Here is a 72,089-nt window from a genome sequence, read left to right on the forward strand (position 1 = left end):
AGGAACAGGCAAGAAAAATACCAAGAGTTTGCCATTGGGAAGATGCCATTTTGTGAAAGATGAAGCAATAATGAATGGCAAAGCTGAAATCTCAAGGAACCATTTTTGAGGAGGAAATGTATCTATAAAACTATTCAGTTCAAGAAACTCACATAGGATATCTTCACTTTTCAACTATCTGTCCATACAGTCAATAAATATTTTTTACTTATTTAGTAACTATAGCACCTCAGGCACTACAGTATTAGAAAGGAATTATTGAAAATTCACTGAGACCTTCATTATTGGAATGCTTTACAAGGCGGGAAATAGTGTCTAGAAGCACAGTAGGCATCCTGGAACCAGAGGGTAGAAATAATATTGGGTATGGTGGGAAAATGACAGGAAGAAGGAACTGAAGGGAAAGCATATGTGGAATAAGCCCGTCAGGCAGGAGAAGGAGGATAAGGCAGTCCAATTACAAGTTGCAATATAAGCTTAGAAACATGATCTAGTAACAATGTGAGGTTTCAACTATTTAGACATGTGATCTGAATTCACATTTGATTACAAGGCCTTGCTTTTAACCGCTACACTAGTGTTCCTTTCAAAATATGTTATAGATAGCCAAACTTAAACGATGTCCCTCCTGAGAGCCTGTTTCATCTTCCCTCTGTTTTCCCATAGCATCCACTTCTTTCTCTTAGGATAATTCTGATCATTCTCTATAATAATTGCTGCCTTAACTTTCTCCTGTACCAAACCATATAGGTTATTTGAAGCCACAGATGATCTCTCATTTTCTTTAATCTCACCAGTGGTTGGTTTACGGTCACTACTCAGTAAGTGTCTGTTGAATATGGTGGTACATGGATGAAAGGTGGTACATGGACCCATTGGTTAATGGATCCATAAATGATGAAAGCAGTGAGTGAAGGCTCTGAATACTTGTTTACCCAAGATAATCAAAGTCCAAGATAATCAAAGAAAAGGTAAGTAAAAATAATAAATTATAAATAAATGATACATAAATATTATAAAAATAATAAATAAATAAAACTTTAATGATAAATTGGCCACTGTTTGTTGATTTAGATGCCTGTCAGTTATTGATCTAACTGAAATTAACTATCTACAATACAAAGGTAAATTTAGTCTAAGCTTCCCACATCTTCGCTGAAGGAAGGGGATGACATGGTAGTTACTCCTCTGTCTTCTGTGTTGTCTCCAGAACCCACATTCCCTGCAATCCTGGCTTTCCTGTGGTCTGCACGCACATGCATGGTATGAGTACATTCAGCCCAACCCAAACAAAATGGCTAGGAATTCATCTTTCTTGTGAATCAGACACAGGCAAGGAAGACGCTTGCTCCTCTGCTGCCCCTTTCAAAGTTCTCTATACCATCATAGTGGAGAACAAAGCAAGTCATGAAATCCTGTTCACTCTATGACTCTACTGGCATTAAAAAAGAAACACACACACACACAAGTATGTAAGAGAAATGCCAGATTGGTAATGGTGAATATTTAGGAATGGAGGAGTAATGGAGAATTTCTCAGCTTTCTATCTCATTTTTGGGTATTTTTCTATAACCAAACTGTATTTCTGGTGAAATAAAAACAACTTAAAACTTAAGATAGCAATCCTGAACTCAGAGAAGTAAGTGTGACTGACTACTATAGCTTTACCACTCAATATGTATACTGCCAATTCACCCTATGTTCCTTGGGGTCAGATCATGTCATGCTTTTAAGTGCCAGTTCCTTAGCACTGAGCTAAGTGGAACAGGGACAAGATATTAAATGAATGAATTCTCAGTTTCTGCTTATAATTTGAACTCTCATATCTAGAAGTGAGGATGATGAATATTTTAGTCCTCATCGAAAATTTGGAGGAAGTCTGAAGGGCATTTGTACACTTTGGTACCGCCAGTCTTTGGAACAATGTTGGATTGAGGTCAGAAAGAAGAGAGAGGGAAGTAAGCATTGAGTCAGTATGCAAATATGCTCATTGATTCTGACTGGCTTTCAATGGTAAACCATCTTCATTTTTCTCCCACATTCTTCTTAAACACCTTTTTCTTCCCCATTGCGAAGCAGGTCTGTCTTAATGGTGCCTTTCAGTGGAAGCTTTTGTCTTTGTACACAGTCTGGCTGACAGTCCAGGGAGAGACAGGGAGGCCAGTGTTCAATTTAGTCCATTTCTTCTAAAACAGGCAAATCGTGCATAACCATAGCAAGCCTGACAAGGTCTCACTTGGAGTGCATTTCATTAGGGCTGTCATTTTTCCTAAGCTTCCAACCTACCCAGTGAAAAGCTGACATCAGACCTCAAGCAGGGTCATCATTAATAATAAACATGAAAGATGGGCACAGCACAGGCAGAGCACAGCAGGGAGAGACCATGATGTATGCCCCAAGGACCAGAGCTGGGCGCCTACCTTCCAAATGCACTCAAGAGAGAGTCCTTTCACAAGGCAGAAAGAAACATTCCAGAAAACAGGGTGCAGAGAGTTTACAGAGGAGACTTTGCAGTCAGATGAACTTGAATGCAGTGCTGGACTCTCCTGGACCTCTGTGGTCAATGTCTCCCAGACTCGATTCCCTCCTCTGTAAAATGAGGATACTATTCATCCTCATTCCATAAATTCCCTAAGAGATTTTAAAAAGATGGATGTGGGTTCCACTAAGCACAGTGCCCGGCATACTGCAGGCACTTAATAAATGTTCTCATTATCATGAACAGCTGTAGCATCGCAGCGTAAGATCATTGGACAAACCAAAAAACACTACAACTGGAGTCAGGCTCTGCCACGAATTTGATCAGTGTGATTTCTGATTCTGTGTAATTTCTGATTCTCAGCTTCACCATTGGTGAAGTAAATAAAGCAGACTGGCTTTAGAGTTGCAAATGGGCAGCCCACAGATATGTTTCATTTGGTCCCTTTCTGGTATTCCAAGAAGTTGGAGAACTTTCTCTAAAATACCCAATGTCTGGTTTCTAATAAAAATGAGGACAGCATTTCCATATGGCTACAAACTGTGCAAAATAATATTTTTAGAATATAGAGCTCCAGTCTAACTCAGTCCCCACTGGACCCTGTTTTCTTAGACTGGGACCACTAATTAATTTGCATTAATTTCCTGGTCCCTGTCGTGATTTACATTTGCAACCCATGGGTTAGACCAGTGGCTCCTAATAGTAACGTCACCTAAAGAGTGTTTAGAAATAATAGTGACGCCTCCTCCCATACTAATTAAATCAAAATAACTGGCCATAGGGCTTGGACACCTATATATTTTTAGAAATTCCTTACGTATGTGAAATCCACAATGGGGTTAAGAACAGCTAGACAAAGCGTTTTCTAAGTTTCTGTCCTTGTGACAGTGCCTTGATTCCAGAATCATTAACTTTTACACCTCCCTAGCCTAAATGTGTAGATAGCTACTATATAAAAATTATGTCCAAAATACAACTCCTGTGTCTTAAAACATGATGAAACACAGCAAACAAGAACTGAAACTATTTCTTTCTGTGCCTTTTTTTAATAACCATGGGAAAACTTAGAGATGAATTTCTTTCTGCTTATTAAAAAAAAAGTCACTGTAAAAGAAAAAATATACATAGTCTTTGTCATTTTTATGTTCCCTTTTTGCATCTTATTAGTTACCAGTTCCTATATCATGCTTAGAAACCTTTTCTAGATTTAATGTTTAGACATTCTATTGTAATTACTCTAGGCGAGGCAGAAAGGATGTGTTGTTACTCACACACCCCATGCTATATTAATACCACAGTAACATGAAAAATAACCATTAATTCCTTTAGAGACATAATTTCCAAGTTTCAAAATATTTTCCTTACCCTTACTTTTCCCTTTCAGCTCCTATGAATATTTAGGATGAATATAAGTTTAATAAATTTTCTCATCAGTTTACAACTTTTGAAAACCTCATTTTAGTGGGCTTAAACTTTTAGTTTAAAAAGACTAAAATCTGTGTCATTTAATTGCTTTAATTCACCTATCACCACATTTTGTACTTCTTTCAACTGTGCTTCCTTGAGAGCATGGGGTGACAAATAGGAAACCAAAATTAAGATTGATATCCAGCAGTGGTTTTCAATTGGGGGAGATTTTGCAGCCCCGGGTACATTTGGTGATGACGGGATATTTCTGGTTGTCAGGATTTGGGTGTTGGTGCTCCTGGTATCCAGGGAATAAAGAACATGATGCTGCTATATGTCTTAAAATGCACAGGACAGTCCCAACACTGGAATTATCTGCCCCCAAAAGACAACAGCACCCAGATTGAGAAATTTTGGGGTACCTGTGTGGCTCAGTCATTAAGCTTCTTGGCCTTGGACTCAGGACATGATCCCCTGATCCTGGGATCAGCCCCTTCACCCCTTCTTAGGACTCCCTACTCAGCAGGGAGGTCTGCCCATCCCTCTCTCTGCCCCTCCCCACCTTGTGCTCCTACTCTCTCTCTGTCTCAAATGAATAAATAAAAAAAATTTTTTGTAAAAAACCTTATTTTATTTTTTTTTCTTTACTTTGTTTCACATGAATAATTGAGTTGTGGGTTTTCAACCCCTGACCATGGAAAAATCATTAAGAAAGTGCTTCCAATTTAAAAAATGTGGATGATTATTTTTCCCCCTTCAAAGTACTCTGCGCTCTGTAATGAAGGGTTATATGCAAATTTTGTCCAATTAGTCTGTGGTTTACTTATAAACAGGAAGAGGACAAGGTGTGGCAAAGGCTCAAGAAAGAAGGGAGCCCCAAAACTGTATTTCATCATATTTATGCCACATCTTCTATGCTTTATTTACATCATTGAAAACTTAAGAAATTGTTGTCGAAAAGGCAGCCCTTTCTTGGGGAAATGAGAACTTGGCCAGTATTAATCAACTGGCATAATTACAAAGTGGCAAGGGGCATCTCTGCATTTCCTGTTAAAGGTGCATTACGGACAAAGAATGGAGGGTTCTATCTAGCAGAAATCTGGCTCAGATAACACATTGCCAATTTCTAAGACTCAAATCCTCGGGTTTTTAAGATGGTTGGTTCTCAGCAGGCATGTACATTATTCAGAGTGGGAGTTCTCACTGACCACAGTTACACAAGACTTGGGGCTGTTAAAAAGAAAGAAAGAAAGAAAAAAAAAAAAGACCCTTTGAAATAATATAGGGTAAGACATACCCAGGAACGCTTCTTTTTTGGTCAGGACTTTGCTTGAAGTGTATTTAGCAAAGGGTTCTTCTTGTCTCCGAATTCCACCTGGCCTCTTGTCTCTGAATTCCACCTGGCCATTGCACAGAGTCTAATTGACATACTAGGAGAAAAAGCTACAAATCAGACACTACATGTTCCAGCTGAAAGCTAAAAGAAAAGAAAAGGTAAGACACACCATGGGGACCAAACCAAACAAAATACACCTTTGGACGCTCTCTGACCCCCGGAACACTAGCTTGAAACTAATTGACAAATGAACACTAAAGTCTCTTTCAGTTTAAAACTTTCATTGTTGCGGGACACCTGGGTGGCTCACTTAGTTAAGCCTCCGCTTTCGGCTCAGGTCATGATCCCAGGGTCCTGGGGTCCAGCCCCAGGTCAGGCTCCCTACTCAGCAGGGAGTCTGCTTCTCCCTTTCCCTCTGCCCCTCCCCCCACCCCTCACCCCCACCTTGCCAAAGAAATAAATTTAAAAAAAAATTCATGGTTGAATTTTAGTAAGAAAACTCACTGCTGCTGGACACATTCTTTCCTTTTAAAGATTTTTATTTATTCATTTATTCATTTGACAGTGAAAGAGAGAGAGAGAGAGCACACACAAGCAGGGAGAGCAACAGGCAGAGAGAGAGGGAGATGCAGGCTTCCCGCTGAGCAGGGAACCGGCTGTGGGTCTTGATTCCAGGACCCTGGAATCATGACCTGAGCCAAAGGCAAGAGGCTTCACCAACAGTCACCCAGGTGCCTGTGCTAGACATTTTCTTACAATGCACTCATTTCCCTACTCAGAAACATAGTGGCTCCCCACTGTTCTGCAAATTAAGTCCAAGCTGCAAAAAATGTAGAATTCTAAAATTTGACTCAAACCACCCTTTCCCCCTGATTTCTCAACATTCTCTCATGTAAGTTCTAACTTCCAGCTGCACACGATTGCTTTCTATTGTCTATTGCCTTGTATCTCTCAGGCCTGCATCTTGTTCCACTACGATCTCCAAGCAAACTGTTGTCCCCCACCCTGTCTTGTCCAGGGTCAGCCATCATCCTCTCTCAGATACCTTCTTTTTCATTCTTCCCTGATTGGTCCCGGAGCAGATGTTCACCCACAACATCTGCACTCAGCGCCCCCATCATCTACCAGCGGGAGTGAAGTGGGTAAGAACTGAAGCCCGGAAATCAGTCCCACCATGCGCTAGCACTTAGCCCTGGGCAGTGGGTTGAACTTGCTCACGCTCAGTGGCCACAGCTTTCCAGAGAGTCCGCCTCGCCCATGGCAATTGACTAAGCTCCACATCAAGTAGGTCGCCAACTGGTTTCTGCGAGAAATATGGTGACACTGTGCATTTGATAAGTTTATACTTTCTATTCAACACCTATTTCACTTGAACTTGTATGTGTATCTTCTAAAAACGTGCTCCCCTGCCAACCTTGCTGAAGCCGACCCCACTCCCCACCGTGGCTCTTCAAAGTCCACTTGCGGTTTCTTCTGTCTCCATCTCCGCCTGCACGCGATATGCCTCAGTCTCAATTACGCAGAGATGCTTCCTCTGTCTGTGATTCCTGTGCCCATTCAAGCCGTCCTGGACTTATCTCCCATTCCTGTGAAACAAGAGATTCTTCGGCATCCGAGGAAGTATTTTTTTGTATCAGTGATAGTAAGAGTACCCACCTTTTGGCATTATCAACAAGAGCTGTGGTAATCTAGAATAGAACATCATAGAGATATAACATCTAAAATACAATATACAGTATGTACACCTGGGTTGTTAATTAGGTAAATTAGCAATACAAGGCAGAAAGCAGACCTCGTGGTCCTCATTCCTCATGGAATGTTCATTTAAAAAAAGGCGGGGGGTGCTGTGCCTGGGTGGCTTAGTGGGTTAAGTCTCTGCCTTCAGCTCAGATCATGGTCTCAGGGTCCTGGGATCAGCCCCACATGGGGCTCTCTACTCAGCAGCAAGTCTCCTTCTCCTTCTCTCTCTGTGATCTCTCTTGCTTTCACTCTCTTTCTCAAATAAATAAAAATCTTTAAATAAATAAATACACATGATGTCATAAAGAGATGTGATATCCAGCACAAGGCTCAACGTTTAAGTCTCAGGCTACCATTCTCATAGTCCATTCTGGTTTTGTCTGTCTCCCTGATGAGATTGTGGACACATTATGAAGAAAATTCTAAATGCACTCATCTTCCAATCAATAGTGCAGCTCTTCTATTCTCCACCTTGGCTCCACACGAGAGAGCTTGAGAAAAATGTTCAGGTCCTGCTCCAGCCCGAGTACAGTAGAACGCCTCCAGCCGGGCCGGGTGCCGATGTTTTCCAGGTGATGTTAATGGGAAGGCTGGCTTGCAGCCACTGAAGAGAGGACTATCTTACCCGCAGCAACAGTCCTGGCCAATGGGGATCAAACCCCTTTCATAGGGCAAGCGTTATGCTAAGCACTTTCCCGTGACCCCTTCCTGCAATAGCGATTCCAACGCTCAGCCAAGCTTGAGAACCATGTTGCTTCCAGCACCCACTTGAAAGGCTCCCCTACTTCCTCCCAAGGTAAGAGGACGTGCCGCGATTTCAAATCCACACTTGCAAATAAGAGTAAGTCTGCCGTTCTTGTGTACTTTCATGTATTTGATAATAGTGATTTACTTATGTTTATTCTTTTTTACAGTCTTTAAATGAGGCAAGGTGGAATAGTCTGTCTTTTCAGCTCTGAAGGATTTGCAGATTGGGTTTTAGCTATGTGTGTGAATGAAATTTCAGTTATTGAAGAGATGGAGTGTAATCTCGTAAATGAGTTTAATGTCAGAGAAAATAGAACACAATAGAAGCCAACATTTTCTTTGAAGTCTCGATAGGAGAAATAAAATTCTAGCTAGACAAAAAAGTATGCCAGTCCTAATGTTGCTAATACATGAGATCTAGTTTTATCAGAAATAAGTATCTTCCATTTGCCCATTTATGAAGCCATGCAGCTGGGTCAGGATTTTCTTAACTGCCTCCTCCCTTCCCCTCTATAGGCTCCCTGGCTTCCCTTTATCCCTCATTCCACCCTCTACAAAAACCCTACTCCCACATGCAGGTGCCTGGTTCTAGAACTTTGTGCATCAGAACCAGCTGGCAAGTCTGTCAAAACAGATTTCTGAACCCCAGCCCCAGAATTTCTCATGCACAAGGCTGGGGTGGTGCATTTCTAATAAGGCCCCGGGTACTGCTGCTGATCCAGAAATAATACTTTGAAAACCACTGACTTAGAGGATCAGTCTATTAAGAGCTGAGTTCGTGCCTTTTCTGAAATTCAAAAATTAGCACGGGGCTAAAGCGTAAATATTTTTAATGTCTTATTTACAGGAGTGTTTTTTGACTAGCATCTGCTGGCAATAATATACTAACAAGAAAATAAGTATTTATGGAGGCCTCCTAGATTCAGAACAAGGGCCCCTGCTTCAAAAGCCATTTAATTAATATTAGCAGATGCAGCTTGTTTTGTGAAAACTGTAGCAGCCCTTGATTACCTGCAGGTGGCAGAATATTCTAGCATAAATGTTACCTTCTATCTCATGAAATGATTGACACCTTTCAGAAGGAATCATGAGAATCTGTGTGTGAAAGAAAAATAGGGGAAAGCATTTTAGAGTCTAAACATTCAGCACAGCAAAAGGAATGTTATTAGCGATTTGGATGATTTATTTGGCAGGTCTTTAAAAAGAAACAACATTTAATAATCATTATAAATGGGTATTAAATGCTAACTATTTAAGAGGCTATGAATTAATTGCTTTACATGGATTCTATCTTTGAATGCTCAGAGCAAGGCTATAAAGTGAATTATCATTTTAAAATAGAGAAGAAATCTAAGGTTCAAAATTTCACCCTTCCTTCAAGTTCTATGTAGACTTTTACTTGTTCTATGAAGTTTGTCTGCATGTCTCCAAAGATGAAGCCAAGTGTCCCTCCCTGTCTCCCTCCTTTCAACCTCTCTTATAACCGTTTCATAATCTTTCGTGGATTACTGGTGTTCATGTACTCCTATTCCTTGATTAAAAGTTTAAATGAGACCATGCATATGAAATTTTTTTAAAAGGTTCTATTACAGATATGAACTGCATATTGAGTTGAAAGCTGGCCCCCTAAAGTATATGTTCATGTCCTAATATCCAGAACCTGTGTGTGTGAGACCTTACTTGGAAAAAAAAATTATATTTGCAGATAAAATTAGAGTAAGGTCTCAAGATACGATCATTCTGGACTCTTCCAGCAGGACTCTTCCCCCGCTCCTTCACCCCGGTGTGATTCTCAGTGACAAATATCCTTACTTAGATACAGGGAGAGGCATTCAAGACCAAGGCAGAGGTTGGGATGATGGAGCCAAAAGGGGCAGAGAGAGGTTAAGTGACCTCCCCAAGTCACACAGCTACTAGAGGGAGGTACAAAATCTCCACCCCACGCTGCCTGACTCCAAGCTGCAATCTGTTCACCTTTAAAGACTTCCCAGTGTATTACAACACACAGCAGGTGAAAAGCAGAGAACAACTGTCTCCTTCCTTTGAGGTCTGGGTTCACGCTTACTGATGGGCAGACAGATTTAACAAATTCAGAAGGACTTTTTCCTTAGCACCGTTGCATAATGACAGTGTCATAAACTTAGAGTATCACTAGAAGAATAGAAAGAAAATCTGTTTCAGTTTTATTTGGAAAAGCAGACTGCATAACAGATTCTGCATGGACATCGCCCCCTGGAGGTATGAAGGAAAAATGAGGATTTCTGTGGAGTGCCTTGCACCATAGTTTGAAAGGAGCATATTCAGAATAACATGTTTGCACTCCTTAGGTGATGAGATCCTTTCCTTAGTTGAGTAAACTTTATTTTTGTGTCCGCAATTCCATGTTCCTCACAATGTCGTCATTTTATCCCATGCACGAGCTTCACTTGAGCGCTCCGGGAAGCCCCTCCCCCTGTTGCACACGTGACGTGACAAGGCATATGCCCCTCTAGCAAGTCCGGAGGGTGTGTGTTACTTGGAGAACCACTGGCCTCATACTGCTCTCAGCTCTGGTGCCGCTAGGGCATATTAGAGATGTCGTGTGTGGTACACACAGGGTTTAACATTGGTCACCCATGAGAGCCTACATGCCACCACTTCATAACTTTCTACACTTGGGCCCTAAAACTAGTACAGTGAGTAGGGTAGCATCTTCGCGCTAGGAGAGTAGGGGAGCGTTGGAGGTGAAGTAATGATTAATAGGGAAGTCTTAAAGGAAGAAACAACAAAATTTAATGGTATTTCAAATTATTCCCGAAATGAAAATTGTTTCGGTTGTCGGGCATTGAAATACTTCTGCTTCTTGAGTTGTAAATTAAGAATTTCTGCTTTCAGTGGTCATGTGTGTGTGTGTGGGGGGGGAATGAATCTCTATATGCATGACTTCTCTTCACCTCAGTGTGATTCTCAGCCACTGAGAACAAAGAAACCGACTGGGGGAAGAAATGGCAAGTCTGCATCTTCCTCTTTACCCGACTGCTGGACACAAGATCCTTCTGTCCATGCAGAGCAAAGTCACCCGCCTTTGGAGAGTCATCTTCTCCCCCACTCCTTGGCTTCTCTTTCTAACTCTGTCATTTTGCTGAGGGACTGTGGTTTAATTCGTGGCCATTAAACACATTAATGATGGGATCCCAATACATTCTCTTCTAGAAAATAGATGTCACACTGTTAGAGTGTAGTAAATTATATCTTCATTGCAATGCCCGGCATAGCATAAGCACTCAGTAATGCGGAGTAATCATTTTAAAGCTATTCCTGCTACTGTCATTAGTTTCTGGGTTGTTGGCGAATTAAATGAAATCTGTATATTAAGAACCTGGACTGGGGCATCTGGGTGGCTCAGCTGGTTAAGCTTCTGCCTTTGGCTGAAGTCATGATCCCAGGGCCCTGGGTTTGAGCCCCATATCAGGTTCTCTGCTCAGCCAAGAGCCTGTTTCTCCCTCTTTCTCTGCTTCTCAGAACCCTGCTTGTGCACATGTACTCTCTCCATCTCTCTCACTCTCTCTGTCAAATAAATAAATATAATATTTAAAAAATAAAGAACTTGGACCATAGTAGATGATTTTAAAAATAGCTATTGTAACTAACCTCACAGCATGACCACATATCTAGATTCTGAAGACTCTGAAGCTGTGTATGTTACATGTCCCCATGTATGTTAACAATCCTTTGTATCGGAGGAACATGAGACACTGGCTAAGTGAAGAAATTACTTGCTAACCTTAAAAAAGTAACAACTTTAGGTTGAGTCTGTGTTTACTTGAAGGTTTACTTTTTTCTCTTATATAATAATTCCTGTCAAGAAGGAGTCTGTACTTAAAATGTTTGCCAGACCAACAGACTCCTGAAATACAAAATTCTTCTCATGGACCATTAAACCTTGCTAGATTATTCTAATTAGCAACACCAAAACATGTTAGTTTGAATGACCACCTTCTTTCCTGATTGCTCACAGCTGAAAATCTTCCCAAAAGAAGAAATGACTTAAAATGTCTCTCCATCAGTACCATCATTTTCTCCAAAGGTTAAATTTGACTGGCCACTTTTGGAAATACAATATTATTTATTCATTTTGGCAAACCGCGGCTCGCCGTCTGCAGTTTTGTTCTTATAGGTCATAATCGAGGTCATTGGCCCTCTCAACTGGCTGGAATTATCTGTTGCAAAATTGCATTCTCAGAGTGCCTCAGTATTTGGCCCCCTGATGTGATAAACCATAAAGCCTCTTCTGATGCCCACGGGAATACTGACACAATCCAATAATTAATGCAGCTGATCATTGAGCAGAGTATCTGATTTCAGGCACTGCCTATGGAATATAGGACATCACCCTTAAAAACGGCAGAGAAACCTAGAAATGTAAGAAATCCAGGATGTGGTGAGAGACATTAATCTCTCTATATAACTCTGGTAATGCTTTGTCATTTGATATTTCCCAACTTATGAAATCATCTTAAATGTCAAGTATTTCCTTGAAAAGAAAGAGATCTATGGGGGGAAGAAAAACCATGAAGTGGAAAGCTGAAAAATATTCAAATAAGCTTCCAATTGACAAAAGGCAAGAATGAGAACATATATTAGATCTCATTGCAGACCTGCTCCTCAGTAAGAAGAATATAGAGTAGTTAGAAACATTTTTCAGGGTTTTTTTGTTTTTGTTTTTGTTTTTTAAAGCTGCATTGGTTTCTTTAAATTAACGTATCCTAACATGTAAGCTATATTCTTTGCTATTTCGGGACTAATAATACTTCACAATACTTCAGTTAATACTTGAGTATTAACCATTCTTAAGCAGTATATCAGGGCAACATTCTTTTTTTTTTTTTTAAAGATTTTATTTATTTATTTGACAGAGAGAAATCACAAGTAGATGGAGAGGCAGGCAGAGAGAGAAGGAAGCAGGCTCCCTGCTGAGCAGAGAGCCCGATGCGGGACTCAATCCCAGGACCCTGAGATCATGACCCGAGCCGAAGGCAGCGGCTTAACCCACTGAGCCACCCAGGCGCCCCTCAGGGCAACATTCTAATGCCTTACACATTTTTAAATTTTTAAAATCTTTATATTTAAATTTAAATTAAAATTTTAAATTTTAATTATTTTACATTTTAAATTTTAAAAGCATACTTTTTAAAGTAAGTATTTTATAGGAGTATAGGTTACACACCAGAAAATCACACATGGCATAAGTATAGGGCTCAGTTTTGTTTTTTAACAAAGCAAATATATCCATGTAACCAGCTTTCAGATGAAGAAATAAGATATTATCAGCACTGGAATGCCTGCTCAAGCTTGTTCAAGCAGATACTGTCCTTCAACAGGTAACCAGTGACTTGTTTTCCACCTGTTTTTTCCACCTGTTTCTCAACTCCTCTTCAGATATGTTCTACCTGTTTCTCAGCTCTTGTTCAACAGACTCCTACAATTTGTGTTCTTCTGTGTCCAGCTCCTTTTCTCAACATCGTGTGTTCCTATGTCATTACATTTATTTATTTCCATTACTTTCTTAGATTCATTGTATAGCTATGGCAGTATTTAGTGGTTGTCCAATGAATGGGCATTTGGGTCACTTCCAGTTTGAGACTGTGAATAGTGCCAATGTGAACACAAGGCACAAGTTTATGTATTTGCTTTGGTTGCAGACTTAAAATGCATCACTGCATCATGGGATAGGCTATATTTAGTGTTAGTAAATACTGACAGTTTTGAAAGTACTTTCTGGCAGTCCATGAAAGTTCCAGTTGTTCCCTATCCTTACCAATATTCAGTATTACCTTTTTTTTTTTTTTTTAAGCTTAGCATTCTGGTGATGTGAAATAATATCTCATTAGGGATAATTAAATTTCCTTGATAACTGTTGAAACTTGTACCATTCCTTATGTTTTGATCCCTCCCTCTTCCTACCCCCCAACTGCCTGTTCAAGTGTTTCACCTGATTATTAGGTAATCTGTTTTTTCCCTTACTGATCTATTGAGTGACTTTGTATGCCCTGGTTCCTAGTCCTTTCTCTTATTTATGATCTGTGAACATCTCCCCCCACTTAATGGGTTGCATTTTCACCCTCTCAATGGTATTTTTTTGATAAATACTTTGGATAAATTTCTTTAAATGTGATGCATATTACCTTTTATTTTTTCTTTTATAAAAGTGCTTCTTGTGTTTTGTCCAAGAAATCTTTATCTACCCCAGGCCAGAAGATATTCTCTCTTATTTTTCTAAAAGCTTAATTGTTTTATCTTTTGCATTTAGATCCACAATTATACTAGGATTGATTTCTGTGTTTGGTGTGTAGGGCTGGCCAAGATTCCTTCTATTCTACATGGATACCAATTCCTACACAGATTTGTTCTAGGTACTTAGTCTGTTTCTCCTCTGACCTATTTAAAGTTAAAATCTGTTCTCCCCATGGTTTTGCACAGAGGATAAATATTTTTAAAAAATGAATTCACAGTTTTCGTTTTCATGCATTTTATTTGGTCACTAGTTTTTATGCACTTTGTTTATAATGAATATTTTTTAAAGTTCTGTATTATTTTTTTTAAGTTCTGTATTATTCTGTACTATGATATTCTGTTGGGTGGCTGTACAATAATTTATTTGACCTATCTTCTGTTAGTAGATTTTTAGGTTGGTCCACATATTTCAGTATCATAATCAATGCTATGAAAGTGATCTTTGAATGAATAGCTTTGCACATTTATTAAAAATGTTACTGTTAATACCATTAAGAATTGGCTTGCTGGGAGTTCCTGGGTGGTTAAGTGAGTTAAGCATTGGACTCAATCTCAGCTCAGGTCTCTATCTCAGGGTTGTGATTTCAGGGCCCATGTTGGGCTCCTCTTGGGCATAGAGCCTACATTAAAAAAAAAAATTAGGTTGCTGGATCAAGAAGTGTCCACATTCTAGATCTTTTAAGAAGTGCATGTGAAGATTAAATTCTAGGACTTCTCAATTTCTAGGTGTCTTTCAAGGTCCTGTAGCAAATTTCTTATTTGTAGTTCTTTATCTTTCTGCAGTGATTGAGAAAGGTCATTGTCCTCCTTCTCTACCTCATGGGTATCATCAATTGAAGGTATCAATTAAAGGTCACATTGTTGGTTTTGATACAGGATACCTTTGGTTTGATGAAGTTTGGTTTGGTTTGATTAAGAACGACTGGTTCTCTTCTCTGTGTTTATTGTTCAACTGTTTTTTTTGTTGTTGTTAATGAGAAGAAAGAAGTGCTTGACTGACCCAATGAGGTAGAAAGTACCTCTCTAATGGATTTCTGGTGACATATTGTATTGGTGTTTCCATGCTAAGAATGCTGTCCTTTTTGTTCTCAAGTCAGGAAGGAAATAGCACTACATATACACTTGTCCTTGTGTCCCAAGGAAATGATAGCATTGAAAAATGTATGTGTGGCTCAGGATAAAGAGCAGGAAAAAAATTGCAATTTGATATTTTTTGGAATCCAACTGATCTGAGTTTGATTTAAAATGAAAAGTCAAGGTCAAACTACCAGGCCATCTGCTTAGGTTGCAGCTTTATGTCTTCGCCCATAAATTTTCACTGTAAAATTTTCTTCCTAGGCAGAAAAAAAGAAGAGGAAAGAAAAAGTTAAGTGCCTGTAGTCTATTTTTGCTGAGAAGTGTGATAAACGCTGCATAATCGACTCTGATTTCCTTGTTTAAATCCTGAAATCTTAAATCTCAATCACTGAGAGATCACGAGTAATAAAAATTTCCTCTCTGCTCATTTAAAACAGGTACTCTAGCTATGTTTTACTTAAAACTTTGAGAGGTAATAATTTAAATTTTGGAAACCCTATTGATACAAGCGGCATAGTAGAAGTCATTAGAATAGAACGTAAATTCAAAAGCTGCTTGATTTATCGTATATTTCAGTTCTGGCTCTTCCCTCATACTTCTATTTCTAAGTTGGTAGGTTTTTTTTTTTCTTATAAGTGACCTTTTCCCCTTGATGAGTTTATACACAAAACCCTTTAACATAACAGCTTGTTGGCCATTTGTGCAGAAATAAAACCACTTTCATGAATACAAGTTACTCATTTTTTGGTATGGGGTTTGGCTTTGACCATAACTTCAGATAATCATTGCAGCCAGCAGATGTTACAGAGTGCCGTCCATCATGCTGAACAATCCCAGGCAGTCAGGTTAAGCCAAGGCATCTGGAAATAGCACATCTGAAAATGCATTTTATGACACCGGGTAAGCAGCCTTCTTTGCTTGTAATACCTAAACATTTCTGAGCAAAGAAGGCATTGGCTATTGACAGATAAGCTGTGCAGAAATGTCACCCATTAAGTACTAAGAAATCTCCTTTCATAACAAAAGTCTTGAAGGAAAAAGCAACGAGATTCAGGAATTACACACACACACACAAATACACAAACATATTTATAATGAACAATACATAAGTAAACAACCCCTACATTTTCAAGGGGTTTCTTTGGGTAGATTTTTTTTTTTCTTTTCAGCTGAGTATTTCACAAGTTTTGTTTACTTTTTAGATCAAGTAGAAACAGAAATACTACTTTTCCTTTTTGCAGCCAAGTTTACTTATATGATTAGCTCTACTGAACAGGTAGTGGTCTGAGTATATGATGGCACTGAAAATGACTACAAATACCCTAAGTCATACCATTCCCTTCCAACATCAAAAATTTTAAAAAAAGAAAAATCTCTGGAAACATTCCATGTTTAATTTTAAGTGCTGAGCATTCTTAATTATGTTTAAATGATGTTAGAGTGAGAGAGTTCGAACACAGAGGTATGACTAAATAAAATGAATAGAGTGCCAGTGTTCCACTGTCAACATTGTGAAATTATTTCATTTCTTCCTTTTTTTAATGAATTAAACAAGATAGAATCGGGCCTTCCCTGTAAAAATTCTCATTTTTACAGTTTCACTAAAAATTTTATCTTTTTAAAAGATTTTATTTATTTGACCAAGAGCATGAGCACATGCAGGGGGAGTAGCAGAGGGAGACGGAGAAGCAGGCTCTCAACTGAACAGGGAGCCCAATGCTGGTCTCGATCCCAGGGATCATGACTTGAGCAAAGGCAGACGCTTAACTGACTGAGCCACCCAGGTGCCCCCAAGTTTCCCTAAAGATTTTATATTGACAAACATTACAAACTATTCTGACACTTTAAAACTTTATTTATAAATATATATCTTATAACTATATTTATATAACTTACATATTTCATGTATTTCTTTTTCCCCAAATTGCCAATACTCCAAGCATTATCTTTGCTACTAGTTGAATAGGCAGTAGTGAACAGACCAGGTGCAGTTATTTTCTTCACTTACAGTCAAATCACAGAAAAAAAAAATCTGAGTTTTCAAAGACAAAAAAAGTCTGTACGAAATTTTTCTATTTGTTTGTGGGTCTCTTAAGCGGCAAGGAAGATAATGATCATTGATTTTGATGAAGCACCAAAAATAAGTTTTTATTTAAGGCTTGCCTTCTACTTACTAAGTTTACCTGTTTTTCTTTTATAATTATCCAATTTTGAGATGAACTTGTGGTTTTCAAGGTGGAGGGTCACAGGTGTTGGAGATAGTTACAAAGCATTTACCCTAGACTTCTTGTCCTTTAAAACATTTGCTAGTTTACGTAAAGAGCTGATGGCTATTGAGAAACTTGCACTTTTGCTGCTAATTACTCTGCAGTTTCATTTGACAATGCTTGGGACCGTTTGACTTTTTCTGCACCCTCTACATCCCTCTTCTTTACAAATAATCCTGAATTGAAGTAGGGAAGGTTTAAGGACCTCTAGTCTACTGTTACCACCCACGGTATGTTTTTTACTCGATTCATAACACTCTGCCTATATTCCCCCACCTGGGCAGTCCCTCTGCTTATGCAGGTCTCCATGTCTTTGCATCCCTTTCCTTACACTGTACATACTTTTCTCCAAGCTTCTTTGCTGCATAAGTGCGTTTCATAAGACTTGATCCAGATATCACATCATTACTAAGTCTTCCAAATTTTAGAGAGGGTGTCAATCCTCCCTGCCCATCTCTATATACCTCTATCTGTTCAACTTCATTATAGCTATTGAAGCCAGCACTAAGTAATCCACAGTCTAAAAAGAGCTATCAACTGTTGGAGCCAACACCCCAGGCTTTCCAGGAGTTACCGAAAAAGTCCTTACCACAATCAATCATCTCCACCTCCTATTTCCCATGACTAAAGAAGGCAAGTGTCAAGTTAGGCTAAACTACTCCATGGTGTTGCTGCCTTAGCATCCATTCAAGTGGCCGGCAGAGACCTTAAACTTTCACTAGACTCCTCATGCAAGTTCATGTCCTAGAAAGCAGCAGCCTACAGAGTGACAAGTGAATGGAAGTTCCTGCCTGATATAGTCACTCTTGTGATCAACAGATTTCCCTACTTGCCAGCAGCTGTATGCCTTATATGGTCCTTAGATAAGTCTTCCAAGGGCTTTACCAAAAAACCTTTTCTTGTTATTTGAATTGACCAATCCAGCACTTGCCTGGGAACCCTAAAGCATTCTACCCATGGATCCTAATAAAGGCATCTGCTGGATTCCTCCTTAGGCCTCCTTCATCCCCTCCTACCCTCTCCTTATCTTTCTGTCTCCCTCTCTTTCACTCCCCCATCACCCTCTACCTGCTCTGTCTTGACTTCCTCATGCAGCACTTCAAGGTGTGCCATGTACTTTCACCAGAAGTACTGTGTATTTCCTTCTCATTAAGAGGGTAGACTTGTCTATTTGAATTTCTTTTGTGCTCTGTTGGGGAAATATCACCATCTGGCACCCTGTGTTCCATTTAGCAAATAATAATTTAACAAAGTCATAACAGAAAGGGAGAACAGAGAAAGTCTAATTCAGATGCCAAAGACTTTCTCCAACAGCCTGATCCCCTCGCGTTTTCTCCCTAGGATTTTCTTCACATCCCCTTCCCAAACAAATGAGAAGGAAGACTTTGAGACATCCTCTCATAGAGAGAAGAAATGGATGGAATGGGGGAGAGACTGGAATTTCTTACTTGGCTTAGGCAATGGACTTGAGATTTCTTTGTTCTTCCTGCTCAAGGGAGAAGAGATTTGGGGGAAGGTGGCTTTATCATTTAATACTCACAATTTAAGCTACTTGGCTGTTAAGTTACCCAAGAGGGCTGCCTGCTGGCCAAGAGACTGGTGCAGCTTGAGAGTGTAGGCTGGGCCACCTGGAGTAGTAGCTCAAGAGGCAGGGAAAGGGGTTCAAGCCTGAATCTGACTCAAGAATCAGCATGCTGGTCTCCGGTACCAGCTGAACTCTTCATTACTGAGCGACTTGGGCAAAACACTTGATTTTTTCTGAGCCTTAATTTCCCCATCTGTAGAAAAGGATAATTTTTACCATCTGTAGAAAGGGAAAGACTTCATAGGATTTATATAAGGAATATACAAGATAGTGAAGAAAGATGTTTAACATAACGCTTAGAATGAAGTGAAAGCATATTTAATGATAGTAAATTAATGTAACCATTGATTTTTTTTCCTTCTGCTTCATCCCAGATCTTTATCAAAGTTGGATTCTTTTTTTTTTTTAAGATTTTTATTTATTTATTTGACAGACAGAGATCACAAGTAGGCAGAGAGGCAGGCAGAGAGGGAGAGGAGGAAGCAGGCTCCCTGCTAAGCTGAGAGCCCAATGTGGGGATTGATGCCAGGACCCTGAGATCATGACCTGAGCAGAAGGCAGAGGCTTAACCCACTGAGCCACCCAGGTGCCCCCAAAGTTGGATTCTTGAATCTTCTTTCTCTTCCTTCTCATCCCTGGTTCCCTGAAAATGACTGATTTATCCAGTACCCAGCTGAGGTTCAGGGTTCCAATCTTTTCCATTGTATTGTATCCCATTACAGTTTAATTGTCTCTGCCTGCCTCTGCAAACAAAGGGTAAACAAAGTTTCGTACTGTAAATATTCTCCTCCAACTTCTTAACATAACCTAAATCATGCAATAAGAAGGAACTTAGGGAACTTGCAAAAGCCAGAAGTATAACAAACCCTAGTGTAAAGAAAACACAAGACATTTGAAGTGTCTAAGATGCATACTTCATAAATATACTAAGAGACTAAAGATGCAAACATAAAATGGCAGGCCATATATCATCATCATCATCATCATCATCATCATCATCATCATCTCATGCACAGTCTGCAGCAACCAGCCCAGGAAACCAACCACAGTAACCAACCCAGGAAATTAGCTGGCTATATATAAGTCAGACTTGGAGTAATCAGACTGCTGTCTCTAAGAACAACCCAGAAAGCCAAGCAAAGCCCTTTTAACATTGGCCCAAAGTGGTCAGAATTTAATTATCATCATCACTATTTGTTATGACTGGCAATTTCCCTAAAGTTTACCCCAGCTTACAAGTTAGGATCAATCAGAAAAAGCCAACCTGCACCCCCAACCAATAACCCGGGATGCCCCACTTCAAGTTAGACTGGCTAACCAGCCTCCAAGCCAGGGCACACTTAAAACTTTCCCCTTTTTCCATTATGAAGCTTTCCTCCCTACACCTCTGTCTGCCTTTGAGTCTGCCAAAACGCAGCAGTGGTGGCTGACTCTCCTGTTATAGCCAGGTCTGAATAAATAACCTCTGCTTGTTCTCATTTGGGTGGTCTTTGTTTATTTCCCACAATATTTAAGTGTAAGATCTGTTTTCAATTTTATCTTAATGAAATCTGGTTACATATTAGGCTCTTGCTATATGGTTATCTGGCATCATGGCCAGTCTTGCTGTGGGGTACCACAGAGATTTAATCGCTGGCATCTCAATAGCACCCAAAGTAAAACATGGCACAGTGAAAAATAAGTCCAGGCTCAGGGTACCTGACTGGAAGCAATTAAAACTTTAAGAACCTCTAAAAGTGAATGAGGGTTTCCTCTGCACAATCAGTCTAGGTCAGCTCTACAAGGATGACCTGGTTGATCTGCGAGATAATTAGAAGCATCACCTTAAAATTAATTACATAGATGAACCACTGACCCACTGATAACCATCACAAATGGTCAACTCATTTCCTGTTTTCATACTCTCCAGAAAGCCCAAATGTGTTAGGAATTCCCAAACTTCCAGCAACATTTTTTGGGACTGTTTTTCTCTAACCTATACATACATTGACTTTTTAAAAAGAATGCAGAGATAGGCCTACATAATCTTTAATAGATAATTTTAGCCTACTAAGGAATTTTCAACTCCTTTCCCTTAATGGTCTCTCTCTCTCTCTCTTTTTTTAATTGGAACCCTAAGGAATTAAGTTGTTTCCAAGTGTTGAGTGATAGGAACGGTTGGGGAATAGGGAGAATGGAGTACCAGTCATAGAGTGAAACATAGAGAACTGTTCTTAAATTTTATTTTAAATGTCTTTTGACAATAATGTCCCCGTGCTATAGAGCCAACTTGTGTTGCTCAAGGATGAGCATCTTTGTCTCATCAATAAGTCTCCAAGAGGGGAACCATGAAATCAGAAGTAGCAATAATCAACAATCCAGGAGTACCTCACTAGAGTTTAGAGTCCAAAGTAAGACCTGCTTGTCTTAGATACTGGTCTCATATATTAGAGTATCTTATCTATGTGTACAAAGAGGATTTCAACTCGCTCCATTAGCAGCCTCCATGTGTGCTTAGTAAGGGATGTCAGTAAGCTTGGTTTCCAGCTAAGACCACCTCCCACTCATTCTTCAGATCTCAGCATGATGATCACTTCTTCCAAGAATCCTTACCCCCTCCCCAGCAGTTCTCATTCCCCTATTGTGTTTTTCTTCCTCTCTTTCTCCCTTATTTTGCATAGTTTCAGTTTGACATTTCTAGTGTAATGGTTTCTTAAACATGTGTTTCCCTAATAAATCTATAAACTTCATCAGGGTAGGGACCTAGTACAGTTTTGCTTATTTTTCCACAGTGCCAAGTTTATAGAAGAAACTCAACTGTGGCTTGAGTGAATAAGTGTATTAATGATTGACAAACATGGATGGGAAGGTGGAATGGTAAAACAAAGAGAATTAGACTTTTCTGCTCAAAAAAGCAAGAATTTGGGAGTTAATACAAACAGAAGAGCATTTAGGGCATAGTGCCCAGGTAATGGGTAAAAATGGTGGATGGACAACACGGCAGCTGGTGTGAGCATGCAATGGAGGCCACGATGGTTGGTGAAGCCCCTTAAAAGATAGTAATAGCTAATGGTCAGTTTTTAGGTTATTTCCTAGCTCTAAATGATGGAAGGTCATATTTGCTATAAATACAGTCTTCAGTCAGTAAGAATGAAAAACACAGAGTCCCAGGAAGAACTGAGAGTAAACCTCAGGATAAACCTTGGGTAAATGCCTGTTCTCATAGCCCCCAAATATACTAGAAGGAGATGGCCAGGGCTGACATGAAGCTAGAAAGTGCGGGTACCCCTTGTTAAATAAAACATATATTGTTATACTGTATTACTTGTTTAAATACAAAATTACTTTCATGCTGGTTAGTTGAACTACCACCCTTGGCCCCTTTCTCAGGATCTCTTAGACTGTTTGAACCCCTTTCTAGTCCAGCAATCTCTGAGTTAACACCAAGTACAGTGGAGTGCCTCCAGGACAGGCATCAGTTCTGACTGGCTACTGTCTGGGCCACACCAGTTGTTAAGTATCTTGAGTATCTCTCTAGAAGTTGGCATTTGCAATGAGAAGGGAAAAACTGCATTCTGGACTTTTTCTCCAAGGTTAGGGCAAAACTCAGCCTTAAAAAGCAGAACATTAGTCAGTGTTTTAGATATTCCCACAATTTCTTCACTTGTTCAATTTTTAGAAATATTGCTCATCAATGTGATCTGATTACACTCCCTGCTCCCCGCCATCTGTGAAGTTTCTATTTCTCAATACCCTCATCATATGTTGATTCAAACCTTGTAAATGCATGTTCATAGCAGCTTCATGCATAATGGTCCCAAAAAGGAAGTAACACAGATATCCATGGACAGGTGAATAAATAAATGGGAGGAACCATGTTAAAAGAATTACATTTGATTTTTGATGCCCCTTTATCATTAATCACATAACCTCCTCAAGCACTAAATTTACACCTATAGGAAACTACAAAACCTGTTTGCAAGGTGGGGGTAGTACTGTACACTCCCACCAACACATAAGAAAGGCCAAGTGGTGCCATATTATAGTATTTGATGATGTTAGACTTTTAGTTCTGATGAGCACGTTATAGTGTCTCTTTGGGTTTTAAGTTGGATTTCCAATGATGAATAATTATGTAGAATACTTTTTAATGTGCTTTCTTATTCATTTATACACTCATATTCTCTCTCTTTTTTTTTTTTAAGTTGGGTTCTTTGTTGTCTTGTTGTGGAATTGTGGGAATTCGTTATACATCCTAGATACAAATCTTTTGTCAGATATATGTATTGGGAATATTTTATCCAGCCTGTGGTTTCCCTTTTCATGTTTTCATGTTTTCAAGATGTCCTTTGAAGACTGGAAGTTTTCAACTTTTGATTAAATCTCACTTCATCTTTTCTCTTTTATAATTATCAATGTTTGAGTTAGGCATATGGTTTTCATGGAAGTGTTAGTCTCAGAGACAATTATAAAGTGTTTATACTGACCTTATGCTAAAGAAATCAATTCATAGATTCCATAAGCTCAGTGACTCCCCTTCAGGATAAAGAAAATTATGCTGGAACATATAGTTCAGTATCAAGCTTTTGAAAACAAAACAAAATGATGAAGGCAGACAGACAAAGAAGACTCACTATTTTCAAAGAAGCAACCAGACTAAGAACTGAGTTTTTAAAAGAAGCCATGGTATATAAAATAAAATGGCATCTCTAGCACAAAGGTCATGAGGAGGATAAAAGGAATAAAATGCTCTTAAATTTCTTGCATCATTGGGGAAATGACACAAGTACTAATTTAAGGCAAATTGTTACAAATCAAGCATGCATACTCAAAACCAGTAAAAGAATTCTAAAAGAATGCATAATTGAAAGCTGATAAAGAGAAAAATTTTTAAAAAAATTTCAGTATATCAAAAAACAAAGCTAACAGAAAATAGCAGGATCAAAACCACAGATGGACAACAAAGCACACCATAGCTAAGGTAAAATATTATTTCGGTCTGTCCAAGTATGTCACTGTAGCCCCTAATCCACCATCCATCAGATGGGGTGCACTCATTTCAACTAGTAAATAAATATTTTTTTAATACTGAATGTGTGAAAAAGTGCTCCTCTTTTCCAGCTACTCATTTGTACATTTCATGGCGAGAGGTCAAGACTAGCATAACTAGTATAACCAAACTTTCCTGCCCGTATTTATTTAAACCTGTTGATGACAAATAAAACAAGAGAGGGTGGAACAGCACGAACACATTGCTTTCCTCAGTTCCCACTAGACAGTGCTGCAGTAACAAGTAGCCCCCTACATCTTAATAGAAACATGAAGGCTCATTTCTCACTCAAGTGACACGAGAATGGCAGTCCACATCAACTCTCTTCCATGCATTCTTCATTTGTGAGCCCAGCTGAATGAGCACCCCTTCTCTGAGGCAGTTTCTGTCTTAGAGCAGGACAGGGAGAGTGATTGCAGAACTAGCCAATAATTCAGAGCTGCTGCTCCAGAATAGCACAGGTCACGTCTATTTACATTTCTTTGGCCAAAGCAAATCTCCTGGCCAAAGTTGATACCAACCTTGGGTGATGAGTCTCATCTAGGAGGGACAGGCTTTTGGGAGTGCCCTCAGAGGAATGGGTCTAGGAGGAGGAACAGTATTTAAACAAATACTACGGGACGCCTGGATGGCTCAGTTGGTTAAGCAGCTGCCTTCGGCTCAGGTCATGATCCCAGCGTCCTGGGATCGAGTCCCACATCGGGCTCCTAGCTTGGCGGGAAGCCTGCTTCTCCCTCTGCCTCTGCCTGCCGCTCTGTCTGCCTGTGCTCGCTCATGCTGTCTCTCTCTCTCTCTCTCTGACAAGTAAATAAATAAAATCCTAAAAAAAAAAAAATTTAAACAAATACTACAATCTAGCACATACATCCTATTTCCTAACGATTATATTTTTGTTTTAACATCTTCTAACCATTGTTTGGAGATTGTATCACAACATGTAGGTTTATCTGATTGAATTGCTTTTTCTCTAAGACTGAGACTAATTTGACACAATTTTCTATCCCCTGTTTTAATATTATAATCTGATTATATACACTATATTTCGTTTCCTCCTTATCGGTAAAATTAAGATACATCTGTATAAATACATATAAATACATATGATTTTCTGTGTAAATATATGCTCCCTAAAATATGTTCTTGAACAAATGTGTCTATTAATCAGTATTATTTTAAAATTGAGGAATACCCATTTTATTTATCACTTCTAAGCCATGTGTACTGAAGCAGACATATTTTCCTATTTTTTTCACAAGAGCTGCTGCTCCTGGTGATAATTCATCATGACGGGGTGAAAGCAGAGAAGTTCTCATCTGAAATTTTATATTTTCCACATAGTAGATGAATAAATTTTATATTTTCCACATAGTAGATGAATAAAATAGAATAGATTCAAAACATGGACTACATCATAGAGAAAAATTTTACAAGCCAGTGTTTACTGAAAGGGTTGAAGATAGACACATCCTTTTTAGTAATTTACCATTAGGAGGTTAAAACAGACTTCAAGAGAATGAGAATGAAAACATCAAACACCTCTGCAATTCTCTGCTCAAATTTCCCAGGTAATTGCCACCCATGGCATCATAATCCAAGTGGATGAATGAGGAGGAAGGAAATGACTAAGCCACAGTAATAGTATCTTCTACATATGCCTTGCTTTGTAGTTTACAAAGCAGTTTCCCATTGGTCACCTGATTCTAACATGCACACCACCTTGTTATAAGCAGGACTGGTGCTATCCCAAGCATAGATACTAGTAAAAGCAGACTCTGAGACGTTAAATCACTTGCCCAAGGTTCCATAGCATTTTAGAGGCAGAGATCAAACTTGACCACATGTCTCTGTGCCCTGCCCAATGATTTTCAAATTTTGTGTGCCTGAGAATCAACAGAGGATTTTGTTAAAAATGTGTGTTCTTCTAACTACCTTCCGGAAGTTCTAATTTGACTTTTCTGGAGTGGTGCCTAGAAATTAACATTTTTTCACTAGGTTCGCAGGTGATTCTGGTGTAGAATGAACCCATTTTTCCCGGCATTGAGCAAGGTATGAGGGGATAGGAGAAATCTGTAGGCAACATTTAAAATTGAATATTCACCACTGGCCTAATGAGAAAAAACTTAGCCTACTCCTTGTAGTGATATCACTGGTAACTTTAACTGGCATAGTAATTACTAGAGAACAAACAGCATTGGTGTATTTTCAAAAAGTAATTTGGGGGCGCCTGGGTGGCTCAGTGGGTTAAGCCGCTGCCTTCGGCTCAGGTCATGATCTCAGGTCCTGGGATTGAGTCCCGCATCAGGCTCTCTGCTCAGCAGGGAGCCTGCTTCCCTCTCTCTCTCTCTCTGCCTGCCTCTCCATCTACTTGTGATTTCTCTCTGTCAAATAAATAAATAAATAAATCTTTAAAAAAAAAAAAAAGTAATTTGGTTTATAATACCATTCAACTCAATCCCATTCAAGCTTTATGAACAACTGATTTGATTGTGCCTGAGCACGATCTTATTATCTAATAATAGTAATAATGCATTGTGCAAGGATTGTACCCTTCATTCGTTTAGAACAACTTTAATACTATTTAACTCACAGCCTCAACAGGATGACACTGTTGATGGATATTACCAAATATTATTTCCTCTATCTACCAATGTGCATTATAGGCAGTTGAGTGCTTGTATTTTATAGACTGGGTTTTCTTTTTATTTAGTTGTTCTACTATCACTTTGAACATCAAGACTTGCAAAGTAGAATTAGTGGAGAACGGATAAATGTTTAATCAGTGAAGTCAAGAATTGTGTTGTAGGAAGACTTCTTTGTTTGTTTTTTATATTTTAGCCAGGTCCGTATCAAAGGACAGTCTCTGGGAGAATGACGAGCTGGTGGTTTCCTCACAAAGTCAACAGGGATCTTTCATGTCACCATGAATTTAATACATTCTGTTGTGTTTTCCTTTGCAATCTCTCTGATTGGATTATGTTCAAGGACATACGGCCTCTTGTCTTTTGATTCTGTTGAAGAGTTCATTTCCCAACTTTGACATTGAGCTCCGGAGTTTCAACAGCAATGAATCAGAAATATCCATATCAGAAACATCATTAATCCTTACCAGACAGAAGCAGTTGTGTTTGCAACTGACCTTCAGCGGACTCTTTAGAAGTGGGATTTACCCATTTATGAATGTTTTTGGAGGTGAAGACAAGGTGAAGGCAAGGTGGGAGCCACAATTTTAAGGAGTTAGAACCCAAATCCCAGAGCCACTAGACCAGTTCTAGAGGATATATTTGTTTCTGCCGCAGGTTATGAGAACAGTCACTTCCAGGCTGAATGCCACCCAAGCATGCATTAGGGCATGTGGTTATCCAGCGTCCAAATTTCAGCCCTTCTCTGTCCTCTCTCCCTGGATGAGCTCATTTCTTCCTGATTTCAATTATCACCTCAATGCCTCAGTGTAGATGACTCATGGATTCATTCAGTCACCCAGCAGGTACTGAATTCCCACTGCTGTAATAACTGTCATCATCATAGCTTGCATGTATTGACTTTACACCATTGCCAGATGCTGTGCTAACCCTCTGTGTGCCTTGAGATGGGAATGGAGTGTGGTGATGAAGATGGTATAGGTTCTGGAGGCCAGCTGCTCGAGCTCCTTTTATTTTGGACAAAATATTCCGTTCCCTGTGGTTCCACTTCCCTCTCTAAAATGGATATGGAAATACAATATCCTCAGTGAGTACAGACCCTTGTTTGTTTTTGTTTCAAATTAAAAGATTTCTTGTAAGACATTTAACATAGCACTTTACTCTTAGTACTAAACTTTCAATCAACAGTACTTGTAATCAATTATCACATCTATATATCTTATTTTTCTATAATAACACAACATTCCTAAAATACGGTTATCACTTAATCTGCTTTAGAACCACATCTGTGTTCTTAATTATTATGATAAGGACCTCTCTGATTTATGACCTTAGGTAGTGATACATTTTCAGAAAAGAGACCAGTCCCTGACCTCTGGTTTACATACATGCAAAACAGAAGACTAAGGATAACAGTGATGACAGTAAAGGATGTCAAGAGAACTCAGAATTCTCACTGTATACAGCCATGTTCTCCTCACCCGATTTCTAAGTATTTACAGAGTCACAGAATACCAGAGCTGAAAAGACAGTGAACACCAGAGCAGAGCTGTAATCACAGTAAAATGTGGCATTTACAACCAAGGGCATTCACCAGAGAGGGGTTAAGGGTTGTGGCGACAGTCACAGAGTGGGACATGGGTATGGTTCCTGAGTCTCTGCTCTACTGCCTACAGTAATATTTCACCCTTTAAGTGTGCTACCATCCCCACTTTCCACTTTTTTAAAACGTAAGCTTTTCACTCGACATATGGATTACCTATTGGCTACTGTCAGGAAGGCTCCATTTTTGACAAGAATTCTTTTGGTGTGGTGCATACCCTACATTGCAGGTCACCAGAACTACACATTGCTGCGATCCTTAATATTTTCCAGACAGAAGCTGCTACATTTGTTGGCAGCTTGTCCCCCGTGGGACCCACCATGTCACAAATGCTCTGAAAGGGAAGGGAAGGCTTTGAAGCAAAATGGGAGAAGGGATTCTTTTTTTTTTTTTTTTTTTGAAGAGGTCAGTCAGAACCAAAACTCAAAGTTGTTGAACTAGTTCTGTAAAGAATTGTTTTGTTACTGCTGCAAGATAGGAGAGACTCATCCCTTCATCTCCAGTCCATCAGGAAATCCTGCTGGTTTATAACATATCCAGAATCGGAACATTCTCACCAGGTCTACTGCTATTATCCCGTTGTAAGCCAGGACTCTTTCTCACTCATTTCTGAGTAGGAGTCTCCTACCCAGGTAGACTCCCTTTGCTTGTGTTCCCTAGAGTGTTGCTCACAAAGTTTAGATTCCACAAAGAACTGGCAAAGTGATGGTTGTAAAGCACAAGTCAGATTATGCCCTTTCTATATAGGAAGGCCATGGCTTCCACTGGACTCCGAGGAAAACTCAGCTCCTTCATAATGGCCTTGAGCTCTACTCAGCCTGGTTCCTGCTCCTTTTTGTGCTTGGCCCCATTTCCTGTTTCTCTCTCCATTCATTCCACTTTAGCCACACTGCCCTCTTGAATTCCATGAAATGCTAGGGCTTTTGCCTCCATTGTTTCTCCGTCTGGAACAGTCCTCACTGAACTACTGGAGTGGCTCACTCTCTCACTTCCATCTGGTCTTTGCTCAGAAGTCCCCTATCCAAGCTTACCTGGGTTGCCATGTTAAATATTGTAACATGGCCCTGCACCTATGCATGCACACACACGTGCACACACATACACACACATGCACACACCAGCACATAGACACGCATTCTGATTCCTTCTAATTATGGTACTCTTTTCCATAGTGTCTGCCCCAGGCTGGGACATCTTTTAGATTTAAAGGGGTTGCTGGGGATAATTATGCCGAGACAGTAGGACTAAAGTGAGTCTGCCTGGGGCAGAGACACAGCTTGACCCGCACCTAAAGTGCTCTGATTTTCCTCCCTTGGCATCCATTGCCTTTTGACAGATAATAATGTTTACATATTTATTTTGTGTATGAGTTATTGCCTTTGTCCTCTTCCCAGAACATATGCTTCATGCAGACAAGGATGTTGGCTTCTTTTATTGATTGATGTATTATGAGTACTTAAAATAGTGCCCAGTCTCCTGGCACATAGTAGGTTCCCAGTAAGAATTTGCTGAATTGAAGAAATAAGCAATAAGGGGACATCAAAAATGATCTCACCAGCTCCTTCAAACTTCCAGCATGAGATGAATTTGTCACTTCAGTTCTAGCAAAAAATGATTTTAAAAAAGCAAATGGGATATTTACGCAAACTCAAAATTTTAATCACAGTAATAAATTGTAGATTTGGATACTGGGTCTGGGAGAGATACTAATGTATGATCTGGCTCTCAATCCCTCTTTGAAAAGAACAAAGGTTTATTTACATCGACGATTCCAAATTATTGTCTTGTTCTCCATCATTAAATTTCTCGGACTTGCTCCTCTTCCTCTTCACAAAGCCCAGGTGGAGATTTCTTCCTAAAACTTGGCAGTCTTCTCACCTTTCACTGCCCTGAGAACAAGTCAGGCCCACCATACAATGCTCCTTCTTCCCTCATGATATTCTTTCTGTATCTTGTACATGGCCTGGAATTGCACGTCTCATCACAAACATTCTGTCACATCAGTTTCCTGCTTCTTGCTTCCATTTTCTTTCTCTCTGTGTCTTTCAGTGAACCATAAATTTTTAGAGGCAGATGCTCTAACTTAATCACGCTGGGCTTCTCAGCAACGAGTACAGTACCTAGCATACGTTGAGCACCGTCTTTGCACTTAAATTGGCAGGAATTAAATTGGATTTGATTCAGTGATAACTGTATCTTTCATTAACCACTCCACCTAACCAAACGATGCAGTATAAATGTAAATTCCAGTCGAACTATAACATTTTACAGCAGTGCGATATCAAAGGCACTTTTTGACTTGTCATTTTCACTTAACTAATTTTGTCTTAGTTTCTTAGCTTCCACCTGACTCTGCTTGAAGCTTTAGATGATCTTTAAACCCTAGTTTCTGTATTTGAGACGGCTGCTGTTTTCCTTGTAACTTTGCAAATCAATCTAAACTCGGTTTTTATTCACTAGTGTATAAAATAATATTAAAAATGACTCTGCAGCTATCACATCCAATCTGTGTCAACATGAAATCTTCTGCAGTTGTATTCTTTACAAGTTTCCGCACATATAGATATAGATATTCCTGAAACACGTCTCCTAATTCTATGGTTTGTTGTCTGATCCTCTAATATTTTGATGGCTGTTGGCCAAGTTCTTTTTGACTCTGTTCCTGAACAATTTGTCCATTACTGCTTATATTTTTCTGCTTCTGAGATACTCACCATATTTCAACCTGAAATGCTTTTACCCTATGCATAGTACCTTTCATCTATGCTTAACTTGGATCATACTCAATTTCTACTGTACGCTTAGCCTGAAACCAGTTCCTTTTCATACCTCCAAGCCTGCTATGGATTTTAATCTTTTAACAGTGGAATGTCTAGGAATAACTAAAATACAGCACAGCATCTAAGCAGGGCTCCCAGATTTGCTATCAGGTGTCAGATGTCTTCTGTTTTGCCCTCCACAAATTCATGCCTGGAGCATTTTTCCATGAAATCGTCCAATATGAATTGGTGATATTATCCATTATTTAAAAATCTCCCCCCACTTTTCTCTTGATGGTTAGAAAATACGTAGCACACCCGCCCCCCCACCGCCATCCTTCCCCAGCATGTTTCTTCTGTTCAGTCTAGAATCAGGCAATTCATATGACAGGTACGCTTGATTTAAAGTGTGCTGACTCCCCTCTCCACCAACAACTCCAGATTCTATCCCCCTTAAGTCACCATTCCAACCGGAGGAGAAATAGACAAACATTACTGAAAATCGCAAAGAACAATTTCTCACCAGGTTGAGTATATCACAGGAATGATCTTCACAAAGCCCAAAAGTCACCAGGGGTCTGTTGGAAATCATTGCAAGAGTCAAGCCCTCACAATTACCAGAAATTCAAGCTGCCTTATGTATGTGTGGAAAAGATCTGTAACATACTTGCTCTCTGAAGCACCTTAAGGGTAACATCCTGTTCACTTTTCGCCTAGATGATATCTGTATTTCAGCAAATGTCAGCAAGTCCACATACTTTGGCAGAACAAATGTTATTTTTCCTTTCATAACTGTCCTAAGAGGAATTGTGCAATCCTATACATTATCGCACAGAGCTCTTGTTGGCACATGGCCAAGGCAAAATACTCTTCTCCAGAGGAGGCAAATTGTGAATTAGGTTCATTGCTGGCAAATTGCTTTTTGTGTTCAGTTTAATTTAGTTTTCATGATTTTTCCTGAGGGCTCATCCGGCCTTGCTCAACTAACTGGTTTAACAGATCAGCTTAAGTTCAGAAACCCTCATTGTTTCCAAGATGTCAAAATGTCTTCTTATTCAGTTCCTGATTAGGACAAGTGAGAGTAACAAACGTTTTACAGGTGTTAAATTCTCCAAGACAGGTACTGTTTAGAAAACGGCTGGGGGGTGGAGGAGAAGATGGATTTCAATAAATTACACCAGGCATAATTGTACTCAAACTCAGAGGAGAGACAAAGAAGGAGGAAGGGGGAGGAGGAAGCGGGTTTTCACTTAAAAATGAAAGTTACATTCTCCGGACAATGACTTCTTTAAAAATGTGTTGGACAATCCATGAATAGCAACAGTTTTACAACAATGAACATCAAGGATCTACGTTCTAAATGAAAGAACAGGAATTTATTCAGGACTCAGGACCCAGAGGTTCAAGGAATTCTATTTCTGATCATACAGCTGACTGGACGGTCAGCTGTGAATACACTCAAGATCCCAGATTGTTTCCATTAATGAAATATTGTTGGAATAACACCGTTAACAGATTCTAATAATAAACCCGAGGGATGTTTTAGTTATAGTTACAGCTACATAGAACACAGACACACAGAGAGTAGTTGAAATGAGGGGAGAATTAATATTTTTACATCAAAGAATTCTAGAAGTAGGTAGTCCAGTATTGACAGGATAACTCCCTACTCACCAAGCTTGTCCTATTTTTATGCTCTGTGATGCTATTATGTGGCTTCACTTCCCAGTGTCACTCGGTGGTCAGAAATGGCATTTGTTGCACCAGGCTTTATATTTATTTCCCAGGCATGAGGAAGAGGGAAAAGCAAAAGATGAACATCTCCTAGTTGGGTCCTCTGTCCTTGAAGAAATTTCCTAGGAGAAACATGTTACTGGTTAACTGTTTAAACACACTACTGACAAGATGCAAATCGGGTTTTTTGTTTTGTTTTGTTTTTTTAATTTTGATTAATTTTTTTTCAATTTATTTATTTTCAGAAAAAAACAGTATTCATTATTTTTTCACCACACCCAGTGCTCCATGCAATCCATGCCCTCTATAATACCCACCACCTGGTACCCCAACCTCCCACCCCCCCCGCCACTTCAAACCCCTCAGACTGTTTTTCAGAGTCCATAGTCTCTCATGGTTCACCTCCCCTTCCAATTTACCCCAACTCCCTTCTCCTCTCTAACACCCCATGTCCTCCATGCTATTTGTTATGCTCCACAAATAAGTGAAACCATATGATAACTGACTCTCTCTGCTTGACTTATTTCACTCAGCATAATCTCTTCCAGTCCTGTCCATGTTGCGAATCAGGTTTTTTGTCACCCTCACCCAAAATGGTGGTCCAGTCACTGAAAAATACAAAGAGAGTAGGTCTTGTTTAGGAAGCTTCAGTCAGTCAAGTAAAATTTTCATGAAACTGGAGAGGAAATCCTTTGAAGAAACCTGTTGGCCTCTTTTATCCATAATCTTAAGTCTTCATAAATATTTAACAATTGATTTTTTCATGCAAATAGTTACTCGGTTCTTTTTATTTTTTTGATAAAATCATCCCAGTTACAAGGTGAATGATGCCACACAAGGTGACATTTTGCCAGCTTCTTGTAAAGCGGTGGTTTTGTCCTCAGCACAGGTCATGGGATTTGACAGGACATGAGAAAGCTCATCAGACCAAAATCACCCCTAAAATATGACCTGAAATGTCTGCCATGAAAGCCACTCCTTCTGAATGGAGACGGTGTGCTTCCAAAAGATCTTTCTTTTAAAATATATGTTATCTAAGACTGAATAACTGATACGCCATTCAGTATCCATTCATCTATTTCCGGGTAATAAGTATCATCATGGAAAGTAGAAAGCAAGGCTCTGAGAGAACAGAACTGAGTCAGATACATATACATTTTCACAAGGTGGATATGGAAAATTCTGAGTACAGGGGAGGTCCTTTATTGTCATAGTGAGCTTGTTGTCACGCCACTAGTTTATGTAGAAAAAAAGAGAGAGAAATTGGGAGAGTGCCCCTTAAAAAAGAGAGCATGTAGTCAGAATTCTATAACTAACCTTGAAAAAATGAATAAATGAAATAAAATACATGCACAGGATAAATTCTCAGTGTTTCTTTCCAGATGACTATTATAAAAATGCATGAGTAGATGAACATAGGAATATATCCTCAAAGATGAATTTTATCGATGAAGATACTTTTAATTTTTCATGCTCTTGCTGTTGCTAATATTGGAAGGTTTTTTTTTTAAGATTTTATTTATTTATTTGACAGAGATTACAAGTAGGCAGAGAGGCAGAGAGAGAGAGAGAGGAGAAAGCAGGCTCCCTGCTGAGCAGAGAGCCCCATGCGGAGCTCGATCCTAGGACCCCGGGATCATGACCTGAGCTGAAGGCAGCTGTTTTAACCCACTGAGCCACCCAGGCACCCCTGGAAGTTTTTATAATAGCCAGTTTTAGATGTAACAGAAAAAGAGTATGTGTGGTCTCCATAGCCAGCCTGGAGGGTTACTCATCACGGTGACTATCAGAGTACCAAATACAGCAGTAACACTCAGAACCACACATCCCATGCGAAGTCAGGCCCTGCAAAGCGCCAAGGAGGCTCCCAGAGAAGTACCTGCTGGGCTCTTAGTGTCACCTTCACATGGAATTAGTTCCTCCAGCCCTGAAGCAAAGAGCTTTGAAATAGAAGCCGTCCCTACAAGCTTAATGGATACAGATTTGCCTCACTTGGCCATGATCAGATGAGTATACCCAACAACTTCACCTTAATTCTGTACCATATCACAAGTTTGAGTATGCCTTTCTTGCCTGGTGTGGTATAATGATTAAGAATACCAGCTGTTTGTTTCAGGAAAATGTGAATTCAAATGCTGCATCTCTTCCCCTTTCTAGTTGCAAGGGCTTAAGCAAATTACTTAACTGCCTTAAGCCTCAGTTTGCCCATTTTCCAAAATGGGAAAAATGCAGTTGCCTACCTTGCAAGTAATTGTGAGATTGAGGCTTAGTGATGTCAGGCACTGTGATTATTTGCTGGGGCCTTAGGGAGACTATATTAAAGCTCTCCAGAGAAACAGAATAATCAGGCAAAATAGGGAGACAGACAGAGGCACTGATAGAAATCAAGAATAGAGAGATAATTATTTTAAGGAATTGGGTCGCACGTTTGTGGGTACTAACAAGCATTAAATCCATAAGGCAAGCTAGCAGGCTGGAGATTAAGATTTGATGTGGTCTTGAGTCTGAAGCCTGGAGATTTTGGACATGTTTCCATATTGCCATCTTGAGGCAAAATCGCTTCTTCCAGGAAATTTAGCCATTGCTGTTATGGACAGCAACTGATAAGATGAGACCCACCCACATTATGGAGGCTGTTCTGCTTTACATAAAATCAAGTGACTTAAATGCTAATCACATCTAAAAATATTTTTGTAGGAAACTGTAGACTGGAGTTGGGAAAACAAAAAACTGAGTAACATAGCCTAGCCACGTTGGCACATTAGAATTAATCATCATAGGGACCTAATAAATATCACCCCCTTCCCCACCTGGATTCTGAACAAATAAATAAGCAACTGAATTACAAGTTGGAAAATCCAACTATAACTTCTATGGCAGACAAAGGCGAGGATGGGAGTTGGGTTTCATACTTGCACGTTAAGTGTGTGCGGTGGAATTAGTCACTCCAGCCTGCCACTCTCTGCCAAGCAGGTGAACACAAACAGCCCAGGCAGTGCTGCCTGCTGAGATGTTCAGTGGGGTGGGGGCTGGGAAGAACTCCCATTTCTCCTAACCGGTTCACACCTCAAAACACAAGAAGGAAGATGGAGTTTCTCCTTTGCCAAGTTTCCAATCAGGTAAGCTCCTCCACCTCCCCGAACAGAGGCAGCCAAGCAGCAGAGGGGTCAGAATGTTCAGCCAACTACACGCGCTCCACAGGAAGGAAGTCTCAAGAGTAAAGCAGAATCATGTCACCTCCCAGCACCCTCCTCTCCTCGCCCCCACCATCTCTTTTTGTAAATGATGTAATTATGCTGCCTCTACTTACTAACTTAAAAATTCAGTCTATGAAATTAAACTTCTAGAGGATTCCATTTGGAGATCTGGAAAACTTAAGGAAGCTGGACCCCAGACATATCCAGAGCCCTGTAGAATCTTGTATTCTACCAGCTGTGCATTTACACCACGAGCCACTGGTTTGTGTCTCTACCCCGCCACCATCCACAAGGACTTTAGTTGCAAACCAGCTGGGGTTTAAAATGTCAGGTCTGTGTTGGATCCGATGACACCTCCAGACCAAATTCCCGGTCATGTAGGAAAATGGCTTTGTCCCTTCATAAAAACCCTCTGAGTCTTAGCCAACTTGATGCAAAAGGCCTCTGACACACTCAAGGCAGGCGGAAAGCCAGGATCTATGGGGAGGGGGGGTCCTTAAGAGTGTCGTTTTTAAAAACTCACCCTTCCTTTCTCTGTAAAGAAATCTGGGTGCTGAAATCTGGTGTGCTGACCTCATCTCTCTCCCCCTGGCCCAGAAGCCAGGGTTGCTCACTTCCAGTTGGCTTGAAGCAGCCTGCCTGGGCAAGATCGGTGTCCTACCTAGTATCAGTCAGAGCTCAGGAGGGGAACAGTGTTAGTAAGAGGCTGATGAAAAATTCAGGTGATTTTTGGCTGGTAGTTGGGTTCAATATGAGGGTCCACTTGGCAGCCTAGGAGCAGTATTAGGAGTCCCCATGGAGAGGTGGTAGCAGGGATCTCCACCCCAACTCCTTACTTGGAAACCAGCAGAAATTGGCCAGGCTTGGTGTTTGTGTGAAATCTGGAGGAGCCCAGGGAGTTGGTGTTAGAACCAAGCATCAGCCTGGTTTGGGATGCTGTATAGAAAGTACACAAGATTTGGACCCTATTCTCTCTATTAAGCAGCTGTGAGATCTTCAGCAAATTACATCACCTTTTGGGAAACTTCTTAACCTATCTAGGGCCACATTTTGAGGTTAACTCTAAAACTACCCTTTTGCAGCAAACTTTTCGCTGTCAAGAGAAATGGCATGCTAGAGTAGAGCTAGTTTTGGGTATGGTTTAAATTTGAGATCTGCCTTATGTCCTGTGTGACCTGGGACCGTTGTTTAACTTCTGTGAGCCTCAGAGAAACAAGCAGAATCACCTCACAGGGCAGTGGCTGGAGAATTAAATAAAATAATAAAGCACATAATAGTCTCCCAAAGACTTGCTTTCTTGTCCTTCTGTGTATTTCCTGGAGACAGACATTTAGGGAACTGAATTTCAGATTTGGGGTACAGATAAACCCTCTTTGAATTTCTTGATTTTTTTTTCTTGCCTATGCCAAGTATCTTATATTCTCCCTCTGATTGTCCAGGGAAATCACAGATCTGTGGCTAAAAAGAAAGAGAAAAAGAGAATGAAAGAAAGAAAGTAACCTGCTTGATTTCCTCAAGTCAATTCGTTCTCTGGTTCTTAGAGGAGACTTGAGGTAGATAAGACAAAGGGTTGTAATGTTTCCTGAGCTGCCCAACAGCTTTGGGAAGCTGCAGTAGCTCCCCGGCCCACAGGGTCCACTTCTGACTGCTGCACGAGTGTACCAAACAGATCAGCAAGGCTGCCAAGTGCTTGGAATGGAGTTCAGCCTCGTCAGGAAACACCAGGGAGGCCCGGAGCCCCAGCCAGGGAGTGGTTTCTATCCAAGCAGGTCATAACCTAAGAACATTTTATGCCAAAGACAAGCTCAAATCAAGTGATAGTGATAGTGGTTAACAGGGCAAGAATTATTGTTAGTGTTTTTGTTTGTTTGTTTGTCTTTTATAAAGAAATGGAAAAGTTGGGACATCCGCATGTTAATCCATGTAAGCATACTTTTAAAGTATCGAAATACCATATTTCTTGAGTGTTTAATTGGCACAAGGGGCTTTTCATGCCTAGCACAGTGAGTTCCCAGTTTTTAGGTGAGGAAATTGAGTCTCAGGGTTGGCCACTAGCAAAATCACACTGCTACTTGTAACCTATTCTTCTGGAATTACTAAGAGGTGCCCCCTCCAGAAATGGCAGCTGCCACTGATGGGGGCATTGGACTGGGCACATACTAAGTTCATTGAATGCAATCATCTCCACAAACCTGTAGGCAGCTATCCTTACTTCAAGCTGAGGGAGTGGAGGCTCAGATATGCAGCCCAATTCCCCAGGGGTGCACGGTAAAAAAATCCTCTGAACTGAGTCCAGGACAAAAGCTTGACAGCTATCTCCATAGGATCCCCTGAACCTCCCATAGCACTTTGCAGCCTGTGTGTTCCTCAGACACAGAGTGCTTTGTCACTCCAGAAAGGCTGTCCACAGGACTCTCTAAGCAAGCTAGCTGTCCCAGGAACCACACGCCCCTGCTCACGACCCAGGGTAAGTTTTCGCAACTAAGCTAGCAGAAGGAACCAGCGGGGCTCACTCGATATTCCTTGGCCTCTGCCCTCTGCACACTGTGTAGGAGGACACCTCCCTGCCTCCTTGAAGTTGCGTGGGCCACGTGACTCGTGCTGACCAATGAGCTACGAGTAGTGGCATTTCTCTTTCAGGGCAAAGCATTTGTCAGTGTGGGACCGCCTAGAACTCTCTCTTGCTTGGAACATTTGGGTTGGTAGCTATTTGTCTAATTTAAATGACTATGATAGTGGAGCTCCCGTCCCAACACTGACACACAAGGAGCATGAGCAAGCATGAAACATGTTATTCTAAGCTGTAGTGATTTGGCTGTTTAAAAAAAAAAAAAAAAAGACAAAAACAAAACAACCCCACAATCATCCGGACTGACATGGAACCAGATCCAAAGTAGTTTTGTAAACCTTTCAAGGGACTCGGCAGGTGCCAGAACTCTTGGCATCCAAAGCCATAAACTCAAGTGTTACGGTGAGCAGATGGGACAGGGTAACTAAGTGAAGCAGCTGAGCTTATGGTAATAGAAAGTGGGAGTGACTGGGTCACACTGGTGGGCACACACAGTGAAATACGGGCTCTGTCTAACCACACGGCTTGCTGTTTCTGAGAAGCCAGTGGGATGTTTGTGATTTTTCTTAATGGAGAAAACACAGAATATGCTGTGGCTTAAGTTCACTATAGTTTCCCATGCCCTCAGCCTCATGTTCACAAGCAGGTTCCCGTCTGTCACCCATCACCACAAGATAGTTCTGCAAGTTAAGTGCTCAGTAATGTTGGGCATGTCCTCGTAGTCCTTAGCAGTCCCATCCATAAAATGGGCTCAGCGAGAGAAAATTATTCACTCTTGATCTTTCTCAATGCTTCTGCCCAGCAAAATCTCATACATACTCAGATGCAACCTGGATCTTGCATGTTTCCGTTTCCAGTGGTGCTGTAAGATTTAACCACTGACCCCCTTCTCTACATAGCAGATCCATAAAATCAGGGTGAAGGATCTCTGGGCTCTGTCGTGCCACAATTTTCTTCCATCTAAAAAGATGTGTCACTTTAACAGAAGGCATGAGGTAGTTTCTCCCTACTAGAGATCCTCAGCATCTCTTCTTCCCCTAAGAGAAACCCCGGCTTTGATGTTGTAGTTGACTGTGATCACACAGAAGGATGTCTCCAGGGGGACACAGATCTTGTTGTGATGTTCAAAATGGGATGATGTCTCTCACCCTGATACATCATAGTGTGTCTGATCAGAGAAACCCCTAATATGTGATTGCATGCATATTTTTTCTGGTTTGTGATTTCCAGGTTCTAATTTAATTCCAATGGTTTGAATTTAGTTATCTTTGGCCTCCTTTAGCTTTATAATCCAAACCATCAAGGCAATGCTGCTTTTAAAAATGATCCCTCGGACTCTCTTCCAGTGCTGATGATGGGTGGTTTCCATTGAAAGTCTTTGTAATAAATCTTTTCCTGTGGTCACATTGTCAACTCTGGCCTGTAACTCTTAAAAATCCATCCAGACAGGCCTGCAGATGCATTTTTTCCAAAAAAAGCCATTGTAATATTTGTGGGGCCAGGAGTGAGAAATTGCCAATGTGTGTATGAAATAAATAGAACAAACTTTTGTTCCTGGTGGGCTCTGATGTCTCTTCCACTTTGATAGTGTGTGCGGGTAATGCTTCCATCAGTAGCACCTTTTACTGCCTGTCTTTAGTAAAGAAGGATTCCCACCCCATTTATCAGGATACTGAGTATATGAAACTATTTTCCTCTGGAAAGCCCTTGATGTGGTTAGAATGAGACTGAAACTTCCATTAGACAATCATTCAGCTGAAATAAAATTTACCATAAAGGGCAACCCTAACATGAAGTCTTTATATGTACCAAAGAGGTCTTAATTTAAAACAAATAAAAAAACTCAAAATACAATATGAAATTGTCAGGAAACAGGTCCAAGGCCATGTGATAAATTGCTCACAACCCAAATGTTAAAGCTTGAAAGAGAAAAATGAATAGAATTTTTAATTTGTCTGAAATTAAATCAAGCGAGGTAGCTACCCTGAGATGCTAGAAATTTCTGGAAGTAATCTCTTTCTTTTTAACTATCCTCCCAACTTTATATAATCAGCCTATCAAGACAATCTGTCCTTTCTCCTTACTCATGTTCTTGGAATGTGTGTTCATTTCAACAAATATTTAATGGACTAGTGGGCCTTCTATGTGCAAGATAACTTAAAAGATCCTGTAGGGACTGCCAAATAAGGAGCTCAGAATTGAAGGAAGCAGTTTCCTAAAGGTGATGAATAGGCTAGGGATGTCTGCTCTAAAATACATGTTCCCTGGCCCTATCCCAAGCCAACGAAATCAGAATTTCCAGGAATCAAAAGCAAGGGCTATATTTTATCCATATTCATCAGTGAAACTGACACAGAGCAGGTTTGGGTCCTACATAGGTCAGGACCTCTCTGTTGCAAGTGACGGTTACCTAGTTCCAGCTGGCTTAAAGCAAAAAGGGAACCCGTCCATTCTAGTAAATAAAAAGTCCAACAAGAGTGATGGCTTCAGGCACAGCTGGATCCAAGTGCTCAAGCAACGTCACCAGAGATTGAGTGGCTCTTCCATCTGTCAACTCTTTTCCTGTGCATTGGATTTATTCTTAAGCACAACCTAAAGTACCATAGGATGTAGTCATCATAGTAGTACTAGTAGAGGACTTCTTACTATAGTAAGTAGTTTCCCCTGTGCCAAGTGTTCTAGGCACTGTACTTTACCTATTTTGTCTCTTTAGTCTTTATAATGATGGTAGGAGGTAGGGAACTATCTCCATTTAACCGATGAAGAAAGAGGGATTCACACACATGTAGTGACTTATCCAAAATTGCCCAGTTACCAAAAGAGATAGAGAGAATTAAGCCCAAGGTTGTCTGGTTATAGCTCCCACTTTCTTACCCTGTCTTACACTTGAAGGTAGACTAGGCCAAGGATAAGTAAAATACTGAAAGGAAAATAGGTGTCCGAAGGAAAAGAGAGGCAGGAGAGTATAATTTAGAGGACAGTCTTTCTTTATGCTCATAAATTGCCCCATACGCTCTTAGCTCTCTGAAGATTAAGTTTTAATAGGCCCAGGAGTCTGCATTTTGGGTATTTCTCCAGTTGATTTGATACACACCCTAAAACTACAAAAATTTTGTGAGTAATTCATCACAGCTTACAGGAGATCTGCTGAAACACTTGAATCCATGGACGGCATGTGCAGGACTATTGGAAAACTTCTGTTTCAGCAAGTGAGGTATGGGGAATCATCCACAAAAAGGCAGAGAAAATTATTCCAGAGACCTCAGAGGCAGAAGGCTAACAAAATCTTTATGGTCCTAGCCGATAGGAGGTTATAAGGCTTGGACTGGTGGTTTCACTAGAGGCAAAAAAAGATGTAACTCATGGAAACAAGATTTAATATTAAAAAGGATATGAAACATGAAGATAGCTGTTTAAAAAAAAAAAAAACAAAAAACAGGGTGGCAATGAGTCCCAGATTTCTAACTTGGCTTGTCCTAAGAAACTGGTAAATTATGGACTCCACGAACCATGCCTCCTGGCGTTCCCACCTAATGTTACTCGGGGCTTGGTTTTATGACTTGATTTTATCAGTGGGATGTTAGCCAGCATGACTGAGCAGAGCCCTGGATACTGGGGCTTGTCCTATTGGAATGCTACCTTGAGACTGCCATGCTGTGAGGAAGCTCAGGTTGGCCATGTGGACGTAAACCAAGATTCCCAATGAACGACCCCAGCCAATCCCAGCCTCCCATGTGTGTCCCACATGTGTGACCCTAAGCAAGATTAGTAGAGTCACTCAATCGCTGCACAGAAACCTAAAAGCTGCTGAGTCATCGTGATTTTAGCCCCAGTGTTAGGTCAGCTAATTATGCAGCTATTGGTAATGGAAACTAACCAGAATGTATTCTTGTCTGCAGTATAACCCATGGTTTAGTGCATTGTGCTTCCCTCTCCCCTGGCCGCCAGGAATCTCAGAGTGTGCGTTACTATGTTTTCCTTAGACCAGGATTCCTCATTAGAATGTGTTCATCTCTCACTCTTTCAGGTATTGTCTTTTTTATTTGATTTATCATATTATATCAATTGTTTCCTTTTTTTTTAAGATTTTATTTATTTGAGAGAGAGAGGGAGAGAGAGCATGAGCAGGGTGAAGGGCCGAGGAAGAGGGTTAAGCAGGCTCCCCACTGAGCAAGGAACCCAACATGGGGCTTGATACCAGAACCCTGGGATCATGACCTGAGACAAAGGCAGTCGCTTAACAGACTGAACCACCAAGCCACCCCTAGTTGTTTTGTTTTAAACTGACTGAAATTACTCTTAAAATAGTTAAGGTAAATATAAAATAAAGGCATGTGGTGGATATGTTGAAGAATGACTGCTGAGGGAGAAATCACGGTGATTGACTACTATTATAAAAAATGAATTCAACAAAATATTAACATATTTTCTGAGTCAGGCCCTGTTTTAGAAGATGTGCAAGCAAACTATAGTCAAATTCTCCAAACAACTGAGAGCAAGCCCTGCAATCACCCATTTTATGGATGAATAAACTGAGGCACAAATTTTTTTTTCTCGTCCATTGTCTCACAGAGAGTGTCCAATCTAGAGTGCGCGCTCAGACCTCTCCATCTTCAGAGTCCCCAGTCATAAGTGTTCTACAACACTTTCATCAGAGTCAAATGTTTTGTCTATTGTGTGGAGCCTATTGGACTGTTGTATGTGAAATTTAAAGAAAGAGGAAACTATCGTCGAAGTACTTTTTAATCGAAGAGTTGTCACCAGATGACCAAGTACTTCATAAGGAGCCAAAAGAGAGAGAGAGAGAGAAAAGAAAAGAAAGGGAAGTTGGAGACTAAGATTCTTTTGCCCAAATTGGACAAGCCCTGCATTGAAAAGAATATTAATGTTTCCACATTAAAACAGAAACTCAAGCCCAGCTTCTGATCGCACATTGCACTTACCAAAGCCAGTCCACTCATTGCATTTTGTCCTTTGCTAGATGCATGCTCTTTCAAATGTGTATTCTCAGACAAATTGAGTACTTTTGTAAGAGTCTATCTGAAACATTTCCAAAAAGCAAAGCTGTTTTATAAATACATGGTGTTACAGCATGCCAAGTGGTCCCCAAACGTTGTACAGCCCCGTCACACCTTGATAACCTTAAAGCACTCAAGAGCCGGAAATATCCTTTGATATGTTGACTGAACAAATGTTTCCAAATATTCCGCTTGTTCTGCCCTTTGGCTAATTGAGCGATAGTATCACCAACTTTGCCTGAAAAGTAGAGCTTATGGCATACTTTAAATGCATTATTGAACTTAGATATTAAGCTTTTATTTTTAAGTGACTGCAAAATGGAGAGCAAGAGTATTGATTCTGATGACTGAGGATTTTGAATATTAGCTAAAACCGTAAGGTTGAACGAACTTACCATGCATGCCAAATGTGGACTGCATTTACTGTGCGTGCTGAATGTGGACACATTTAAGCCTCGAAAGGATAATTTTTGCTCTTGGATGGTCAATTGAGAAGGAAAGAAACACAATTTTCGAATGTGTCTTATGGAACTGTGTTATTGAACTCTATATTGGAAAGGTAAAACGTAATTCAGAATTTTACAATTTTTGGTTTTTCCTTTATAAACTGGAAGTTCAGAATTTTAAGATTCTGTTTATTTTTAACTCAAAAAATTGACAACATCACTGAACAATTGAAAGTTACGTCTATCAATTTAAATAGAAGTTCAGCCCCAAACTGTTACTTCATTGCATTTACAGATTGCCCTCTCAAGGGAGAAGTGTCTCCCCTAGAACATTCTTTATGTACCTCCTTTCCAAAGACAGGAGACTGGCCAAGGTGACCTTGTGAGACCCATTCTGTCTGAACGATTCCAAACTTCAGTCCAAAAGACTGGCTTCCAAGTCCCCTGAAGGCAGTTCGAACTTAAACAGCCCAGAAAGGTGAGAAGCTGCTCTGTTCTCATGCATCCCTAATAAGGAGATCCTCACAGGGCAGCCAGGCCTGCTAAGCCGACCCCTATACTTTCTGCCCCATGTGAGTGCTGATCCAGGTCAGCTCGACCTCTCTGGCTTTCTCCAGGCTACAAGTGACAGCCATCATTTCATGAGGACAGTGCTCTTCTCAAATCCTAAATGACAAACACACTGACAAAAATACTTCAGTAGAGTTCTAGTAAATGCTCACTCTTACTGTAGTGCAAGAAGTCTTTACTTCCATAACATAGCACAAATAAAACACTATCCCTGGTTTGTAATTTACCACCTGGCCACCTAAGTAATGGCCAGTCTCCTGATCTGAGTGCTGGTGGAGGAAAGTAGACTTTTCCCAATTTCCCTCTCTGTTGTTTGTCATCCCCCCTTCCCCATTTTTGCTCTGGCACCAACACTTTTCAATCACCAAAGATAGAGAGACAAAATTTTGTTGAGAAGCGTGCTCCTTTTTCCCAAGGATAAGAGAATTCAAGAGAAAAGAAAAACCATCCTGTCCTTATTTTTAAAGAATGCTTCCCTACTCCCTATGCTGAAAAAAGCAATTTCTTATATCACTGAGGAACAAATATAGGAAAAGTTAAGTAATTCCCTAAGGTTGCCGACAGCTTTTTCTCCCATCCTAGAATTCAAGCCACAACAAAGAGCCACTTCAAAGTGCCCATGCTACAGAGTTCTCAAATTTTAGTTAATAATAAGGTTTCTGCCTACCCTGAGTCCAGTGGGTACCAGAAAAATTTCTGTAAATGAAATAAAGATCCCATTTTAAATATATGTTCCTCCCCATGCCCCCCAAAATATAATTTACTTTAAAATATCATATTTGAAGAGAAAACAAAGATAGCCCCCTAGACTTGATTGTTTTTCCTACATGGTTTCGGGAACTGGCGGCTTCATTCAAACCCAGAGAATCTGTGGAAATGTTGCAGTATAAGCAAAGTCATTGACTCTTGGGGAACTTTTTCTTCTAAAACGACAGCTATTGTTTTCAGGGTAAAGTGTTTAGACCAGGGTGACGGCCTCCTAAAATTGCTGTGTGGTATAACTTGGCTAAACTTTAAAGCCGAACAAAAAAATCTGAACATCCAGGTGCTAGTGAAATGACAGATGCTGAAACTGCAGTAGTTTTAAATCTTAATGGCAAAAGTAATTAAACAGAAAGGTGACCAGCAAACTTAGGAAAGGGTCAGAGATAAGATATAAATAATTCCTTCCAGCTGCAATCTGGCTCTCAGAAAAGCTGATGCTATTTTTATCTCCAAAGGAAGAACATTTTTTTTTTCTTCCTGTAAACTTGTCCTTTTTATCCTCAATTGTGGATATGATAGCTTTCTCTGGGTTGAAGAGAAAGGAAAATAAAAACTTACCAATTGATCTCACAGCTCAATTTTCCTTCAAGGGTCACTTAAAATTGGAAGCATTTCATCGGACCCATCAGAGAGTGTGGGCAAATTGCGAAGTTCAAAACCCAACCGCTTCTCTGGAACTAAGGAAAGATACTATTGTTGAGCCTCTCTGAGGGGAATGAACATTTTTCAATTGTTTGGAATGATGGAGCCACATAAATGGCTTCTTTAATCCCCTTATTTTCTCCCTATCCAGAACCCTCCAGAACCTATCCACAACCCTCATTTCCACCACCACCATTTCCACCCCAAACCCCACCATCCCTGCTGCAGACCCTGAGTAGGGCGCTGCTACAGTGAGGACAGAGTCCCCTAGAGAAAACCACGTAGAAGATTATGCAAAGGTCTCGGTACAAAGCCCAGTTCCGCCTCCTCCTAGCCCTGTAATATTGGTGAGGTCACTTTCTGAGCCTTGTTTTCTTATGGAGAAGTACAAAGGTGCTTTGTAAATGGGGAGACTATCCCTGCTAACCTTGGGTTGTTGAGAGGCTTCAATCCCATAACCCATGTAAAGCTTCTGGCATGGCCCTGGACAATAAGAAGGATTTAAGGCTGGCTCCTGATCAGAGCCCCTTCCCCTACTCAGTTACTACCTCTGCTTTGACCAATCCCAGCAGCACCAAAGTACTTTTAAGAGGGAACATGGGGGAAAAGATGAGAGGCAACAGGAGAATGAAGGCAAATCCAGAAACCTACAAGTATTCAACACTCTGCTCTCTTTTCACACTTTTGTCAGCAAGAGCAAACAGTGGGCATACCACCAAGAGCAGCTCATATTTATTGAGCACTTAGTCTATTTCTGGCCCTGCGTGGGGACTATTCACAAGAGATACCATTGCTCATTCAGCACATGTAATATGAAGTTTTTGACAGTCCTGTCCACTCTTCATTTCAAATTCCATTTTCTATTTAAATTCTGGAATCTCTTTGCTTCTCGTACTTGGAACATTAGTGTTTGGACCAGAGGCCAGGACCTGACACACTTACTAATAAGATGTTCAACATTTGGTAGATTTTGTTCGTTGTTGCAGACTGTAGAATTCCATCTGCATTCTGACCCTACAGCTGCGTACTCACTGTAACCCTCGCCTCACACCACTCACAGGTTCATGGAGTGTATCTTCTGAATGGTTGCCCATGTCCATAATAAAGCAGACTTCTGCCCAGGGTTCATACAACTGCTCTTTAGCCCCCCAAGAGGACTTTTTTTTTTTCTTGTCTTCACTGAATTTAGGGAGATAATTTCCACAACATACTCTAATTATAGCAGTTGTCTGGGAAAACCAACCGTGTGGCTCCTAGAACTCTTGGGGCCATCAAGCAGCTATAGCCTCTGCTAGACAGAAGAGACCCACTCCCCCATGAGAAATCGTGTGCAGTGTACCCACTCTCAGTGGGTGATGGGGAACCATCAAATCCAGCTGGTTCTTGTCTGGTCAGCCCGGAGGGAAGCTCTCAGATCCACATATGAAACATTCTCCAACCAACAAGAAAAAAAAAAAAAAAAAGACAGTAAATAAAAAAAATACTAAAAAAAAAAGTTGGAATTCTAGTGGATTTTTTTGCCCCCTAAGAGAGGGGCCAAAATTTCTTCTCTCTTCCTTACCCTCTCTTCTTACCCTCTCCTGATTCACACATACTCACTTAGACCCTGCACTTCCCTTGGTCCTCCCAAAGGAGGAGCCTGATCAGTTTCTCCTTTGGTTTCTCCTCTTGACAGTCTCTCCTTTCTTCTCGGGTCTGTTAGTATAGGCCAGCCTCAGCTCTCCCTCTTGGGAAGAATCAGACAGGACTCTTTCTCTTTGCTTCCCCCCTTGGCTTTCTCTTTGGGCAATCCCTCTTCTCTGTGGCAAGTGTAATTAGTTTATGAACCCAAACAGGTATTAATGTTAGCAATTAGGGAAAAAATCAGAATTATTTGGAATACCTCAGATCATGAATCATTATTAAATACATCCAGCATTCTTCATATACATAACTCATTATTAGGAATATCAAAAAATTGTCTAATAACAAAGATACATAAATTTAGCAGAAATCACAACAAACTGTAGTCTAGATTGGATACCCAAATGCTAGAAAGTACTGGGGACATTACTGGGGAGTTTTAAATGCGAACACTCTACTCATCCGGTAAGATGAACAGCTCTACAAAGAAGTGTGTATAGAAATTGGCAATTTAAAGATCTTTTTCTTGGGTGCCTAGGTGGCCCAGTGGGTTAAAGCCTCTGCCTTCAGCTCAGGTCATGACCCTAACCCTTCCTCTCTCTCTGCCTGCCTCTCTGCCTACTTGTGATCTCTCTCTCTGTCAAATAAATAAATAAAATCTTAAAAAAAAATAAAGATCTTTTTCTTCCCAAACTTATTTCTTTGAATACCAATCACAGGTTTATAACAGAGGATATCATGGGAATAATCTTAGCATTCACCTTATTTATCAAAAGAATGTACCATTTGCAGTAGAGAATGCCATGAACATGTATTTGTCACATGGCCCAGCTACAAACAAAACCAATATGATTGTGATTGCTTCTTTCCTCCTCATCCCATCCCAGTTACTAGAAACATTGTCTTTGACCTTGAACTCTGCATGAACTTTTCCTACTCTTGCTTTCTTCTTGACATCACTGGATTCCTTTGTAGAGTAATGTCTCTAAGTGATGTCATTATTTTATTCTTAGAATTATGATACATTTTTCTATTTTCTTGACTTCTTAAATTCTTTTTTCTCAGGATGTGAGATTCAAGAACAAACAAACAAACAAAATTCTTTTTCAAGAAATGCCAGGAAGGAATCTCTACATGAGAACTGTTATTTTAATAGTTATCTATTATTTTGGCATAATTAGGAATATCTTTTCCACTCTTATGGAAGTAGCACCTTCATTTTCATTCGTGGATCTTCCCTGGCTGTACTCTGGGGCCATCAACCATGGTACCCCAATTCCCCTGGTAGCAAGAGATCCACATTATTCTCTCTAATGGCTGTAGGTTTCTCATTGACTATGTGTACATGGTGAGGCTCACTGGTTCCTTATTCAGAGCCATTTAGCAGTTGTTATTTGTGGGCATGGAGCTCTGCTAAAATGACAAAGACAGAATCAAAAGATAGTTGATGTTGTGTCTACTCATTGGAAAAAACAAGATTATAGGAGTTTCACTGGCTCCATTCTTCCCAACCTCCCAGTAACTTAATCGGGACATTCTAATAATTTATTAATTTTCCTTGGTGAATAATAATTCCTTTGCTTGGGACCAAGAACACTGATTCAACTGGCAAATAAAACAGGCTCCAGAACTATTTGCTTGGGCCAAAGTGTTTGATCAAATGGCCCATACCATGTCCATTCAGGACATGAGGCTACCTCTCTTACTTTGGGGCTCACAACTTTTTGCTGCCTACATACACTTGGCCTGGAATAGGCTTATCTTACTAATAATCATCTGATTAGATTTCCAGGGTTTGGTGTGAGACTTAAGAGAAAGAGTCAAAAAACATCCACCAAACCACATATCTTTGGTTCTAGATCTAAGAGTAAATTTTCACCCCAGGTAACAGGAAATTCTTCCTAGGCCTAAGGGGCCTTTTCTAAAGAAATGTGTTTTTTAAGATTTTATTTATTGATTTGACAGAGAGAGAAAGGAGAACACAAGCAGGGGAGCCCAATGCAGGACTCGATTCAAGGACCATAGGATAATGACCTGAGCCAAAGGCAGATGGTTAACAAACTGAGGCACCCAAGAGCCCAAGAAATACTTTCTTTGGTGCACCAAGTATTATCTCTTTAAATAATTTTTTAATTAATCTCTTAATTAAAATGTATGGATTTCACTTTTTCTTAATCTAGATTTCCATTTTCTTTTAAATGGCTAAAAATATCAAGAAATAACCCATGTTTCTAAATGACAGTCCTTTAAATGGGTCACACATTCTCACTGAGCCCAACGCTATACACTAAGATTTGCTTTTCTGCATTTATCTGCCCAACCTCTATTGGTGGCTGAGTTTGTAACATCTGCTCTGTACGATCTAGCCAACTCAGTGGAGAACTCAAGTTTGAGGCCAAATCCTCCTCTACATATGGAATTTCCTGTGCATCTAAAAGGGTCTTAGGTGGCCAGCTGAGGAGAGGATTCAAAAATAGAGTAATGGGGAGCCAAATGAACTTTCGATCTTTCTTATATCCAACAGGTGGTTATTGGTTGGGGTAGAAGATAAGTTGCTAAAACAGAGAAACAAAGCAGGAACATCCACATAAATACAGTAGCTCAAACAAAACAGGTTTCTCTTTCTTGAAATATGACAGAGGCAGTCATAGTTTTCCTTTTCCTTGAGAGAAAGATGTCTCTGTCTTCCTCTCATGTGATTTCTCGCCCACCTGATTAAAGATGGCTCACACTCCACATTCAAGATCCAGCTCATGAGATGGGGAAGAGAAAAATTCAGAGGAAACAAACTGCATTTAAGGAAGCATCTCAGAAGGCACACTCTACTACTCCTGCTCTCACTCTCTTGGTAAGAACCTACCCTCTGCTCTAAGGCCTTTAGGAAAAACACTGGAAAGATATTTCTTCTTAGAGAACACACTCACACACATGCAAACACACACCACCACTACCACCACAGCCAGAGACATCTGTCTGTAGGCTTTGGATAGTCCTTATTATTATTATTTTTTTAATCAAACAGCAACAAGACAGAAATGAGGAAAGTATCTTCCTATCAACTGGATTATACACCAAATTTTGGCTTTCGATACCTTGTTCCCATTCTTCCTATTCATTCACCTAAGAGGTAAGACTTCTATTTCTAAAATTATACATTTTCTGAAATGCTTAGAGTGGAAGAAGTCCCTCCTCACCTGATTTTTATCTATTTTTTTAAAAACCTTTTTTTTTTTTTAAAGATTTTATTTACTTATTTGACACAGAGATCACAAGTAGACAGAGAGGCAGGCAGAGAGAGAGAGGAGGAAGCAGGCTCCCCGCTGAGCAGAGAGCCCGATGTGGGGCTCGATCCCAGGACCCCAAGATCATGACCCGAGTTGAAGTCAGAGGCTTTAACCCACTGAGCCACCTAGGCATCCCTTTAAAAACCTTTCTTAAAAACACATACACACACACAATACAAAACCCACACACTGTGTGTGTGTGTGTGTGTGTGTGTGTGTAGTGAATATCACATCTAATAGGGAAGAGGTCAGAGAAAGGTATAGTCACACAGTGTTTTCTCTCCATGGGTTCTCCAAATCTTTGATCAGAGTTGCTTAGCAGTCTCTTGGATCATTTGGTTTTTCATCCAATAGGAGACTTGCATCTGCCATTTATTTCTGATGACTTTAAGGCTACCCCCTAGGGGGTAGATCATTCTACCAGGAATGTTTTAAGAAACTTTGCAGTTAAAGCCACATTTTAAGATGGCTCAAAAAAAAAAATCTCTATTATTCACAAGGAGCCATAGCTTTCATGTATTTTTCAAATTTTATACTAGTGCCAGAAACTTCATTTCATAGCCCCAATACATTGGAGCAGTAAAATCACTGCTGCTCTAGGTAAAGTGGGAGTCAGTGGCCATGATCTCCAGCTGCTGACCCTTTCTGTTATGCCTCACGAAAATCCTTGAAGTCTCTTTGAGGAGCCCACTATCCCTTTGTGAATACTGTGTGAAAACCATATTTCACGGATCTTTGTTCATAGCCTGAGGTTCAAGATGGAAGAAATAAGGGAAAGACATCCAGGAAAACGTGTGCCTTTTCTGTGTAACAGCAGAGTAATCTGCCAATTCTCTTGGTTCAGGAGAGTAGAAGAACGTGGCCAGCTCAGGCCTTATGGGGACAAAGCCGTGGTGTGTTGTTAATAGACTCATGCAGTTTTTTGTGCCAGACTTGCTTGTACTCACAGCCCTCCTCTGACTTGCATCCTTTTAAAATGTGAAGCAGATGCTGTTTGGGGATCTAGTGGGATCATCACAGCTTATTAAATGAGAAACCATGGGAAGCTCAGGTTCCCCGTCTGTAGAACAAGGTGGCTGCTTTCTCTGCCCGGGAACAGTCTTGCCCCCTTGCTTCTGTGATTTCACCAGAGAGGCCTCTCTGACCACCCACCTGTCCTTCTGGCATTCTCTGTTCCCTTACTCTGCCTTCTTTTTTCTCCACAGTGCTTCTCACTACCTGACATCATGTGTATTTATTTGTTTCTCATCTCTCCCTGTACCAGAATTCAGTGTCAGGAGAGCAGAATTATTGTTTTGTTTTGTTTGCTGCTCTCCCCCCTGGAGTCCAGGAGAGTTTTTGGCATTTAGTAGGTGGGCAGTAAAATGAGTTAGTTGTTTGGCATCTGGATGGCTCAGTGGGTTAAAGCCTCTGCCTTTGGGGGCACTTGGGTGGCTCAGTGCAGTAAGCCTCTGCCATCAGCTCAGGTCATGATCCTAGCATCCTGGGATCGAGTCCCACATCGGGCTCTCTGCTTAGCAGGGAGCCTGCTTCCCCCTCTCTCTCTCTGCCTGCCTCTCTGCCTACTTGTGATCTCTCTGTCTGTTAAATAAATAAATAAATAAAATTAAAAAAAAAGAAAGCCTCTGCCTTTGGCTCAGGTCATGATCCTGGGTCCTGGGATCGAGCCCCGCATCGGGCTCTCTGCTTAGAGAGCCTGCTTCCCTTCCTCTCTCTCCACCTGCCTCTCTGCCTACTTGTGATCTCTGTCTGTTGAATAAATAAAATAAAATCTTTTTAAAAAATGAGTTAGTTGTTGAATGAATCATGAGATTGTTGCAGAAAAGAAAAAAAAATACATGTGAAATGTTCCACATGGTACCTGGCACACAGAAGGGCCTCAGGGCAAATCAGTTATTTGACTCTCCTCACCACACGGAGACTCTAAAGATGAAGACTGACTGCATGATTTCACCCCCTGTTTCCCTTCTTGCTGAATCTCTTCAATCTGTTTCCCAAGTTACAGCAAGGACCGCCACAACACCAGGAGGCACATCCACACAGTAGGTATTACGTTCCAGTTGTGCTCAAGTCAGCACAAGAAGTGAAACATCACATACAGTTTGAATTACCCTTGAAGACTCATTAGGAAGACCTTCTTTGCAAGTCCAACCAGCCAGGTTTTCCTCCAGCATCTCACTGGAGTAATGAGTCTTTGGTTGATTATCACATGGAGTATTTGGCTTGTACTAGGGCCTATGATGTTCCAAAAGCAGTAATAAAAATGTAAACCCTGATAACATTTAACACTGGTCTCTTTAAACACCAGGATGTTACTCAGCAAGGTGAGATTCTAATGACATGGGGGGTTCCTGGGGTCTGAGACCAAATGTAGATAAAGACTCCCATTTTCTCAAAGGTACACCACACATGACCTTAACAGACTGGAAGGTGGACCAAAATTATCATCACTGATTCATTTCTGTGTTTCTTCCATCTTGACCCTTATCTCCCTCTGCCTCCTCGTCCCCCTCCCCTGTATCCTTTCTCTTATGTATAGAGCTGAAATATTATGAGTTAGAGGTGTGCATTTACCAAATCACTAGTAGTGACAAAAGACTGTTATGCTCAGAACATTTTCTAGTTGGAAGGATCTTTAGAAGACATCCAGGTTTTTTTGTTTTGTTTTGTTTGCTTTTACACAAGGTATACAAGAAAAGTGGAAATAATTTGTCTAAAATCAATGAGTTGTGGTTCTGGAACCCAGTTCTGTGGCCCCCTGGTGCAGTGACTTTTCTCCATCTTGTTTATCTGCCCCCTAGTGTGTCACATGTCACCCTTCTCCATGTCTTACTCCTGAAACTACTCACCAGAAGGGTTGTAGTCACCCTGACTTCCCTCCTCTCCTGGCTCAGGATCCTTGATGCAGGGGGCATGCTTCTTCCCCCATGCCTCCTCCAGTCGCTTGCACCTTCCTCACTGCTCCAGGAGTCCATTGGATTTCCACAAAGCTTCTGGAGCTCTCACTCGCTGCTCTGTAATTGGGCCAGTGCCCACCTCCTCCATCGCTTGGCAGCTACTGTAATTCTTGGTGGGAACCATCATTTATGAAGCCCCTGGCATGGGAATCATGACAACATAGGGCATCAGAGCCTAATATTTTCTTTCTGAGTCACGTTGAGCAGAGGCAACTTCCTCACACAAAGATCAGAAAACACATCCAGACAGACAGCATGAATGAATAATGAAGAGGACTTAGAGACTCCAACAGTATAAACAGGACTGCATTTTTTAAATAATAAGCATTCGCATATGATGCCAGATGATTCTTATAGATTAGATTGTGGCTCTGAATGACCTCACATTGCACATATGCCCCGAGGCAGGTTTTGATGTGGTGAGACATTACACAGAACAAGTTTGCTGCCATAGAACCAACAGAGTTCTAGAAACTGACCACTTAGAGGTTGGACTCTTCTTTGTGTTTTGATGGGTGGTTTCGGGCTGGTTTCCCAATGATCGAGCACAAAGCCACCACTGCCATTAGGGCACCTCCTCTCCATCCACCCCTTTGTTCACTCCCTCACATCACATACACACACACACGCGCGCACGCGCGCGCATGCATAACCACATACTCAATGCTCCTTTCAGAAATAAATACGGGCATCTCATTTCCTCTTCGTCCAGCCTTGCTCTTTTACATATTCTCAAGGGCTGTGGCTATGAAGAAAATTGTAGAAACCAAGGTGGAAGTGCCTTGGGGGCAAGGTTAAATTGGAGCAGTGCTGTCCATGTACTTGTCCAAGGTCGTTTGGTGGAGCGGGACAGTATTTACCCAGTGCTCTCTGCCTTCAGAGTTCTCTTTGCTTTTGATTCCTACTTGTGATCTTAAGTCTCTCCACATGTTTCCCAGACTCTCCCCCACGCTTCACCATTCTATTCATTCAAGTGGGAAGAGGAAGGGAGAAGAGAAGGGAAAAAAAATTGTATAAAATTTCTAAATGTACAACCCTTTCTTCAATCTTCGGGCTAATGCCTGAGGTAACAACTCTAATAGCCTTTGAAGTTGTAAGTGGGCTTGCGTATATTTTAGTGGGTGCCTTTACAGTCCAACTGATGACATTTGTTAACATAGTTTTGCTCCAGTGGTTTCTTCTCCTAGCAATGGGATGGGAAAACCTTAATACATGAGGGTATCGTATGATAAGTGGATAATAATCAGTGGGGACACGAAATGGTGCACAAATCAACAGTGTGTTATTTTTAGAGCATTCTCACGACAGGATTCATCTTAAAAGCATTTCTAAGTGTTAGGATCTAAAACTATCACCATGATTTACTGAAGACATGGAGAACACATGTGACTCTTGTTTTGAAAATGACAGTATGTGGATACCATTGCTTGCTTCACCCCCCCTTTCAGTTTCTTACAAAATTGGTGGGCATAACCAAAAGACCAACATAAATTCTCGCTGGTACCCTGCTGTCCATGTTCAAAGACTGGGAGTATTTGGTGTAGATGATCTATGTACCAAGGTGATATTCTAACAGAGACAAATTATGTTCAAACATCTGAAAGTCATCATTTCTATGCATATGCAGGCATTTTGAGAAAAATCTACAAGAGGATCAAAAACAAGATTAAACCACATCTGTTTGGGTTTAAACAACATTGTCTATGTAGTTCAAAGTTGTTTCCTTTTGTATAAAAAAAAACCTGCCCAGCTGTTTTTTATCTTAAATTCTTAGCCTTTATCAAAGGAGTGTTTTCATTGGCTAGCCAATGTTATTTCTAAAAGTTGAACTAGTTAGGAAAGGGGGTTAAGAAAAAGAAAATATGCTTTATTCATCTTGGTTCTATTTCCCAGAGCCCTTTCTTGGCTCTGGCAGAAAACTAACGCAGGGGTTCTGTTCAATTCTAGATAGAAACGCTGTATCTACTGTGTGTCATCATGTCATAAATTAGGTGCTCCATCGTTTTCTACAAGTAATTGATTACAATTGACACTGATAAGAAACATGAAACAAAAAGTGAATCCTCAGAGGCATGAATTGTTTAATAAATAAACAACTGACTGCGGGGGTGCTCTGGGCGGTGGGATGAAGGGAATGTGCTCGAAAGCCGCCACCTATCAGAGGATGGTCTCACTTAAGAGCGGTGTGGGTGCAGAGAGAGACAGCACCGGTAGTGTGTTTCTTTTGGACGTCTGACACATTTATAACATTACAATATCACATCTGGTGATCAAGTCTTCCTATTTCATGAGGAATAAGCAGGCTCCCCTATGATGTGCCACTAGATGGTTCGTTGGGAATGAAACTTGAAAGCAAAAAGTAAGAATGAATCAAAGGAATATGGTATGACAACCCAACCACCCTAAGTAATCACTTAGCTGCTTTGTGGTTAGAAAATTCTTCATGTAATGTCCAGCTGTTTTTACCAGGTTGACTAGATAGCATAACACAGACGGGTTTCCACAGACACGCAGACAAATGGACTCTATTGCACTCTCCATTACCGTTTATCAACAGTCAACAGGTAACTTGAAGGAGGATACCGTTGAAAAGACAGATTTTCATCGTAGGATTTATAATCAGTTCTCCTTGAGGCACACCAGAAGTGTTCTTCCTTATCAAACACAACCAGTTGTAAAGCTTTTCATCATAGTTTCATGTCAAAGAAGCAGTTTCATTCTTCCTTAGTTTTGTTTACCATAAAAACATATTTTTGAGACTGAATAAATAAATATGAAGCCCTGGGCATAAGTGCAAAATCCGTTGCATTTTCTCCTTCATCGGCTTTTAGCCACTTCTTGTTTCCTTAATATACTCAAAATCCCCAGTTGAGCTCCGCGCTTGAGCTCCAGGATCTTACAGCCTGGTTTCAGACCTGACTTTTGCCACTGACTAGCTGAACAATTTTGGCTACTTCACCTCAGTTTCCTTCTCTACCCCATGGAGGTAAAAACATGACTAATCTCATCAAATCACTGGAAAGATTAAAGGAGAAAAGACATGCAAAGCACCCAAGGCAGTGCCTAGTCATAACAGTTGCTGGAAGCATTGTGTCGCTGGTATTCTTCAGGCTGTTCTAAACCACCTTTCCTTTCCTCTTTTCCTCACCCCCTGCTGCCCCCCCCCAACTGCTCCCCCGAGCGCTCAGATCATAAGCCAGGTTCCCACATGCAACACGCAGGTGAAATGATCTTGCTGCTTGTATCTTAAGATCGCTCCCTATGTTCACCTCTGTCTGTTCCATAGCTCCTGCTTCTGGAAGAGCCATGCTCTCCCTTTCTGAGAGTAACGCCTCCATCTCTAAAGAGAGCACGTGAAACTTGCTAGTGTGAGCCAGAGGCAATCACCTCTGCTGCGCCTGCGTGGCGAGAAAGGCCGCCATGACTGGGTGGTGCCAACCACCCTCGATTACAGAAAGGAGAGGGACAGAAAGGGTGTTACATGTATGCCACCAAGACCTCCATTCTTGACCCTGGCACTTCTTTCCTCTGAGATCTGACTCCGTCATGTGTCATCCTTCTCAATCATATATTCCATTCCTCTGTCTTGGGAATCACTGAAACAACATCAGAATAGGCCTACCTACGACTCTGTCCCATTCGATGCCCGCCCCCCCACGGAGACTTCTGCTCAGTCATTCTCGCTCAGCACCTCCTATTCAACAACCTTCACAGCTCCTACTACTGACAGAAAAAATAAGCCACTCTTTTTAAAGCTGCTGGCGGGGGAGGCAGGGTGAGAATCAGAGTTTTCCAGCCTTATCGTAGAAGGAAAATGTTAAAGTCTTTTTAAAAGTAGATAGAATTATGAGGATTTCTGTGTCAGACACTATGCTAAGTGCTTTGTTCATTCTCTCTTTTAATCTTCACATGCATTCTATGAAATAGGTCTTATTATTGTCTCCATTTAATTAATTAATAAGGAAACTCAGGCTTGGAGAGTTTAACCTTGCTCAGGGATTCCTGAGGCAACATATTGCTGTTTGATCATTTAGTGGGTTTCTTGTCTCCTGCACTGCCCCTCACACCCACATACATCTTGGGACCAGAGAAAACCCACTCAGTGCAGAGTAGGTGCCTGGTCAATTCCTTTAAATCAAATGGGCCAAACATATCCCTTAGCCGTCAGAAAGTTCAGCTGCATGGCTTCTCAGTCATCTCTGATCTTCAAAGCTTACATTCCATCGGCCTTTTACTTCTCAAAGCATCTTTGCATACTTGCTTTGTCCTCAAAACAAGTGTATAGGGGCGCCTGGGTGGCTCAGTGGGTTAAGCCATTGCCTTCGGCTCAGGTCATGATCTCAGGTCTCAGCAGGGAGCCTGCTTCCCTCTCTCTCTCTCTCTGCCTGCCTCTCTGCCTACTTGTGATCTCTCTCTCTCTCAAATAAATAAATAAAATCTTAAAAACAAACAAACAAACAAAAAAAAACAAGTGTATAATCCAGCCTGAATGGTCCCATTTTGTGGATATGGAAAATAAAGGACAGGATGGCCAAGGCCACACAGCAATAAAGTCCCTGTGCTAGAAAATGGAAACCAGATTCTCCCAACTTAACCAAAAACTTTTTTAAAGATCTTAAAGATTTTATTTATTTATTTGTAAGACAGAGATCAAAGGTAGGCAGGGAGACAGGCAGAGAGAGAGGGGGAAGCAGGCTCCCTGCTGAGCAGAGAGCCCAATGACCTGGGGCTCAATCCCAGGATGGTGAGACCATGACCGGAGCTGAAGGCAGAGGCTTAACCTGAGCCACCTAAGAGCCCCAAGCCAAAATTTTCTTAAGCTCAAGCTTTAATCCCATCTCTGGAGATGCCTGGAACAAGAGCTCAGAGGCTGCCAGAAGTTGGGGAGCTACGTTATTTCTAAGTCAAACAGCCACTGAAGTCATTAGTGTGAGAGTGTCCGCCCCCAGCGTGTGGCTTGTCTGCCCACTTCTTGCCTGGGAGGTGATTTGAGGACAGAGTCTCAGCTTCACAGTGAATGTCCTGGTTTTCCTGAATTTATTTCACAACCACCCTGGATGTTATTTCAACACAGTTTATCTTCCTACACAGTAATATATCCCTTTATAATTTCAAGGCAGATCCGACCTGGACTGGGGCTTTTGAGGCTTCTGGACAAAGGTGGCACTGAGGCTTATTCAGGGATTTGAATTTCAAATGGGCAGAAGAGAGCTTGGCAAAATGCCTTCCCCTGGGAGGTTGGACGGAACTGCCAGCAAAGGAACATTAATACTGCTTCTTTGTTGGGCTGATCTTCATCCAGAGAAAGAACAAGGAAGCACAAAGGTGTTTCTCAAAGCGGTAACAGGTAATTCAACGGTTTTCAGAGAGTATTTTTTGTCTCTTGGTTCTAGAAAGGTGTGGTTAAGGAGATCTTCAAAAGAGAAATAAGGAAAAAGCCAGCCAGTTCGATCTCTATAGTCTGGCCAGCTTTGGAACAAGGAAGCAGCTGAAAGATTTTGTTGGCCATTCAGATTTAGTTTTCTGCTAGAAGGTTGACTCAGAGTTGGTTCTGTTCCAGTACTGGTTTTGAATCTTCTGTTCATGGGGCTTCTATATTTATGTTGCACATTTGCGGCAAGTATAGTCTTTCATTGACATCCGTCAACCAGCATACCTTGTCCCTAGAACATAGATCTTCCGTTCCTTCACAGAAAATGTTCTGTGAGCGTCATGTTTGACAAGAAACAACAGGAATTGATTTTGAGCCATCAATCACTTTTTCCCTGTAGCTGATAAATGTTTGAATTTGCGTAAAAAACAAAACCCAAAAAACTAAAGTTTGGTACCATCCCCATATCTTCTCAAGGCTGGCTCCTTTTTTCACTCTGATCCTGTCAAACTGTACCTTCTCCAATAGACTTTCCTTCCAATGTAAATTCCAAGATCACTTCATAAATAAGAAGTTCTGTTCAGATATGATAATGGTGGTGAGGTTTGTATAAAAAGAAAAAATGGTTATTTATCTTGGAAATACATTGTGAAATATTTATAAGTGAAATAATGAGGCAGAATTGGTGGAGAGAGGGAGGAAATGGGATTGACCATGGGTTGGCAGTGTTGAAGGAGGCTAGGGTTACATGGGGGTTGTTTTCCTATTCTCTCTACTTTGTGTGTTTGAATTTTTCCATAACAAAGAAATCTGAAAATAATTTTTAAATGAATATAAAGTACTCTCCCCTCGGTCCCACTACCTACAATAGCTTTCCCTGCTTTGCTTTGTCCCACCATCTAGATCTCAGAGGTCATCTTCTCAAAGCATCATTAGTTTACTTCACCATCCCCCACTAGAATATAAGCTCCATGAAGTCAAACATCTGATCTGAATTATTCATCTCTTAGTAAAAGCGCACATGATGAAACATTCTATATGTTTCTATAGAAACCATCTATAATCTACATAGATTTATATCTCATATAGGGCTCTAACCAGAAGACCTGGGGCAATTTTCACAACTTACTGCATTTGTTTGTTTGTTTGTTTACCTTCCACATGGAGACAATTTCTCTTCTTCAGGAATATTGTGTGCACTGGATAAATAAACCAAAAGGGTCAGAAGGGTTTTCAGTTTCTAGCCTTTTAGCAAATTAGCATCTTTTAGTTTTTTCTTTGTTTTCTGTTTGAGGTATTAGTTGATAATTACAATTTAATCATCTCAGCCATTTGGGAAGATTGGACAGTTAAAGGTTTTTCTCTTCACATTTTTCTTAAGATTTTATTTATTTATTTGAATGAGAGAGAGAGAGAGAGAAAACAAGTTAGGGGGAGCAGGGGAGGGACAGAGGAAAAGGGAGAAGCAGACTCCCTGCTGAGTAGGGATTCCCTACGCAGGGCTTGATCCCAAAACTCAAATCACAACCTGAGTTAAAGGCAGACACTTAACAGACTGAGCCACCCAGGTGCCTCTTTTCTCTTCACTTTTTAAACTGAGAAAGCAAAAAGTCTAATTTGGGCTTTACCAGTTCTGACCCGATCTATAAAATTCTTTTTGCTGATTTCGCCTGCAAAATGGAAAACCAGAGCACATGAATTGGCGTGATCATTAAGATGAGAGAGAGAAAAAATATTTGGAACCTCATATAAATGCCCAGCCAAATTTTATAGAAATCCCAAACACATTTGAAATATTCAGCAGTTCTCCTAAGGCCTGATGACAGACTTGATGGTCTTAATTTTTCTTTAATATGTAATTCTCTGTTAATAGTACTCTACAAAATGCTGCAGCATATCATTAATGCTTACAAATGTCATAAAAGTACACAGAGCAGAAAACCTCCCAGCTAGAGAAATTTTACAATCTGCAGATAGAGGCAGTTAAGTTTAATCTAGGGAGCTGGAAGGGGGGAAAAAAGAAAAAGCCAGAATGTTATCTTGTAGAGAATGTTCCTACTTGTTCTTTTGAAGTGGGAGGAGAGTATTTAAGAATTGACAGTGTTTGACTGTAGAGGAATATGCAAAATAAAGTCCAAAAAGTACTCCTGGTAAAGGGAAAAAGAAACAGGAATAAGGGGATGGAATTCTGAATAAAAAACAAAAAACAAAACCCTGTGTTGAAAATGGTAGAGGAACAAAATAGGGAAATTATGTGCCTGCAAAAAAATTTTTTGAAGGTAAACCTTGGTTTGAAATTGTTGGAAATAAAAGAAAAAATAGCAAGGTGAAAATGTGGGAAGCTGTATAACGTTGACCACCAGATGCACTAGAATGTGAATAAAAATATGATCTCAGGATTGAAAATAATCTGAGCTGCTAGAATTCTGTGATGGTTCTTTCTAGAGTTAAAGAGTAAATGTATTTCAGTTGTTGAAATCAAGGAGTGAACCAACAAATATTTAGTGAGAACCCTCTGCAGGTCAGGCACTGGGGATATACAAAGGCAAGGCAGGGGCGCCTGGGTGGCTCAGTGGGTTAGGCTGCTGCCTTCGGCTCGGGTCATGATCTCAGGGTCCTGGGATCGAGTCCCACATCGGGCTCTCTGCTCAGCAGGGAGCCTGCTTCCTTTCCTCTCTCTCTCTGCCTGCCTCTCCGTCTACTTGTGATTTCTCTCTGTCAAATAAATAAATAAATAAATAATCTTTAAATAAAAAAAGAAAAAGAAAACAAAGGCAAGGCAGACTGATGGAGTCCCTGCCTTCACAGCATTTATAATCAATGAGAGAGGCCAAGTATTAATTAAGACCAGTATCTCCAGAAAATGAACTGAATGAGGATAAATTAGCAAAATAACTGCTCAGGTAGTCTCAGCACTTAATAAAGAGATCTATCCAATCTAGGGCGGTAGGGAAACATATAGGAGAGCCTCAGACAAGTCAATGGCATTTATTCAAGTTTGAGCTGAATGATTGAGAATTGGCTAGGTTACCAACAGGGGAAGGTTTTCTACAAATAGCAAATAGCTTGTACAAGGGCCCTGAGGCAGGAGAAAGCAGGTTGAATGTATAAACTGAGAAAAATTCAATATAGATTCAGTGGAAAGAAATTGGGGGGAAAGTAGCTAAGATGAGTCAGGAGGAGTAGGTAGGATTCAGATCATACAGGGCCTCATGGAACATTCAGAACAATTGTTCTGTGAGCAACAAGAAGATACTGGAAGTAAGACCAGAGAAAATATAATGACTCTTTTTTTTTTCCAATTTATTTATTTTCAGAAAAACAGTATTCATTATTTTTTCACCACACCCAGTGCTCCATGCAAGCCGTGCCCTCTATAATACCCACCACCTGGTACCCCAACCTCCCACCCCCCCCGCCACTTCAAACCCCTCAGACTGTTTTTCAGAGTCCATAGTCTCTCATGGTTCACCTCCCCTTCCAATTTACCCAAATTCCCTACTCCTCTCTAACGCCCCTTATCCTCCATGCTATTGGTTATGCTCCACAAATAAGTGAAACCATATGATAATTGACTCTCTCTGCTTGACTTATTTCACTCAGCATAATCTCTTCCAGTCCCGTCCATGTTGCTACAAAAGTTGGGTATTCATCCTTTCTGATGGAGGCATAATACTCCATAGTGTATATGGACCACATCTTCCTTATCCATTCATCCGTTGAAGGGCATCTTGGTTCTTTCCGTAGTTTGGCGACTGTGGCCATTGCTACTATAAACATTGGGGTACAGATGGCCCTTCTTTTCACGACATCTGTATCTTTGGGGTAAATACCCAGGCGTGCAATTGCAGGGTCGTAGGGCTCTTGTTGTGAGAGTCATCCCGTAATGATGTGAATTACAGTGGAAATGCGCTAGAAAACAGACCATTTGGACACATTGGTCAAGACATCCAGATACCTCCAGAACTACAGAATTCTGAGAACTCTTTGTGCCCTGTGATTGAAGAGTCGCAGTGTATCCTGCCAAAGGGAACACAAACATACACAAACACACAAAAACAAAACTCTGGAGATCATCTCTGGAAAACAGACAAAATAATTCCAAACCACATCTAAGGCACAAGTGCTCAAGAAGAGATGTTGAATGGGTCGGGCCAACCCACCCAGAGGCTTATTGGGCAATTGCAGTGAATAGCTCCGAGTGGAAGAAACATTCGAAAGGTTGGCCTCTCCCCAAAGTGCCGCAAATGGGAGTGGTAGACTACCACCCCTGGAAATTCTAACTTGTGGTCAGTTGCATAGGAACCTGTTTAGCGTATCTTACGCAGGTTCCACCCATTTGCTCAAGATGAAAACCTGGGAATCCTACTTTCTCCATTCTTCCTCCTCTATTCCACACACCGAATCTTTCAGCAAAGTATTTGTTATCCTTACTTCCAAAATATCTTGACTGTGTCTCTACTGATACAACCTTGAGGAAAGCCACTAGCATTTCTGGCCTTGATGACTAATATAACATCCTAGTCCTTTGCCATCCATTCTCCAGGTAGGAGACAATGATCCTACAACCTTTGATGTGGTCACTTTCCTGCTCAATATTCTTCAGTGGTTTCCTCCCACTCTTAGAAGAAAATCATTCTTTTTTCTGGACTATAAAGCTCTGAGTGATCCGGCCCTCTGCCTACTTTTCCAACCTTATTACACAGCTTCCAATATTCTCTCAAACTAGCCTGGATTCAATTCCTTAATGTGTTGAACTCATTATATGCTAGAAATATGCTAGAAAACAGGCCATTTGGACACATTGGCCAAGACTCAGAGCCATAGAGCAGTGTGTGGGACAAGGGTCTTCTGTATCATCTGGGAGGTTATAGGAAATGCAAATTCTCAGGTTCTACTGCTGACTTACCAAATTGGGATTTTGGTGGGTGCAATCCAGACATTTATGTTCTAACAAGCTCTCCATGTGATTTTATTTATTTATTTTTTTTTTTTGAGTACACAAGTCTGAGAGCCACTACTCTAAAGATTTCTGTTCCCTGGGCCTGAAATACTCCATGCTTTCAGGGGAGAGTTCACCAAAAACCAAAATAGCAAAGGTTGAAAATGTAGAAATGTATTTCTTTTTTACCAAAAAATCTTCATAGGTAAATTGGATCATCAAGTACTCATACTCCTACTATTTTTCTTACTGCTTCACCATTCCTAGCCTCTGGTCTCCAGTTCACATCATGATTCAAGAGATCTTCCCTGGTTCCAGCCGTCATCACTTCATTCTAGGTACCTCAAAAGAGAGAAAGGAAAAGGTGATGACCTTCCCCTTAAAGATACTTCCCGGAAGTTGCACATATCACTTCCCTTTGTGCCTCTTTGACCAGAATCTTCCTTACATCGTTACACCCAACTACAAGGAAGGCTCTCAGGTTTATTCTGAGTGGTCTCTCTGCCCACCCACACTTTGGGATTATACTTCTAAGGAAGGGGGGAGGAACACATACTGGGAATAATTTTGAGACCTTGCTGCATCTCCCACTCTAGGTATTCTTTCACTTACACATGTCCTTCTCAAAAAGTCTAGCCACTGGGATGGAGTGAACCCCATTCCATTGTTTTCTCTCACTGCGCACAAATAATTCCCTTTCACCTCACAATAAAATTTGTACTTATGTCCGTGTAACTACACTGAGTGGCTCCTCTAGTAGATTATAGAAACCACATGTATTTTATTCAACATGTCATCTAGCACCTAATACACAAACCTTGTACATAGCAGGCCCACAGTCAGTGTTAGCTGAATGAATGAATGAATGAATGAATGAATGAATGAAGAAACAAAATAGTCCTTCCATTGCAGATTGAAAGTGTTGTGCAGGGAAGGACAAGAGCCACCAGAGAAGAACTTGTGCCTGCCCCTGCCATCTGGCCTGGCACTCACTCAAGTTAGGGGACTTCTAGTTCCAGCAACATGGATACGAAATCCCATCTCTGCTATAAACCTATTTACTCTCAACCAGTGTGATAGAAACTAGGAAAGAAAAAAAAAATCATGGCAGAGAGAAAGCTCAAATGCCATAACAATAAATCCAAAAATATTAGTAATCACATTTAAAAAGATGAGTACAATTTGCCAGTTTCCTTGCACAAGGTCTTACATGTAGATTAAAATAAAATTCATAGCTTACAAGAGGAACATGTAGAACAGAACATTTGAAACTAAAGCAATATACAAATACATAGAAAACCAATATTAATCCAAAACAGCTTTTATAGAAAATATGAATATCACGTTATATAGATAAGAATAAAAGAATAAGTAGAATAAACAAGGATGTTATATAATGGCAAAAAAGGAAGATGGAACTATTCTGAGCCTGCACATACCTAGCAGAATCTCAGAATGTAAATCAAAAATTAATAGAAGGAAAAAGAAAAATAATCCAGTCCACAATCAATAAGGGAGATCTAACATACCTGCCTTAGAAAGCATTCTATCAGAAGCTGAAAATTAATAAAGATATAAACGCTATGAACAGAATTAACAAGTTTGATGTGATGCCTGTTTAGCACTCCACCCAACAATATTCCTTTAGTTTTTCTTTGAAAATATGTGCAACATATATTTTTAAAAATTCAACATATATAAGGCCACAAATATTGCAGAACCTAATTCATAAAGATATCAAAGGATCAAATACAGATCACACAGACTATATTCTCAGACAAGAATACAATAAAATTAGAACTTAAGAAAACAGGATTAAGGAAAAAAAAAAAACAAAAAACCAGGACAGTCACATTCCCAAATACACACATTTAGAAATAAAACATTCCTCTGTTAGCAATTAGCAAAAGAAAATTACTTAGAAATAACTGGCCCAAATCTCCATATCTGTAATGGAGTCAAAGCTCTTCTTGGAGGAAGATGTACCACCTTAAAAACATATATCAAAGAAAATAAAAATGAAAAGCCAATGAGCAGTGTTCACCTCAAAAAGCTGGGGGTAAAGAAAGAAATAACAAAGAAAAGCAAGCAGCTGGAAAGAAACAATGAATGTAAGAGCAAAACTTAAGGATTAATTCTTGTAAAGAACAAATACTAAGGAGGATGAGCCCAATCTAGCTCTAGCCCCTTGAGAAGCTAATAAAATGACAAAACTCTAAGAGAAGAGACTCTTGATCAATGTGATGAATGAATGATGGGCCAATAGGTGAGCTGACTTTCATGAGTATAAGGAAAGGGATGGGATCACATAGGTAAGAAAGTGGCCCAGTGCCTGCAACTCAGTAGGAACCCAGTGAATATCACTTTGTTTTTTCAATAAACTAAGACATGAATTAGAATGAAGTGTTAATGCAACATGGGGGCTTAAGTGGGTAGGAGAAGAATCCATGAAACAAGATGGGATTGGGAGGGAGACAAACCATAAGTGACTCTTAATCTCACGAAACAAACTGTGGGTTGCTGGGGGGAGGGGGGTTGGGAGAAGGGGGGTTGGGTTATGGACATTGGGGAGGGTATGTGCTTTTGGGTAAATTGGAAGGGGAGATGAACCATGAGAGACTATGGACTCTGAAAAACAATCTGAGGGGTTTGAAGTGGCGGGGGGGTGGGAGGTTGGGGTACCAGGTGGTGGGTATTATAGAGGGCACAGCTTGCATGGAGCACTGGGTGTGGGGGTGTGGTGAAAAAATAATGAATACTGTTTTTCTGAAAATAAATAAATTGGAAAAAAAAAAGAATGAAGTGTTAATGGACAAGGACAATTCAGTGCAGTATTTTTGAAATGCGGAGGACTTATTAAAGAACAAATCTTAAGTGCAAACCCTGTATGTGAAATGAAAATAACAGAAGGACTCTGAATAAAAGTGATGGCAGAGGCAACCCCTTGATGTCCCACTGGCCATTTGAACACTTCTAGAGAATTCCTAGGACTGCTGAGATGCCGGTTTCAAAACCAAGAATTTCATTTATTGCCTAATTCAACAGATCTCTTTTGAGAGCCGCCCCCCCCGCCCCCGCCCAAGCCCAAAGCACTCTGGTCTGCAGGGCCTTCCTGTGTGAAGCAAGGAGTGGTTCACATGATGCAGATATAAAGGAGGCCAGTTGCAGGATCCCTCTCTAGACCCCATGAGCCTTCTGGCTTACAAGAAGTAGAAAGCTATCTACTCCCTCATCCTTCTTACAGCAAAATGCAAGCCTGGACCACATCTACCATCATCGGTGTCTCTGTTAAGTTTTTTGATTGCCAAGTAAGAGAAAATTCTGGCCAGTAGCCATTGAAATCCTTGATTGGAAGAATATGGATAATTCACCATATCTGTGGAAGAGATGAACGATGCACAGGGAAAGATAGGAACCAGGACAGTTCTAGCTTTTGGACAGTAGACATAAAAGAGAGTTTATTCAGACAGGTGCTGCAATGAGATGAATCAAACTCCAAAACCCATCTTCCATGTGTCTCTACTTGAGATGCACTTTCCAACAGAGAGACCTCAGCAGGCCCAGCATCTGAGGAGATGGCCTTCCTTTTGTGTGACCCTTGCTTTGATCTTTGATACTCAGCTCTCTGCGGTTTTCTAGAGCTGGTCCATGTTCTAAGTCTAGGCTCTAGCTTCCTGGTAAGTCTGTCAACCTCTGGTATTCCTTAGATAAGTTCCCCTCCTTTGTTAGGATAACTATAGTCAGGGCCTGTTGCTTACAAACAAAATCCTGACTAATGGAAAGGGCTTTTGTTCAAGGGGTTGTGGATAGTTAGTGTCCATATCTTTGCAAGACTGGGTGCATCACAACATTGGTACAATAGGCTAGAATCTTATCAATAGATTAAGGTTTTAAGCTAAAAATAGTAGAGGTTATGGACTTACCCTGACTAAAAACCTCTAAATGGAAGGAACCTTTGGCAAAACCCAAGAGCAAAGCTGTAATTTCTGTTATTGGTTTCTGTTGTATATTTGGACACAATGCTGTCTTCTGAGTGAATGGTTTTCATTGATTACAATTGTCATCTTCTTGCCTCTAATTATAAAATCTTGAAATCAAAGCAGAGGGGCCTGCAACAAACCCCTTTCCCTGCCAAAGTGAGTTTGTCAAAACAGCAGACAAAACAGAACTCCATTTGATCATCCCAGGAGAATGGAACTTAGAAATCCTTTGCCAAAAATATTTTCAGAGCAAGGCTTCAATCAGAAGGTGCCTTTTATCTTTGGAGACATCAGTAAGCTGACCTCAAGAAAATGTAGCTGTGCTCTCTCTAGCCTCAAATGTGTGGGAACCAGACGTATGTCTCCATATGCCAAGATTTTTATTACCGAACTAACCCAAACCCCTCAAAGAACATTGTAAATTCATAGTAACATGTCCATGGAGACTTCTACCCAGTGAACGTGTGGGAAAATACAAATATTGTCGAGGCCAGCATTTGCCAAACAACATCTGAGAGACCATTAGTGACCCAGGCAAGGGCCTCCATGGCTTTTTCCTCAGTCGGTCCTTGAATATCTACATTTATCAAACCAACTCTACATATAGAAAGTTAACCCCAAGGGAGTCACTTCCTGAGAAAGAACAGAGCCCCACAAATCTAGAAGGTGTCTATCTTTTTTTTTTTTTTTTTTTAGAAGGTGTCTATCTTAAGAGAGATAATGAAAACCACGGCTTTGGGGAATCAGAAAAAAACGTCTACAATATCTTTGGAAATCATATGCATTCATCCTTAAGGCACTTTATCCTAAAATATATGCTTGGAAGTGGCCATCTGATAAATAGCACTGGGGATCTGGCCAATAAACATGAAAAGTTACTCAACCTCCTTAGTCTTCAGGGAAATGTAAATTAAAATCACAGTGGGATAGCACTACACCCACTAGAATGGCTAAGTTAAAAAGACTAACCATACCGCACATTGCAGAGCATGGAGGAACTGGAACTTTCATAAACTGCAGGTAGAAACTTAAATTGCCTTAACAATTTTGGAAAACTGTTGGCATTATCCATTAAAGTTCAATATATAACACACTCTATGACCTGCAATTTAACTCTAAGGTATATTTTCAAAAAATTTATTCACACAAGAAGAAACATGAATGAGAACATCTCTGGCAATATGATTTGTAATTGCCATAATAGGACCTGAGAATAATCAAATGTCCATTAAGTATAAAAGATAAACAGATCCATACAGTTGAAACTATCTAGCAATGCAAATGAATAGGCTACAAACGACATCCATGAATTTTAGGATCCTAATATTGAGTGAAGGAGGCCAGACAAGAGAATGTGTATGACATCATTCCATTTATACAAAGTTGAACCAGGTATGAGCACTATAGTGTTAGTTATCTCTGGGTGGCAGTTACCTCTGGGGAGGAAGGAAGAATATTGATTGGAAAGGGCCAGAGGGGAATCTTCTGGGCTATCCAGTGCTCTAAGTCCTTGATTAGTGGGAGTTCAATGAATACCCTGTGATAACATACTAAGCTCTGTGTTTATGGGTTGGACAATTCTCTGTATACAGACACTTCAAAATAAAAGTTCTAGGGGCAGCTGGGTGGCTCAGTTGGTTAAGTGACCAACTCTTGATTTCAGCTCAGGTCATGATGTGAGGGTTGTGAGATCAAACCCTGCTTCCCGCTCTGTGCTCAGTGGGGAGTCTCCTGGGGATTCCCTCTCTCCCTCTGCCCTCGCCACCCCTCCCATCCACCACCTCAAATAAATATATAAATCCTTTTTTAAAAGTTCTTAAAAAGTTAGTACTGGAAAGCACTGGAATAAGTATTTTTCCAGGCTTCAGCTGGAAGAGAGGCATGGTGGTTGAACTCTGAACAATCAGCTCCAGATTTGTGGCTCCCTAGCCTCACTTTCCTCAAATGTAAAATATAGGCCTAAGAATTCCTACCTCAGAGGATTGCCTGAGGCTTTCAAATGTGCCGTTTCCTCTGCCTGTTATCATTTTTCTGGGCCCTTCCTCCAACCCCTTTACCCCAGATAATTCCTACTTGTCCTTAAGAGACAAGCGTGGGCATTTACTTTAGTAGGGTGGTGATCGCTATGCATTGATGATATGATTGACGATGCGGTCTTCCCCACATCACGGTGACTTTGGTCAGAGTACTTGCTTCCATACAACGGATGGTGATTCACACTGACCCAAACCAAAAAGGTTTATTAAAAGACGAATACGAGGCTCCAGCATCACTAGAAAAGCTGGTGAATTTGGAGAAAAGAAAGCAGCAAAAAATAAATAAATAAATAAATAAATAAAAGTAGCTGAAACTCTGCTTCTGAGGGATTTTGCTGCGGACAATGCTAACCCCATCACTGCCACCATCAGAGAAATAATGTGCCGTGTCTCCTCCTTGAGGCAGAACTGACTCAAAATCTAGCAAGGTGTTATCTGATTGGCAAAACTTGGGTCGCATGCCGGTAACGTAGCCGCAAGTGCTGCTGGGAAAAAAAAATACCCAGCGTTTTTAGCTTTTAGAGTTAAATGGGGTCTTTGCTCCTTCCGGAACGATAAGGTATTTCTCCATACAGAAAGCAAGTCGAATGCTAAGAGGCCAAAATGAATGGCAGAAGTTAAACACACCGTGTTTCTTTGTTTACTTTTCTGACTTGCCCCAAAGGCAGCAAGTATCTGTGAGGCCAGGAACCATATCCACCTTCTATATCATTTCATCTTTGCCCTCAGCAAAATGCCCAACACAGAGTAGACCCTGAGTAGACATTGTTGAACAAATGAATAACTAATAGAGTAGTTATAAAATGTGTAACATAGTACGGAGCATACAATATATGCAAGATATTGTAAGATAAAACAGTGGGTCCTTTGAAGATAGGGACCATTTCTCGTTCTGTTTTGTGTCCTTATTAATGCATCAAATAGTATAGGCTCAATATTTGTTGAATGAATAAGTCAATGAATTAATGAATCCGTGTCAATGCATGTCTTCTCTGGTAGGGTATATCCAAGTTGCTGTTTAGAGCAAAGACTAGTTAGAAGCTCAAATATTAAGCAATAATCCAGTGAAACAGCTAGGTCCTGGAAGACAGAGATCAGAAGATGGTCTTCCTACCAGCAGTTACTACAAGTCCATTGAAATTCATATGTATGTGTATAATCTGTGAAGCAAAGTTGGTATAAGTGCTTATTTTCCTTTCTTCACCTATTTCTCCAGGCTCATATCGCTTCCCTTTCTTCCAACTGCCTCAACATGCAGGGACAGGTGATTCTTACTAGAAAATCAGCAGAGAGAGTCTAGATCCCTCTGCAGAGAATCCAACTCATTGAACATCAAAATTCCATTTCCATATTGCCTTTTGGGCATTTATGGCTGATGAAAATGAGCAGCATGAGTTCTGGTTTCTGACAAAGAGTATGGGTTAATATCTCCGCATTGGTTATAATTGGAATTTTCTTCAAGATTTTTTTTTTCTTACCAGTATCTGACTCAGATCTATCATCAAATCCCAAAGTTTGCCCTAACTCCCTGTCTTCAAGTATAGCCTTCAACACTGATCTAGAAACAGACTTGTGGCAGGGAAGAAGAAATTCTGTAAGACCTGACTGTGGTCTGTGATGATGGGTAATCCCATCAGAATGCAGCCTGATACAGTCATTCATCAGGAGCAAGAATGTGAATCAGAGAAAAGCCAGCTGAAACTATTACCGGCTTGTACCAGCAGGCAATTCAGCTAAATGAGGAAGAACCGAAAACCCCAGGGGGCTATATTTATTTGCAAACAAAAACGAAAAAAAAATGTGAAGGATGGTGATTTTTTTCTTCAATTTTATAATAATTCTGAAGCTGTTTTTCAGGTATAAGGCTAAGAAATAAATTAAGAAAAAAAAGATAACTGGGATCCTACAGCATCTGGACTGTTTGCTCACATCTTGAAATACCAGCTAACTGCGATGATTACCAGTAGATGGCAGCATTACCCCCACCATTTTGCTCTTCAACTGTCAAACTCCA

Source organism: Neovison vison, chromosome 6, assembly GCF_020171115.1.
Source record: "Neovison vison isolate M4711 chromosome 6, ASM_NN_V1, whole genome shotgun sequence".
NCBI lineage: Eukaryota > Metazoa > Chordata > Mammalia > Carnivora > Mustelidae > Neogale > Neogale vison.